The sequence below is a fragment of the Macadamia integrifolia genome, unplaced genomic scaffold (assembly GCF_013358625.1).
Source record: "Macadamia integrifolia cultivar HAES 741 unplaced genomic scaffold, SCU_Mint_v3 scaffold814, whole genome shotgun sequence".
Lineage (NCBI taxonomy): Eukaryota > Viridiplantae > Streptophyta > Magnoliopsida > Proteales > Proteaceae > Macadamia > Macadamia integrifolia.
In genome coordinates this window covers 64,304-118,891 of record NW_024870546.1, presented here as the reverse complement: position 1 = coordinate 118,891, position 54,588 = coordinate 64,304, and the positions used below count along the sequence as shown (strand labels likewise).

At 37.8% G+C, this 54,588-nt stretch overlaps 2 protein-coding genes across 4 annotated transcripts; both read left to right on the top strand.

The window, feature by feature from the left end:
• Positions 1-9,519: 9,519 nt before the first annotated feature.
• Positions 9,520-29,315, top strand: LOC122070062 (WD repeat-containing protein 25). Of its 3 annotated transcripts, none has more exons than XM_042634159.1 (6): positions 9,533-9,671; positions 13,666-13,739; positions 13,871-13,920; positions 19,788-19,952; positions 25,841-26,325; positions 28,718-29,315. In XM_042634159.1, coding segments are annotated over exons 2-6 (1,074 nt in total). In that variant the 5' UTR covers positions 9,533-9,671; positions 13,666-13,737; the 3' UTR covers positions 29,090-29,315. The 3 variants fall into 3 exon arrangements, with proteins under 3 accessions (XP_042490091.1, XP_042490093.1, XP_042490092.1); XM_042634158.1 differs by having other exon boundaries at positions 13,871-14,242; XM_042634157.1 differs by lacking the exon at positions 13,666-13,739 and having other exon boundaries at positions 9,520-9,671; positions 13,871-14,242.
• Positions 29,316-41,835: 12,520 nt separating this feature from the next.
• LOC122070057 (indole-3-acetic acid-amido synthetase GH3.6-like) lies at positions 41,836-44,269 on the top strand. Its single transcript, XM_042634152.1, has 3 exons — positions 41,836-42,298; positions 42,406-43,337; positions 43,430-44,269. Exons 1-3 carry the CDS (start codon positions 41,970-41,972, stop codon positions 44,014-44,016), a joined length of 1,848 nt encoding a protein of 615 aa, XP_042490086.1. The 5' UTR covers positions 41,836-41,969; the 3' UTR covers positions 44,017-44,269.
• The last annotated feature ends 10,319 nt before the right edge of the window (positions 44,270-54,588 follow it).

Genomic DNA, 54,588 nt, shown 5'->3' with positions numbered 1-54,588 from the left:
CCTTAGCACTTTTGGTCTCAAAAGATCTCACAATCAATTGTGGGTTTCTCTCTTTTAGGAAAGAGAAAATTGTTACCCTACCTCCCCATTCCCTATAAATACAACTCATGTAAGAGGAGGGGAGACAATTCATTCTTCTTCTAGTTTTTTTTTAGTTGCTCTCTCTCTCCCTCTCTCACTCTTTGGTTTTAGTTCTTCTCTATTTTTGCTTTAATCACTTTTGTAATAGTTTTTTTTTATGTCAATTAATGCAATCACTCTTTTATTCTTATTCAGCCTTTTATGTATATGATTTATGCAATTGAGTTGTAATTTTTAAAGTTATAGTTCTAGGATTAGATCTAGGTGACAAGATCACGAGCCGTGGAGCAATTTTTTTTCAAGTTCAAGCATTGATTCAAGTAAGTAGGCTCTTTCAGTAGTCTTCTCTCCCCCCTCTCATTCCATCTTCTGACTACCCTTTCTTTCTTAATTTAGGATTTTTATTTTCAGTCGTTACATTATTGCTATTCCTTTCCCCCAAGGTTCATGGCTAGTGTATGTGTTGGCTTTGCCCCTCCTAGCCATAGAACCATCAATTTATTGCTTTTATTTTAATTGTTTCCCTTTCCCTATAGCCAAGTAGAAAAACCCTTGTAAGAGTGACTCTCTGGTCAAGTAGGGAAGCTCATATTATGATGCATCCCTCGGGCTAAGTAGAGAAACCTACTTGTGAGTCTGAGCTTCCCTCGGGCTAAGTAGAGAAACCTACTTGTGAGTCTCTCTCTAGCTTTATCCCCTTTCTTTTACTTTATTTTTATTTCAGCATTTTTTCCTTTATTTATTTACTATTATTATTTTTTTTTAATTGCGTGGGTTGTTTATTTTTAGTTATTTATTTATTTAATTTTAATTGCGTGGCTTGCGTCTTTAAATTCTTAGATGACGAATGGTTAGGACGTTATTTTAGATACATATGTCTAGGACAGTATTTAGAATTAGATCACAATCATTAATCGGTTCACTTTCACATTATTAAAAGAAATAAAAAAATAAAGTGGTTGCTCTCCCTGTGTTCGACCCGTAGCTACACTGGCCCGTACGCTTGCGGTTACATTTTAAATCTCAAACAAGTTTTTTTTACCTTCAATGAAAAAAATAAAAAAGTTATCATAAAAAAAAAATTATAACATTTTCATCAAATTTGATTACAACAAGATTTTTCCAATACTAAATTCAAAAAGAAGATGAGAGGAGCGGAGGAATATAATTTATATGTGGCACTTACTCCCTGCATGACTGTACTTAAGCAAGTTTTATCATCATTTTAAGAAAGGACCAGATCAGCCATTGAAACCAAGTTTAGCTAAGAACCAGATCCTCTTGCAATCCCAGTTTTTGGTTAAATTCCAAGTGTAAGTTAAGGTCAGATTAAAAAAATATAAAAAAAAAAGTTTAAATAAAAGGGAAAAATATTCCATTATGCTTGTATTAAGAACCCTTTCCTCGGACATATCATATTTCAGCCAAATTAACTGATGATTTGATAGACTGGTCGTCGAATGGATCTCTGACCTTAGTAAGTCATCTGTAAAATTTGACAGGCCATATTGAACTCATGACCTAGACCTTTTAAACTTGTTACAAGTATGTTGGAATCCAAAGTGATCAAGCCCCAGAAGGTCATAATCATAACTCCTTTTCAATTTCTGGTCCAGTTTTAAAAAATGAGTCTTTCCTTTACCACCAACAAAAGATGTGAGCTATGTGCAGTGCACCCCCATTCCTCTCTCTCTCTCTCTCTCAAGAATTTTATTGTTAATTTTCCTTTAAAAAAAAAGGTGATTTTCAAGTGAAGAAGGTTGGAAGAGTAAGTAATAACCTGCCCTATATGTATAATTGAAACAAGCTTCTCAACTACTAAAAGGAAATAATGGAAACAAAAGGATATAGGTTTTGAAGGAAAAGGAAAGACAAATCACCTTATCTTTTTGTCCTTGTGAGCTAATGAGTATGGGTTATGGGAAACATTACTATAATAAACTGTTGTCACAAACTCACAATACAATATTGCCATGATTAGAAAGATAACCCAAGTGCTTATCCTTTTGGTTTTCTGTGTTGGTCAACCCTACTCACCTCCAAGAATAATATTCCAAACAAAACCCTGCAGAGAAGGTATAGTTTTAACTGCTCTCCTGTTTCTCCTGATTCCAATCCAAGAGTCTGGAATCTCCCCCCCCCCCCCCAAATCAATCAAATATATTCTTCACAAAAAGAATAAAAATAATCAAAATCAAAATAGATCATTTAGCTCTACAACCAGGATCATATATAAAAATTTTCAAACGGATGAACTTTGTGTAATACTGTACCATTTCTTGACAGAAAGTCAATTCTTTAAAGGGCATCCCTAGTGCATGAGGATTCCACCACTGAGGGGTTTGGAGAGGGTCGTAATGGCCGCAACCTTACCCTTGTTTTAGAGAGGACTCAAACCCTCGACCACTGGGTAGCAATGGAGCAACCCTACCATTTTTCCGAGGTCCGCCCTTTACATAAAGTCTTCTATTTTATCAAATCCCCAAGGTAAAAACAATGCTAACCCTTATTAATTCCATTCAGAAAAAAATAAAATAAAATAAAATAAAAAATACTGGTTCATGTTCAGGGTTGAAGCATTGACCTCCACAAGATTCGGTTCTTTATCATGAACCGGGCCCATTCTGCCATTTCTCATTCTTGGGTCCCTTTCTGGTTTGAAATAAGCATTTGGTAGAGGTTGAATTGCCATTGACGTGTATAGTTAGGTTTTCTCCAGATTTTGTTGATTTAAGTGTGATAATTCTGGTGAAGTAAGAATAATTGGGGCACCTAATCTTGTAATTACTCCACATCTCTAGTGAATTAATAAAGATAAACCTGACTCAGTTCATGAACATATTAGAATCTCTAAACTTCATTTATAGCTTCCAATGCGGCGAAGATTGTGTAAGAAAATCATCACTAAATGTTTGACTAATATACCTCTATGAGGATGCTTTCTAGAGACTGAAGAAAGAACACAAAGGGTGCTTCCTAAGAGTTGATATGGGTCTCCTTCTACCAGAATTTTTCAAGTCAGATTCAATGGTAGTCATCAATGAGTACAAAGTTTGGCAGCTACAAAATTTTGACCACCTATGTGTGTATTGAGGAGACTATATAATCAACACTTAAAGGCTAACTAGTCTCTGCTAATACCATTTTAAAGATTCAAGATGAGAATGAAAGGGCAAAAAAATCTGATTAGTTTTTGGTGGAAATCATGTATCAAGAATTCCAAAACTTAAAAAGGGGACTCTTGTTTATATTATAACTCTGAAAGCTTATATCTTAGTGTACTCTAAAAACTAATCTTCATAGGCATAGCATGAAGCTAGTAGAGTATGGAACCTCAAGTTGGTCCCTGGAAAGACAGGCACACTACAGGGCACCACCTTATAGGGGTGTCAAAAAAGCCCCGTCAACCGAACCAGCCCTAGCCCGTCCTGAGTCTGAACAAGGCTTGGGCTGAGATTTCAGCCCATAAAGTGGGTTAAGGTTGAGATTTCTCATTAAGTTAAAACAAAGGTTTGTATATAATCATATAAATATGCTAATAATTATTAATAGGTACTTGTAAAAAAAAGGTCTTTCATTTTCCACAATCTACACATGTATGAAAACTTTGTTCTTTGGCCTCTGCACTGCATCAAGATCAAGCAACCAGGTAACCGATAGTGTTGAGTTGAACTGAATTGGATTAAACTCAGCCCAATCAGAGTCCATCAGGGCTGGGTTGGGCCTGGGCTAGGCTGGCCTTGAGTTCAATTAAGAGACCTTAGGGTTGGGTTTTCTAGCCCAGGCCCTGGGTTCAATTAAGAGACCTTAGGGTTGGGTTTTCGGCCTGGGCTCAATTAAGAGCCCTGGGTTTATATTATTACTCTGAAAGCTTATATCTTAGTGTACTCTAAAAACTAATCTTCATAGGCATAGCATGAAGCTAGTAGACTATGGAACCTCAAGTTGGTCCCTGGAAACTGGACAGGCACACTACAGGGCACCACCTTATAGGGGTGTCAAAAAAGCCCCGTCAACCGAACCAGCCCTAGCCCGTCCTGAGTCTGAACAAGGCTTGGGCTGAGATTTCAGCCCATAAAGTGGGTTAAGGTTGAGATTTTCAGGCCCGAGACAAGGTTTGGTTGGGCATGGGTTGAAGTCTCAACCCAACCCAACCCAACTCAACCCAATCCAATCCAATCCAAGGCAACCATATGTATTAAGTATATAATCATATAAATATGCTAATAATTATTAATAGGTACTTGTAAAAAAAAGGTCTTTCATTTTCCACAATCTACACATGTATGAAAACTTTGTTCTTTGGCCTCTGCACTGCATCAAGATCAAGCAACCAGGTAACCGATAGTGTTGAGTTGAACTGAATTGGATTAAACTCAGCCCAATCAGAGTCCATCAGGGCTGGGTTGGGCCTGGGCTAGGCTGGCCTTGAGTTCAATTAAGAGACCTTAGGGTTGGGTTTTCTAGCCCAGGCCCTGGGTTCAATTAAGAGACCTTAGGGTTGGGTTTTCGGCCTGGGCTCAATTAAGAGACCTTAGGGTTGGGTTTTCTTCATTGACACCCCTACCACCTAAGATTAAGCAAAGGGTGAAGGTTTTACACTCAGTCGTGCATTTCAACCATTGGGTGGAGGTCGAGGTCAGGGTGGGGGTGGAGAAGCGTAATAACACATCCCCATCTCTCCCTCATCCAATGGTTGAAGGCATGGCCTTGTATATATATGGTCCTGCATAAAATCTTTTGCCTTGAGGAAATTTTGATTATAAGGTGTGGGATATGCTTGATCATACTCTCCAATAACTAATACATTTCAAGGGATACAACTTCAGTTTAAATTTCATTCACTTGTATTCTTTCCCAAGGCTTTTAGCTTCTTGATTTCTTCAATGTGGAGGCAAGTAAGTTTCAAAAACATTCCTAATTGCATGAGTGTCACTTTTTGGAGCCCTTGACTTGTAATTTAATATAATTTTTTTCGGAAAAAATAAATTTATGGGAGAGTGTACCAGCTGCACCCAGACACTTTATGGGGGCGAAGATTGCCCCATCCTCATGAATTGTGAGTGTAACACCCTTGTTGATGCTTCAACGTACTTTCCCATTAGCCCCGTGCATGCTCTCCTGCAAGGAACATTTTCCCATTTTTCAAACGTTTTGAGTTCATGCCTTCGTGAATTTGGAGGTTTGCTAAGTGTAATTGATGTACAACTTTGGCAAGAAAAGAAAATGGGCCTTTTGTTACGGGTTTGGTTTAGATTTTTAGGGCCCAAGTGAATCTATGGTTCATGATTGGTTTAACTTAAGATAATTTGAAGTATTTATTACGTCTCACCTATCCATGGAGAAGGAATCTCACCAAGGTTCCCTTATTGCATCCCACAAGAAAGCAATTTTGAATCCCATAAAACCATCCTCTTTGTCTCTCACAAAATTCATAAGTTCAAGGCTAAATTGTTTCTTAAATCATTAAGTATGATCCCCTATCCTTTTATTTATCACTTCAACAAAATAAGAAAATAGGAAAATCCCACATATGTGGATGGATGAATCCCTTACAACCTAATATATGACTCAAATTCATCAGCTCATAAAAAATAACCCTCTATAATAATAAACTGATACTAAGCCTATGACCCATATAATCCATTGAACAGTCAAATTAAACTTATTGATCCATTCTTGGTGCAGTCCAATGGCCTGGTTTTTTGCTGACTTTGTTGTTCTTTTGGACTGCACCAACACTCTCCGTCTTGAAAAAAATTCATTCACTAGTTTTGTAGTGAATTAGATTTGTACAATTATCTTTCAATCAAAGGTAGAAGAATTCAGCAATCTTCAATATTGTCCCATCAACGTAGTAGCTCTGTTCTCCATTCATAGCTCTAAAACAGAATAATGAAGTGCTAATCTTAAACGAATTAAGTCCAATGAGAGATCAACTTGCTATAGGCTGGCATATATAGGGACAACTCAAATATGCATGAAATTTGGTTGAATTGTCAAGGAGAACAAGTTTGTGAAATCCTTATGCTGATGTAATGGTCAGATTTGAAGATATGAGATAATATTGAAAATAGCAAATAACCAAAATAGAACTCAAATTTAAAAAACAATGGAAAGAAACATCTAGAAACTAGAATTTAGAAAGTCAGTATTAAAAATATCAAGGAGTTACAAACTGCGCATATGAAATAGAAAGTTCATATTTAGGCTCTCTGTCTAGATTTCGAATTGGGATTGGTTTTTAAAATAAGTTAATGAATAGGTTTTTGATATCCATTTTGGGTGCTGGAATGAGATGGGCAACAAAAGGAGGTGGGACGACTCATAGACGATTGGTTTGGGGGGAGGACTAGTGAAAAGTTGGTTACACGGGGAGCAAGGGTGGGGATAGGGTGTTGCGAATGGGGGGGGGGGGTGGGGTAGTGGGTTTACAAGGAGCAAGGGTAGGGGTGGGGGGCGAGGGCGAGGGCGAGGGCGAGGGCGAGGGCAAGACAAGGAGGGGATTGTGAGTAGGAGTGGGTTAGGGTCTGCAAGGAGCAATGTAGGGTAGGGGAGAGAGGGTTGCACAAGGAAGGGGGTGGTGTGGGGTTGAGAGACAGTGTTAGAGAAGAATTGAAATCTAAATCGAAATAGCTCTTCAGATATTTCGAAACTTTTGCTTCTACTAATATCTTTTTCGTAAAAATAGAATGCAAAAAGCATACCAACACTTTTAGGTTGTGTTTGGTTGTATAATTCGTTGGAGAGTTTTTCTAGTGAAACACAGTTCTCTGTTTTTTAAACCATTTGGTTGTTTTAGAAGGTGTTTTTACTTAAACATACTAATTCCTTTGAAACACTTATCTAAAGCTAAATGTTGTTCATATAAGAATTAGGGTAAATAGTAAAACTCATTTTGACACACATATTTCTAGCACTCATATAAATAGTTGTTGAGTAGTCATTCAGGAGAATGACCTTTATCGGGACAGTTGTTCTTCCTCTCATCGACGATGAAGATCGCCATGGCTAGACCTCAACATCGACCATGACCAGACCTCCTTCCTCTCTCCTTGGCTTCTCTATTCTTTGGATTTGGAGCTTCAGTTTCGGCTTTCTGAGTATTGGATTCCAGCTGAAATTTGCCAAACCTGTATTGTAGTTTTTGTGGATTTCCTCATCTTCTCAATCTCACCCGCGCAGGTTTTCTAATCAATAATTTTATTCCACCATTACTTGGGCAATATCAAGTTCCAGGTATGATTCTCTTCTCTTGTGTTCTTTATTTCTGCCCTAATTTCTTCTTTTTTTTTATCAGATGAATCTTGAAATTTAGGGTTTTAACTATAAATTTTGTTTTTTAGGGTTTCTGCGTTTGGAACAATTCTTGAGATTTGAACGTGTTCTTTATTGTAACTCTATTGATTTCCTTTTGGGGTGGGGGAGATATCTTCATCGAAGGTGAACAAGCCTACTGTTGACCTGTGATTTCAAAACCTCTAAATCTAAATGTTGTTTGATTATCTGAAATTGTTGTGGTTTGATTCAAGGCAGTAGACCATGCGATTCTAATTCTAGAATTTGGGGCTGTTGGAGTATGATTTCATGGGCCATATGAAGAAATACCATCAACCAAGAAAATTTCAATATAGATGACTTGTCCATATATTAATCTTCTCCCTATTTTTTTTAAGGGAGCTTCATTGTTTTCTTTGTAAAGGGCTCTACGTGATGGGGTGATATCATGTAATATTAGTTTTGGGCAGTTTTTTCCTTTGTTATATAATATATTTTCCCCTCCTACAAGTGTATACTATCCACCAAGTTCTGCTCTGCAATGTTGCCTCACTAATTGCTTGTCACTTCAATGAAACTATTAATTTTCTGAAATTTGCATAGGATTTTCTATCCCAAAGAAGATGTTTCAATGGACATTATCAAGTCATATTGGTTTTCCAAGTACAAAATGTCATTTTAATTTTGTATGAAATGAAACCATTTTTCTTGGTCTTCAGTGGTGGAATGGAACTGAATCTAGTCTCACTGAAGAAAATAGGCAATACCATTTCATTAAAGAGAAATGGACCATTGGACAAAATAGAAATACACATCTGGAATATAAACAACTTTTTCGCCCCTCTTGCGGCCTTTCCCATTCAGGGACTGGATGAGGTCATTGAAGAGTATAAGATATAAATTTAAAAATTTTAAATGAATCACGAATACAGGAACAAGAAAAACCTTGAGGTGGGAACTCAGGTTTAAACATGGGTTTTCTAGTATCACAGTCCTCCACAACTCCTATAAATTAAATACAGCCTTATCACTACCGTGGTTTTCAAGGATCTGCACAACATGGACCGACAATCGTTACCCCAACGATGATTGTTATGGGTGAATGTGCCATAGGCTTGGCAAGCCTTCAATTACATTGTACCATTCAAGTGGGGATGTTATTACACCTTGAGATACTTTAACCCAACAACAAAAATGCACCATTTTCTCTATTGAAAACATGGTTTAAAAACCTAGGTGTATAGGGTAGAAAGAGGAGAGATAAATCTCTAGGTAATTTTTTTTTTTAATAGTTTATTTTTAAATACTATCAATTGATGGAGTTAGAATAACCAAACAGTTTTTTTAGATTGAATCCAAAGAATCAAACTGACAAATTAAGGGCCAGTTTGATAACGTTTTAAGAAACGGTGCAAAAAGCGTTTGATAAAACTATTTCGTTTCACTTGTTTTTAGAAATAGAAATAGAAATTTTTACTTATTTATGGTTCAAGAAACAACCCAGGTGAAACAAGTTCAACTTGTGAACTTGTTTCGCTGTTTCTGGAAATGACTTGTGGCAATTTTTTCACTGGTTACCATCGACTTCTTAAAACATGACTTATCAAACACCTTCAATTCCGTTTCTGTTTCTAGAAACGGAAATTTATGTTTCTGCTGTTTCTTGAAACAGAAACGACAGAAACGTTATCAAACGGGCCCTAAGTAACCAAACAGTTTTTAATGACTAATTCTACAAAATCATTTTTACAGATTTAGGTCAACCAAACAATTTTCAGGAAGAAATACATAACAAAATTATGGGCAACCAAACAGTTTTCCAGAATGACTAAAAAATAAATAACATTCATCAAAACCACTCTCTACTGAATCTATGCCAAATCAGAAAAATAACTTCAATGAATTATACAATCAAACACAACATTAAAAGTCGAAATCCAACCAAAGAAAGCCTAATAACTCATAGAAATAGCAATTAGAACCCTAGATGGAAAAATATAATTAATTTAGGGCGCTTTTGATGATTGTTCTTTTAGAATAATTCTATTAATCTTTTATTTGTTTTTCTTTTTAAACCTTTTAACAGTGAAATTGCATATGAAAATTCCAGATTAATAAGGAATAACTTTTTTTTCTATTCTTGAGAATCACTAACTTAACTCGCGCCCAAGCCCAAGCCCAAGCCCAAGCCCGATATTTCTCTCTCTCTCTCTCGAGTTCTTCGTTCTCCCGCTCGTCTTCCCTGAGTTCTGAAACGCAGAACCGCTCTCTCGTGAGCTCCCGTTCCTGCTTGAAATCTGAAGAAGGGACAGGTACGCATTTCCTCATCTATCTCTCTCTATATATCTCTTCCCCTCTCAGTCTTTGCCTTCGAACCTGCGAATACGTAAGCTTTTCGGACTCAATTTCATCTAGGGCACAATTGATTGTTCTCTGTGATTTTAGTTTTACACATCTTCTCTTGCGAGAGAAATTTTGGTTGCTGCAAATTACCGTGTGTTGAGTAAATTGTCAAGGCGCTGCCCAGGCTTCTCGTCCACCGCCTTGGTCGCCTAGGCGGGCACCTTGCGTCTAGGGCCCTCCACCGCCTTGGGTCGCCTAGACGTCTTGAAAATTATGTTGATTTATTTGTCTTGGGCTATTTTTCTCTTCATGAGTAGCTTCCTGTGAACTTTGAGATCTTGTGGTCATCATATATGTTTCTCTATTAAAAATCATGTTTCCATCGATCCCATCTTTGCATTATTGCTCTAAAATTGTTTATGAAAAGCCGTATCACGATGGAATTGCTGGTTTGTATATCTGCAGAACTTTGCCTGAGAACAAATTTGATTTTTGGCTTTTTGTTAAAGTTTTGTTGATCTTATAGGATCAATGCATTACTTTCTTTTTTCCGTTGGGGAGGGGGTGGGGATATGCCTTTCTCTCTTGGTGAAATATGTAGAGCTAAAGGTTTGTCAAGCAGATCCATCATAAGGTCATTGAGCTTGCTAGGATGCTGCAGACAGTGGGTCTGTAGCATATAAATGATTATAGGGTTTTTTTGCTCTAGTTTTGGAAGAGAGCAAGTGCACCTTCACTGAGTTCATGAGTAATACAACTTTCCATGTTATGTTTGTACTTCGTTGGCATGCTGCATGGTTGATAGAGCACACTCTTTGGCTTGGTAGCTGACCCCATTTAGTTGAGATAAGGTTGAGTTGAGTGTGTTCGTACTCTATGGTTTGGTAGGGCAAATGATTGGTGTAACTTTTGGGCATTAGATGGAGGGCCAAGGTGACTCTATTTTCATTTTTCTGCTTTTTATTCTTTTATATCTCTTTTTGCCCCTGTTCTTTTGACCTACAGTTTTCCTCACTGAATTCCAAAGCTATATATATTTTGGATGGTCGATGTGCTGTGATCACAGTTGTTCTGGTAGCAGATTGTAGTTTTATGTTTTGTCGTAAACTGAGTAAGAGAGATTCTGTTGCATGGATGATCCCTGAGTTAGTAACAATGTCAAGCAATGGTCATGTGAAGGTGCTACTTTCAATTAGTTTGAGGAAGTCATTATGCTGTTAAAAGTTCTTGTCTTTCTCTCTGAAAACTCATCCATAGAGAGCAGATTGTCCAAGTTTGTTGAAGATCACACAGAAAATTGAGTCGGCAAATGGTTGAAATGATCATTTTCAAACTCAGGGCTCTGGCCATAGGACATTATAGTAAAAACAATAAATAGAAGAGCCCAACCAGTGGCATGATGGGATGATGTATAACTGAACCAATTAAAGGATAGATATGGAAACCACAAAAGCTGTCAGACTTCATGTCCATGGCATGGAACTCTAGAGATATTGATGAGTATAGCTCATTGTGGGATGATTTATAACTGAATTTGAGCAGTAGGGATAAGACTATGGTTCCGGCAGCATTTTTCTCCATGATGTCATGACATGTTCTTAATTGTGAATGCTTGTTAGTACGACTCAAAGTTTGTTAAAAACCATGCACCTCCTGATATAGATTCATCACCGAAATGGGCTTGTCTTATAACTTCCTTTCCTGCCACTGAAAGAACCTGTGCCTTTGCCGCTGGTGCTATTTCAATGGATTATGGCTAACTGTTGTTCACTATTGTCTCTCAAATAGGAAGGGATTCTAGGATTATGAAGTTCTAACTGGATGTGCCTTTGCTTGTGTCTCCACTCGTGCCTATGCCTATGCACTATGGCTTTCAAAATGATGGCTCTACTGCGTGGGGATCAGTATCAGGTCGGGATGCCGCTGTTAGTGTGGTACCTCTAGGGTTGGCTGCTCTTGACCCCAGTGAACGAATGCTCTTAGAATTGGTAATAAGTCTTGGGTTAGGTTATATATGTGTTGGGCCTTTGATTCAATGGGTTTTCACTGTAATGGGCTACTTTAATAGACCGATAATAGGGGTATAGGCTAGGCATACTGGATTAGTTAAGTTTGTGTCTTTATTTTTTTGTTATTTTAGTTTCCTAGTCAGTTTAAGTTACCATATTAGTTATGGATTGAGTTAGACCTTTTCTTTTTAGTGTAGAGAGTCTATTTTTTCGTCTTCTAGATAAGTTTGTAAGAGGGTCTGGCATTGTACGTGAAAATTGATTAATGAAAAACTTTTACTTCTCTTCTTTTCCATTTGAGATTTCTTGTGTTTGATCAAGAAACCCCTTGTGTGTGATCAAGGAAACGGATTGGTGAGAAGCCTAGGTGGATTGTTCTTATGTTCATGTTCTTTTGCTGCCATTGTTCAACTAGATTTTATTTTTCTTCTTCTCTATTCCCTGCCATTGACAAGTAAGTTCCATTTCTGAGAATTTTCTCCAACTAGAACCTTTGCTTCTAGAAGATCATACCCTACATGTTTTTTTTGTTTTTGTTTTTTTGAGATTAAGCAATCTAGCCATTAGATGCTCTCAAGATTTTGGCCATATATTCAGGAACCATAATGGTGACCTTGATTTGAATTTGACCTGATTCTGACCATATGATCTTGAGGTATTTATGTTTTTCCCTTTCTACCCTACCCACCATTATAGCTATTGTTTTAACATATCTTCTTAAATTGATTATGAAATTTAAGGTATTGCTTATGTCATATGCCGTTGAATCGATTAACCACTACAAACTCTAATTTCTGAATTCTGTTTGGCCTTGGGAATTATTGTTATACCCCTACTTTGGTTACTGTTTGTTTCCTCATTGATACACTGATTTTCAAGTCTGTTTTAAACTTTTAATCACTAGTTCAGAACAGACTCCAGTGTGAATCGATTACCCTGTGTTCTGTTCTTGTTTACTGATATATTACCTAAATAACCTTCTCCTAGTTCTGCTAGGATTGTCCATATAACCTGAATTATTCTTTGATTTAAGGCTGCTGTTTTGAGTCTTTCAAATACAGTACAGCATTACCTCCGTGCATGCAATCCTTGTTTTGCTTTTTAGCTGTTGTTACCTTCTGGGTACAACATAGCCTCATCCCAACTAAATGGGGTTGGTCAGATGGATCCTTGCTCTCCAGTTAGCTCTATTCAAGGTCATACATGATACAAGGCCTAAGCTAAGCATGTCTTTCCTCACCAATTTTCCTATGGTTATCTTATGCTTGCCCTTGGTTCAACAACAACTCAACAAAATCCCATCCGAGATTGCTGCAAACCCCAAGTACTTCTCATATTTCAAGGTAATATTGAATGATTTTGGCTGTGAACATCTTCTTTTGGTAGAAATATTGTTACACTTAGTTTAACTCCAATATGATACTTGTACCTATTGGGATTGTGTTGGTGCCTTTGACAACATACTTCAGTGGTCTACAACAAGACATGGATTAATGAAAATGATGATTGCATAGTTTTTTATTCTGCTGAGGTGGAGGGTGGTGGTCCATCTGCGGTAATAGCCTCTTATCACTAGTCAACATGATCGAGTAAGTGAGGTGATCAAGTTGCTAGATATCATGGGTTGGATGAAATTTGATGGGTAATACACTTGTATTTTGATAATTGTAGATGCAACTCATTTGCACATTTGGTACTTCTTATATTTTTTCCATATTGGACTAAATGCACTACTGTTACCTTCTTGCAAATTAGTTGACACATAGCCAGTATTGTTGGTGCAATAGTACTTTAATAAAGCAATGCACAATGTACCCTACAATATTGAAATTTGGTTGTTATAGAAATGCAGGAAATGTCTATGGAAAGGTGCCTTCTAGACATGATTGTATTTATTTTCTGGTTAGAATCACTTTTTACGTCTACTTTACTAAACACATTTCGATTCCAACAGATTCACTATCCCAGAAAAGGATGTACCTAGTGCACGAGGCTCCCACCACTGTGGGGTCTGGGGAGGGTTATAATGTACACGCCCTTACCCCCACTTCTTCTGAACTGCATCAATATTATAATACGTGTGGCATTGGTTTTGTATGTCATATATTTTTTTATTCTCCAATTTGATTTGGATTGATTTCTTTTCTCTTATGTTCTAGGAGAAGCACATGCACATTGCTAATTTTTGGTACCGAAGGCAAGCCACCAGGTGAGAATACCGCGTTAAAATACAGCTATTTCAGAAGTCTTATGATTCACGGCCATGGATGTTCTTCGCAATACCTATTCAACTGCTTCGGATGATGAAAATGATGATGAGAAAGTTGTATTGCCTCCATCTAAGCGCTCCAAACCTGAAAATGCAACTGTACGGATCCATTTGTCACCTGAATTCCATCCAAATTGTCCTTCGAAACTTCCAAAAGCAGCTTCGGTTCCTGGGAGATACGTTTCAAAGAGAGAACGAGAATTGTCTGCAGTTTCTAGGGTTTCTGATCCAAACCCATCCTCCATGGTCGTCACATCGCCTGGTTTTTGTTTCTCTTTCATATCCTTCTTCTTATACTTATGATTCCTGCTATTTTCTCATGTTGTCCTTTAAATCCTTAAATTTCTAATGGGGCTATTCTGTGGTGTCTATATTCATTTCTAATGTGGAAGTATGAGATAAAATTAATGATTTTGCCGAGAATGAAAGAGCTTTTGTTATAATGTGTTTTCTTTAGCACTTTTTTGAACCTTCTCTGGTGTCAATTTTATCTAATGGTTTGGGGTGAGAAATTATAAAGGAGTATGAGAAAAGAAGACCAGCAAAGTAGAGAAGAGCTGATAAAGCCCAGTTAAGCTTAAAGTACAAGCAAGGTTGCCATTAATGTTTGTGGTTGTTTCCTGAAATTGGAAATACTCTTTTAACTTAGCACATTCATTATATTCATGATGCACTTGCATGGTTTTTGTTCTCTCAATTGTTGCATTTGAGATAGCCAATGGCTAGCATTATGTATTTACACCTTACAACTGAAGAAATAAGAAGCCCTTCCTGACATCCTTCCTTCAAGAGAATATTTTTTTAATTTTCTAATCTTTCAACAGGTTGGCTTAATCAAATTATTTTTTACCATTGATGAGATCTTGGGAGCAATTTGTTCCCCCCCGCGGTGAATAAGGAGTGGATTTTAGTTGCTGTTTTCCCAGTTAGTTTAGGAGTTCAAATGTGTGCTCTTTTCAGTCTCTTATTGGTCAATAAGTAGTGTTTAAATCATATTAGGATTAGGCAAGTTGTAACAATAATAGGAGTTAGATTTAAGAGTTCTATATATACTTGTGTACCCTGCTCTGCTTGGGCATAGGATTTTCAGTTGTTTCAGCAATAATGCTTTTGTTTTTCCTTAGCGGGTGGATTCTTGGTGCACTTGGATGGATTTCCAGCATAACCAAGTGGATTGCTTAGTGGAAGAGAGGATTCTATTCACAAGTTAAATGGACTACGCATTGTAATTATTCTTTCTCTTTTTCTTCTCAGTTCTTTCTTCAAATTCCAGCAAACATTTCTGTGATTTCAAGTGCATTTTCTTCTTTTACAGCAGCATACAACAGTTCAGATATGGATTTTAATTATTAAAGTTTGATTTTATCTCTCCAACTTCTATAGTTCCAGTCTGATCTGTTGTTTCCTTTCAAGCTTATCTGATTTTTTTTTCCAATCTGAAACTTCGTAGCTCTTTGTTTTTTCAGTTTGAATCTGCTATTTTCAATTTAGATCTTTATTTTCAATCTGCTGTTATCTGTTATTCTAACCTGGTTTTTCTGGACAGATTGGTAAAAGGATACTTCTATATACTTCTATCGGATCTATCTAATTTGCCTAGGATCCGCATCTGAATCCTATTTGTATTAGGATTTCACAATCCCAGTAGGACAAGGATTCCTTACATCCAATACTACTTGGATGAGATCTTGTTTAACAATGATCTGTATTTAACTTAGCATTCTTCCAAGAGACTCCTTCTGTGAATGGTAGTCCAATTCTAGTGCAAAATTCTAGTGCAACTTGGATTCTTTCTCACATTCACTATCATTTCATGTAGTGATGATTTAAGTTTTTACAGGACCTCTTCATGTCAAACAATGGTTGTTTGCCTAATATGTTAACCAATTGGGACATTCTTGGTGGTTATGTATCTTTTGGACTTGGCCTAATGGATCCATTGTCTGGCTCAGGCTGGAATTTGGTTGAGCTGGACTTGTTTTTCTGGCCAGAATTCCAGGCTGAGTTTTACCTCCTTGCTTTAATATATTTCTTTCCTTAGGATAGATCTCTACTTACTAATTAGGACAGACTTCTTATTTGATATGGTACACTTAGTTTCCTGATTTGATTGTGTACTACTTTGGGTGTCAACAAATATTGGCAAGAGGGGGTACTGCAAGTGTATCGACTCTCCTCTCTCAAGTTACTGGTTACAAATCTTGGGTTTGGAACATGGTATTAGACTTAACCAGTACCTGATTCTCTCCTTGTTTGCCGTTTTGAGAGTCGATATTTTAGTTTGAAGAAGGAAACCCTAGTTCATATAAGAAGAAGAACTAGGGTTTCATATGGGTTTCGTATACTGAGAAGATTGATGTATGATCGTTGATGAATCATGGCTCAGGTTTTCTACTACTGCTATCAATATGCTATTGCTGCTGATTGCTGTTGCTGAAACCTCTAATCATTGAGGTCTATTGACTGTTGATGAATCATTAGATTGGAATTTCTTGCTACTTCTGAATCCAAGGGCCAAATGCTGAATCGATTGGATTTTTTTTTTTAATTGACTGTTTGGTTTGCTGATCTTGAATCGTATGAAAACCCTAACTGGGTCTCCCACATTTGCTGCTTTCTTTTTTCCTCTTGTTTCTCGGTTGCTGGTTTTTTTTGTCAGTTGAGAAGAAGACAAATGGGAAGTCATAATAGAGCTGGAGGAAGATGCATCTCCCCCTAACCATGTTTCCATGCGTGAGTTACCATTGCTGTTGGTGTCATTCTGCCATGCCGGAATACTTATTATTCAAATTCTGTCTGCCCTGGTTATCGTCCCCCATTCCTCTTGGTTCTCAAAGTGGGGCTTGGTTCAACAACAACAACAACATCCAAAACCTTATCCCAACTTAATGGGGTCGGTTACATGGGGATTCCAAGCAAGGACGAGCGCAAGTATTCACGCAAAAAGATTGACAGGTTATGGCTAATTATAATAAGTGCCGGCTGTCAACCTGACGCACCACTACGAATATGCGACAGACTTATAATGACATACTAAAATAAGGTACTGACTGTCTACCTGACGTACCATATAGATCGGTCAAGCCAAAACGTCCTACATGCATTACGTCCACCACCAAGATAATGAATGTTAGAACTTGAGGTGCACTTGAGACACACCCAAAGATAAAGTCATGATTATCCAGCTGCACTTGAGATATACTAAATAAGGTACTGGCTGTCTACTTGACGTACCGTATAGATTGGTCAAGCCAAAACGTCCTATATACACTACGTCCACCACCAAGATGATGAATGTTAGAACTTGAGGTGCACTTGAGACACGCCCAAAGATAAAGTCATGATTATCCAGCTGCACTTGAGGTGGCTTCTTGATGTAGATCGAAGCATGAAGAAGAGAAGTGAGGCTTGGTTAATTTTTTTTAATTATTAATTTGTTATTATTGACTCTTCAATATTCCCTCCTGTGACGAGAAGTCTTGTTCCAAGTTGGGTTTTCTCTTTTGCCCCTTGCTACTTCCTTATCCACCCTTGTCCTTATTTCCTGTACTATTCCCAATTTACCCTTTGGCCTTGGATTGTATTTCACATGGGATTTCAATTAAATTATGGCTATGCGATCCCCTTCTCATCCTTAAGATATTTTACAATCCTACTATTCCTTCCTTTTATTTACCAACAACCCTTTTAAAATTTTGGTTAATTATGATCCTGCCATTAACCCTTGCTATTGCCTATTGTGTACTTGGGTGGGTCCATACCAAACCCAGTTCGGTATTTTGACCCGAGTACTTCATCAATTGGGGATTACATGAGGTGATTACAGAATTGCCTATATATATATTATATTATTACTTTGGTGTGTCTCAGATCACATCAATTTGGAATTTGCAATTTTTCGGAACATTGGTACTTGCATGACATTGTGGTTGAAGGGATTTGCTACCATATTTTTATTGTGAAGCTCTTGATTATGGGATTATTTGTGTTGCTCATCCTTTGAGATGCTAGTTATTGGAAATTATGTGTCCACGTGTAATGCTACACGTGAGGTGGAGATTGAAGTTATTACCTTGCTCAATTGGAGTTATTTATCTACTCGATTGGAGTTCCTATATGTTCAAAATTATTATTATTTATCTTCTTTATTTGCTTGTCTCCTCAACAACAGTTTTATCTTTTGAAGATGGCAAGCAATAGTGTAGTTTACTTGGTCCCCAGCAACCTGATGCTGTTACTTGATCCCTAGCAACCTGATGCTGCTACTTGGTCCCCAGCAACCTGATGCTGCTACTTGGTTCCCAACAACTCTCCAGCAACTGGATGCTACTGCTTGGTTTTGCAGTAACCTGCTTCCCTACTACTTGCCTTACCTATTATCTGCATTCCTTTGGGAAGACCCTTTGATGTTGCTTTGCTACTATGATATTTTGGATTGTTGTTGGTGTTATCAATTGCCTATGTTGCTAGTTGTTGATGGTTAGACATTGGTGTTATCAATTGCCTAGTTTGCTCGTTGTTGATGGTTAGACATGACATTTTTTTTTATCTGTTAATGCTACTGATGTTGGTGTACTTGAGCTGGTATTGCTGCTGGTTTTATGATGGTTGATTGAACTTCTCTTTGTGCTCATTGGAGTCTACAACTGCTATTCAAGACTGGTGTTGCGGGAGTGTCCCTCTCATGGCAGAGTTTTACCTCCTTGCTTTAGTATATTTCTTTCCCTAGTTTGGATAGATCTTTATTTACTAATCAGGAAGACTTTTTACTTTATCTTTCATGTGGCACAAGGACTTAGTTTCCTATTTGATTGTAATACTTTGGGTGTTAATCAATATTGGCGGGGGGGGGGGGGGGGGGACTACAAGTGTATCGAGCCTGCTACACTCTTGGCAGTTTCTCAATCTCTTTCTCTCTTCTCCTCTCTCAAGTTAATTGCTTACACACCCGGATCAACATTCTTGGAAAACAATTGAATCGAGGCCATTTAGGACTTGGCCATCTAATCTTGTGAACTAATCGAGACCGAAATTGGAGAACAAGATACAAACGGAGAGGAATAACCAATTGATGAAGGAACATGAAACTATTCTGTTTCAATAGAGATACGGGAAACGGCTGTTATAGATCTTGGGTTTGTAACACCTATGATTGTAGATCTTAGTTGAATCTCAGGCCGGAAACTTCAATTTTGTTAGCAAGGTTCAAGAAGTTGATTTTGACTACGGTCGAGACGAATTAATTCAGGAGTCAGCTGAGGTCAGCTGGTGGATTCGTTTGACCATTTTGGTGGTCAAACAACCTAGCAAAGACCCTAAATTGACATCCCTAAACACACTTGAACCTTTAGATTGTTGAAAGCACAATCAAATTGGTACTTTGGTTTCGTACGCTAGGTTGGGAGTGTACAACGTATCGTGCTGCAGATTTCTCAGAGATAGCACATTGATGTCTGCTGTGATACGATATTATAGTTGTCGGATTGAAGTATTGAACTGATTGTAACAACTCTTCAAAATTACGTTAGTTGTATTTAAGGGAATTTTTATTATAGACAATTAATTTTAAATCACTTGATAACATGTTTGTTCCCCAAAAAAAGAAAGCTGTTGCTTGCGGGGATCGAGTATGGAAACCTATTTCTCATCCTTTAACCCCTTTACTGGCTGGATTGTCTGCATTAAAATTTGTCTATTTGGCTTGATTAGTCTGGGTTATACTTTTATATCCTGATGATTGATTTCCATCCTTGATTGCTGCAAAACTTGCTACTTTGGCTGCTTGAGATTTGTCTTCTTGTTTTCAGCTGTGGGAAGTCTTTCCGAATCACATGTACCATGCGAAATTTTGTCTTTGTTGAGGTGTCATGCAAAGGGCCGCGCACAGCTTGGCCAGATCCCTCAAAGGCTGTCAAAAGTTCTACGCAACCATACTAATGCTGTCAATTCTATACAATGGTCTCCAACTCATTGTAAGTAGTCTCTTAGAAACTATACATGATTAACTGATTACTTGGATGATTTGCATGTTTCTGTTTGTTGATGTTAAGGCTACCATATTGTTACAGGTAGTAGTCATCATCTCCATGATTAGTGATACTTGTAATAAACCAAAAAGCAGAGGAAGAAAAGAGAAAAGAAGATTGCCAGTTTTTTTTTTTTTTTTTCTCCAAGACATTCTTAAACATTTGGTTGTGACTACATGATTGAACTGGATTTTTTCTCCTTGTGGAGGAAAATAAAATTTTTTTGAGTTGCTGCCCACGTGAAGCACTAGCATGTGTGAGGTGATTGTTGAATAACCGAGAGTACATGGACCTCAATGGGTAAACTACAATACCTAACTGAAGCTTTCATGAAACACAACAATACTGATGAAGGTTGAAGAGAAGGAAGAACCAGCAACTTCCAGTCCTGAACCCCCCCTCCCTGATGGAGAACCTTAGGGAAGAAAGGGGAAATCAGAGTAGAGAGGGGGAAGGAGGGGAATCACACACTCACTAGTACATGAACTCAACATCTTCATTCAATAATCAAGATCACTCTCATTTGTCCATCGGTTACAGTCAATATATAGGAAAGTAAAGACATAGAATTAGAATCTTAACTAAAATGGAAACTAGCCTAAACTAGGGAACAACCGATAAAATGGAAACCAAAGCAAAGGAAATAAATCCTACCCCTATGTTCAACTCTGGAAAGTAAAAAGCATGAAATAAAATACTAAGTAACTACTAATTTTATTTCCAACCCTTGTTGAACCAAAACCTTGGGCTAAACCGGTTCTTCTTGGCCCTTGGCTTCCACAGCCGGTCATGCTGTCTAACCAGGTAAGTGCAGTTGTATCTGCATCAACTCTCCCCTTTTGAAAAGAACGTCGAGTTGGGATGAGGTCCAAGAATGCCGTCAAAATCGATGCGCTTGATGAGGAAAGTACCAACTGTCTTCTTGAGCTTGAGAGGGGGAAGATCCTTTGCTGGAAGGAACTTCATCCCAAGGCCACCATGCTGAAAAGAGTATGTATTCTCATAACCACAGTGCTTGGCTTTTTTGTCGAACAACCATGGGTGCCCTAGAAGAATATGACAAACTTTCAGAGGGAGAACACACTGAACCTGATCAATTAGTCCACCAATGGAATACGTGAGCAAACACCTTTCATGAGTTTTAGATTATTGTTGTTCACCCACCCAACCTTGTAGGGGTTCGGATGAGGCTCAATTTTTAGATCCAACTTGCGAACATCTTCAGCAACAACATTGGTACAACTGCCGGGGTCAATCACCATATTACATAAATTGTCATTGCATCGCACCCTGGTCTGAAAGATAGCGTTACGACTCCAGTCGTCCTCCTCGGTAATCTTCTGTGTAGTCAAAAGAACCACATAAAATGGTTGAGGCTCACCATCACTATCACCATCATTGATCTTATTAGGCTCACGATCACATTCAACCTCCAGATGTACTGTACCTGTTTTCGGTTGCTCTTCTGGTGCATAGGGTATAAAATTGTCCTGTCAATGTATGTTAACAACCGGTTAGGACATTGATTAGCTCAATGCCGGTACCCCTTGCATTGGAAACATTGAATTTCCTCCTTTAGAAATACTGAGTTCCTATCATAATCACGCTGAGGTGAGGAGTATGGATGATTAAGCCGTGAAGATGACATGTCTGAATCGCGTCGAGGTGGAGAATATGGTCGGTTGGGTCGTGAAGATGCCATATATGACGCACTAGCCTGTGGTTTTCTGATTGACTTTTTTTGTGGGGATGACTGTGGCTGAATGGAATTAGAACCCCTAGAAAAAACATCTGTAAATGGCCTCTGTTTGTATGGGTGTTTCAGACTTTCTTTAACCTGATATGCTACTTGTACAACATCTTCCATTGTAGGCAGTCAGCTAAAGGCAAGGGCAACACTAAGTTGAGGGTGCAACCTATTGCGGAATTGTGCCAACAATACTTATTCATTCCACTCAAAATCAGAACGAGTGGTCAAATAATAAAATCTAGCAACATACTCTTCAACGGTCAAATTTTCCTGTTTCAACTGTGCAAACCTGAGATGCATGTGTTGCTTGTAATCAGAAGGCAAGAATCTCCCGTTCATGACTTCATGCATTTCAACCCAAGTAGTGACTAAACCAATACGTCGGGTTCGTTATGTTGTTGCTTGATCCACCAGACTCGGGCTGTGCCTTTCAGTTTGACCTTACAAATAGGATCTTTTGGGCCTCAGTCAACCCGTACCATCGGAATAATGTCTCTAAGTCGTGAATCCAGTTAAGGTACAATTCTGGATTGTTGTCTCCATAAAAATTGAGGACATCCAATCTTCTTTTTCTTTTTTCTCCATCATCATATCTACCAGTTCCATATGGTGGTGGCGTATGATGTGGTGGCGGTGGTGGTGGTGGTGGTAGTGGTAGTGACAGATCCTGTGGAGTGGTGTTGGAAGAATCCCAGATTGAATGACTCTTTCCTCTATCTAATGTTTCCAATCAATTAATGGAAGCTTGCATGGATTCTATCATTGTCTTAAGGGAGGGGACAATGGTAGTGAGCTTCAAATTTTGCATCAGTTTCTTCCTTATAGGAGTTCAGTTATTGAACAACTTCACTATTGGTTGCCATGGTGGAGTCCGTGGAGATAGGCAAGGTTGCACTCAAATGTGATGGCAAAATAGTAAATAAAAGAGGTTTAAAGAGCAATGGCAGAATGATAAATAATTCTCTTTCTTTCTTTCTTTCTTTTTAAGGGATGGCAGAATTGTAAATAGATGAACTTCAATGAGAAACAAAGTGTTAATCACTGATCATATAAGTGAAGGGCAAACTTGGAAATTAGAAATAAAATCAGAAATAGATTTAGGATAAAAAGAAAAAGAGAATAGTGGAAGGGCAGAATAGGAAAATAAAAAGAAAGACTCAAAAGAGGAATACCAACAAAAGGAGAAGAATAAGGGTATCGACAAAAGGAGAAGATACTTCCTTTTTTTTGGAGATGGGAACCAGCAACGATGGCTTATCAGCAGGTTCCCCAGCGATAGCAGATCGAGGAAAACAATGGCACTTTGGAGGAGCCGTGGACTGTGATGGAGTTCCAAGAAGGTAGACTTTGAGAGGAGATGCGATGGAAGGAGGCGCTGATGTGGAGGGTTAGCTGCAGCAAGAGCTTCAAACCAGGTATCAGTCTGGCCTCTCACTCTCTTTGACTTCTCTGCTTCTTCTTCTTTTCTTCTTTCTCCTCTTCTTCCGTCTTCTTTTTTAATTTTTGTCTTCTGTTCTCTTTTCTGTTGCTTCCTCTTTTCTTTTTTTTTTTACTGGCGGAACCCTAGAGAAGGGTTTCGATGGAACTCTCGGTAGAACCGAAACAGAGAATGGGGAAGGGAAGAAGAAGATGGAAGGAAGAAGGGGAATGGGGATCTTCGGCTCTAATACCAAATTGATGGAGAACCTTAGAGAAGAAATGGGAAATCAGAGTAGAGAGGGGGAAGGAGGGGAATCACACACACTAGTGTACAAACTCAACATCTTCATTCAATAATCAAAATCACTTTCCTTTTTCCGTCCGTTACAGTCAATATATAGGAAAGTAAAGACAAAATTAGAAGCTTAACTGAAATGGAAACTAACCTAAACTAGGGAACAACAAATAAAAAGGAAACAAAAGCAAAGGAAATAAATTCTATTCCTACGTTCAACTCTAGAAAGTAAAAAGCATGAAATAAAATACTAAGTAACTACTAATTTTATTTCCAACCCTTGTTGGACCAAAACCCTGGGTTGAAGACTGAACCGGTTCTTCTGAGCCCTTGGCTTCCACAGCCGGTCATGTTGGTCCAACCAGGTAAGTGCAGTTGTATCTGCATCACTCCCTCAGTCGAGCTGGCCCATCTTTGGGCTTCATATGGGCTAGCAATGGACTATCAAGCCTGCCTTGAAAGCCCCTTGTGGCTTTAAGTCTTACGCCCAACTAATGGGCGAGGTTTGGGCCCAATAAGAGTCCCCTTTAAGTGACTTGAATAGGAGTCTTTAATTAGTTTCTAATTTGGTTGGTAACTGCGAGACATATTTTCTTATTTAGCTACTTGATTTGTTTTTGAGTGGGATGGAGAGGTATTGGTGGCATAGTTTCACAATGGCTTGCACAATCAGATCAGTGATGCACCTGCATCCAATCGATTTCCCTACAATGGAGAACGCAATACAGGTGGTTCGTAGAAGAGAGTTTGAAGAGGCCTTACACTCGGAAGAATTTACAGGGGTGATAGCACAAACAAGCAATCTTCTAAACCGGAGAAGCTGTTCAGCGAGCCATAGGCTACTGGTTCCTCTATGACATCCTCATGGCCCTGGGTGGTGACTCCTCACGTGAAAATTCTGGTCCATCAAAGAACCTTTTAGTGAGACCTACCACTCCCACATGTTGTAGGGATTACTGCTGGCTGTTTGTGCAAGTGGTTGAAGACAGCCTCATTCGGGTTGTTTATTAAAAGGAGTTTAACTTTGGCATGTCATAAGTTCCCTTGCCCTTCATCCTTAATTCTGATCATGCCCTTTAATTGATTTCATTCCATGATTGCCTCTCTTGTTAATTGGTAATTACTCTAATTTCCTTTTTCATATTCATCTACCAACTTTCCCCTTTTTGATTCTGTTTAGTTATCAAATTGCCACCCTTCTTTGAAATATTCAGTTTATTTACAGAATTGCTGTCATTATTTAACACTTGACTATTATACACTTGGGTGCAACCCAGAGCAGCCCAAAATTGGGGTTTTCAAACCCATGGTTGCATCATCCCCTTCAGTTTGGGTTCTTAATTTCTGTTTTAGAATTCTGAATTCTTGTATACAACTGCAGAATTCTGGCATAAACTTGGATTCATTCTTTTATTTTCATCTCTACTTATATTCTGTGCAGCACCCATTATATCTCCGTTTTACACCTTCAGTCTTATTATATTTTCTGATTTTGGTTCTAGTTTCTGCATATCATTCACATCACTGCTAGCCTATCAATTCTCCAGTTTCAGCTTATGTTCTTTTATCAGAATCTCCTCTAGGACGTCTGTTTTTGTGTGGAACCATTAGTAATAACTTCACTGCCACATCATCAGAAGTCAGAGATAAATTGCAGAGAAATGCAATTTCTCTCAACTACACCTCTATACATCATCTGGCTGAAGTCTTACCGATTTCTAATTTCTATTTTTTTTTCCCTGCTTCCTTTTCCTTTGTGGATTGGAGTCATACTTCTCTTTCCTTGATTAGGATTATACTCTCCTTTATCTTGTGGTCCTCGCAGGATTAGGATTCTACTTTTCTGTTCCTATGTGCTTAGGGTTCCTTGATACCATTAGTATCCTGGGTGTTTTCCAAGGGCAATGACTGCTCAAGGAATAAGGTGGAACATCCAGGGCCTGTTGTTGATGGCTTCAGTGGCATTTAGGTTGCTGATCCGATAACTTATCAAAACACTGACATGGAGTGAAGTTTTAATATCATGCACATAAAAGGTCTTGATTACAGTGGTGTCTTCATACCAAAGTAAGGCCTATTTTTCCTGAAGATATAAATTAACTCTCCTATGTACATCTTGATATAGTTGCATGAGTTGTTTCATTTCTGTCAAAATCTCCAGTTAGATATGGAAAATACTGGACATACTGAAATATTTTTAATTTCATGCTCATAAAAGGTTGATAGGCCCATGGCTAGGTCGGCATATTGTTCTATTCTTTGATTTTGTTACCCTTTCAACCATTTGGGGAAACATTTTAGGACATGATTAGTTTTTCTTATTACTATTTTGTTCACCCATTTCCATCATTAATTTGGATTGTTCTGCAGCCCATCTTCTTGCTTCTGCTGGAATGGATCACTCTGTCTGTGTATGGAATGTGTGGAGCAGAAGTCAGCAAAAAACATGTGTTTTTAAATATCATAATGCTGCAGTCAAGGATGTGAGGTGGTCACAGCAAGGTTTGTCTTTGCTTTCTTCTGGATATGACTGCTCATCAAGGTTAGTTGATGTTGAGAAGGGGTTAGAAACTCAGATTTTCAAAGAGGATCAAATTGTGGGGGTCACAAAGTTCCATCCAGACAACAGCAGTCTCTTTCTTTCTGGAGGGTCAAAAGGCCTTATTAGACTTTGGGATATGCGAGTTGGCACGGTGGTCCAGGAATACATTCGAGGGCTGGGCCCAATCCTAGATCTAGAATTCAGTTTTGATGCCAAACATTTCATCTCTTCCAGTGATGTATCCAGAAGCAATGTCAGTGAAAATTCTATTATTGTTTGGAATGTCATGCGACAAGTACCTTTATCAAACCAGGTAGGAGCCCCTCAACCATAGATAAATTGTTGTTCAATTGCTTGCTGAAATAGTATAGAAGCACTTATCTTCCAGGTTGGTTCCTTTCTTCAATTAACTTGTACTGTTTTTAGCAATGGTACTTCACTTTTGCACTCTTCACAAATTATTTGATTCCTCATATAAGCCAAAGATTCTAAAAGAGGGACAAAGCTTTTGCTGATTGGATATTAAGTTTTAGACTGTGTGTATATAATATATAGGGAAAATGATCTCATGCTGCCAGTATTATGCGCCTTCTCACCCTCTCTGTCCTCGGCTTCTGTGGGTTCCCTTGTATATGTATTGTGCAGCGTCCCCTCCCTTGCTCCCATTGGCTTGGGATGGGAGACCATCCGATTTCCATGCTGCCAGTTTCATGCGCCCTCTCACCTTCTCTCCTCGGCTTCTGTGGGCTTCCTTGTATATGTATTGTGCAGCGTCCCCTCCCTTGCTCCTATTGGCTTGGAATGGGAGATTCCATCCCTCACCAGCAGTGTGTTGATCCCCTGCCCATATATATAGGGAAAATCTTCTTGTAACTGAAGTTGGTGAAAAAGTTGTGATCTTACTTTTTTGCCCTTCTAGTATGACACTTCTATTTTCAGTGAGGATAAATCCCATCATTTAAAGAGAATAGAGTCCCAAATATTTTAGAATAAGTCTACAACAAGGAGGCATGTTACCCTGTATTATTTTAATATTTAGCTCATAACTTTTACTCGCTAAAAGAATTAAATATTTTGAAATATGACTTTCATGACATAAATTGACTGTACGGACATGTCATATTTTCAGTAAATTAGGACACTCCAGTAAATCGAGTGCAGATGGAAGATCTAGAAGGGGCCAAAATTTGGTACAAGTCCGAGGGTCCCAGGAGGGGTTTGACTGATGTTGGTACTAACCTTTGGCATTGGTTTGCATGAAGTGGTTGCCTGCAGACTCAAACTAATGACTTCATGCTGAGTGCTCGAGGTTTTACCTCTGACATAAAAATTCAGCTTGGTTGGATGGATTACTTGACCTTTTTCCACCAATAAAACAAATCCTGTAAGATTTCACTCATTGATGCCATTTAAATCTCTTGTATGGCTTTCAGTTTACATTTCATGCATATATGGGCTCTGTCATGATCTGTGATAGAATGCCCAAAGGTCCATAGCCAAGCTATGGAACCCAACTAAAACCACTACCATGGAATCTTTGATACCTGGAGTTGATTAAATGGATTGATAGGATCACACATTCTATGTGATGGAGATATGATATTCTGATCTGTGGATATTTACATCGAGTCATATCATCCTTAGTGGAAAGCATGATACACCCTATTGCTTCCCTCCTGTAAAGATTTCGAATTAGTAGTTTTTAGTCGTGGTCATGGCCTTGGCTGTGGAACCTGGGTTGTGGGATCATGGCCCATTTGAGTTTAAGGTCATGTCATCACTCAAAAACTCATTATTTTCAGATGAAGTATATGTGAATGGGTTCAGGTCAAGTTAGCGGACATAAAAAAGGTCAGGCATTTACCCAGATGGGGATCAGCTAGAAATGACAGGTTAAAGCACCCGGCACAGACTGCTATGGTTGGCTGGTTCAATTGGATTACAGTTCTTCAGCATTTCCCTGTTAGACCCTTACATGTGTCTAAATATAGTACACTGGTTGGCTATGATTTTGTGATGACCTATTCGCATGGAGACCCTCTGTCGCCCTTGAAGAGTTGTGTGATCTAGCTCTCCAGAGATACATAATTTTTGTATCCAATGGAATATAGAATGAGGTTACAATCTGTTTGTTAGGAAATGAGAGCCTTTTTTTCCCCCATTTAACCTTAGTTTTGTATTCCTGGTTTATTTCTTACGGTTCTTTTCAATTACTTCTTATAATTGTTTGATGGTTGACATACACTGCAATACCATGTATGTTTTTATCATCTTGTTGTGTACTCTACTTTTTTAAAATTTGATTGTTACGTGTGCCCTCATTTCATGTACCACTGTTATAGGAAGCTTTGCCAACATAGGTGGTGTCTATGATTTCTTGGTTATTGCTTCTTAACTATGTAATTTCTTTGTTATTTGCCTCTTAAATTTGGGAGGATTAGATTGGATAAATGATTTTACGTTTTCCTGTACAATGAGATAACCACAGGGATAATGCTTTCCAGTTTGCAAAAATAGAATCTTAAGGTAGGTAGATATTTGTACTTTGTAGAGGACTTGTGGAGGTATTTTATATGCTAGTTTTTCCTGCATTAATAAACATGTGTGAACATTTTAAAGAATTGTATCCGTAATTTTCGCTCATTTTTGTCTTTCGTGGAAGCAGAATTACCAGAAAAGCTCATGTTTCTTGTGTTTGTATCCAGGTTTATGTGGAAGCCTTCACCTGTCCCTGTGTTAGGTATCATCCATTTGATCCATTTTTTGTTGCACAATCCAATGGTAACTACATAGCCATCTTCTCATCCAAACCCCCTTTCAAGCTGGACAAGTACAGGAGATATGAAAGTCATGGAGTTTCTGGGTTTCCCATTAAGTGCAATTTCTCCTTAGATGGTGAGAAGCTTGCATCAGGTTCCTCTGATGGATGCATATACTTCTATAACTATAGATCCTCCAGTCTCCTTTGTAAAATAAAGGCATATGATCAGGCATGTGTAGATGTTGCTTTTCACCCCATCATACCCAATGTCATTGCTTCTTGCTGTTGGAACGGAGACATTTCGGTGTTTGAGTAATATGCTGGCACATTTTTGGCAACTTGGTTCTCTCACTGGCCTTTCTTTTGTGGCTTAAGACATATATCTCAGGCAAGCTTTTCTGTCACAGCACCTTCCAAATGTGAGATAAAACACTGTAAACCTTTTTTATGGTCATTTTTTTCATTTTTAGAAGTGCAGCCTTTTGGTTATGTAAGGCACTGTTTAAAAACTGGGAAAATATACTAAGTTAGTGGTCAGCTCATCTGATCAAGTGGATTACTGATTTGATGCTAAAGTAAATATAATTGTAGAAAATAAAAAATATGGGTAAAAAGAGGAGAATCAGAGGGGTGGGAGGGGAAACCCAGAAGCATGCAGCAGAAAAAAAAGAAAAGGTAGAGGTATTTAGAGAAAAATTAGGGAGAGCATAGTGGAGAGTAGATGGGCAGAGACAATTGGAGAGGAAAAGGGAAGTTGCAAGAACCAAGACGGGGGTGATTCCAAAGGGTGAAAAAGGTAGACAGAGACGTGCAGAACGAAAATGTGGAGAGAGAATAGTGGAGGGTGTTTGCAGAGACATAATTGGGAAGGTAGAGGAAATTGCAAGACCAAGATAAGAGGAATTTGCAGATGAAAAAAGGGGAGGGGAGATGTATTCATGGTCTTAAAAATTGGATCAGAATTGGTGGAATCAGCCGATTTGACTCAAAATTGACTGATCTTGTTCTCGATTCTGAGTTTTAAAACCTTGGATATAGTTGTGAAAAAAAAAAAAAAAAAAAAAATGGAGAAGAAAAAGAAAATAAAAAGGTGGGGCGAGAGATTTGGGATAGGAATTTGCTGAAGATAAGTTGGGTCTGGAAAGAGATCCAATGATAAATCAGGGTGATGTGGGGGCACTCAATTTGGAGAACAAGAGGATGAAGAAGAGACTCTCACTTAAAGATTTTACTCATTTAATTGAGTGGAACTTGCAACCTTCCAAGTGGATTAGCTGATTTTTCTGATCAACAGGTCGATTGGCTGAGTTAGTGTCAAAAATCCAATCAAGATAGGTAGATTTAAAAGGGCAAAGGTAAACCAGTTGAGTTAACAATCCCGGGTGGATTGTGACTATTCCAATCCAAAAGATGTCAACAGCCATTGGCAGTCTCACTGGGAGCTCACCTCAAGGAACTGGGAACTCATTATTATTATCTTCTTAGTACTCTAGAAGACAGTTGATTTAATAAGCTAGTACCAGAGAACATTTGATTCTAAAATCCTGAAGTTCTCAAGTTCGCTTTCTATTACAAATTCAATTATTAGGTAGAAAATGTGCAATTTTGGAGTCGCTGTCTTGTGCACTGTTGATTGAAAAATTTAAATGAATTGAATCTGTTTCTCTGCAGGTCTTGCCAAGCAAATAGTATGGGGCTTCTCTATGGCATGTCCGGGGTGGCAACGGACATCTGATGGCCTGAAGCACCATAGGGAGTGTGCCATGTGTTGGGGTCTCTGCCGGGGTGCTTGCTCCCGGCTGTTGGATGTGCGCTGCCACCCCTGCCGCGCCGTAGTATGTGGATAGTCTATCTTTTTTTCTTTTTCTTTTTTTAAATGAAAAAAAAGACCAAAGATTATTAGATAGTAACTACAGAACAGGTACTCAGGGTCCCTGATCATGGTTTTTCTAAGCATAGCCTCAAGGGCTATATACTTCAAAATGAGGATGATTGCCCATCTTATTACTTAGTATGATGTTGGAGTCCTCCAAACCCATGAAATTGTTAACTTTCTGGGGCCAAAAGGAGGAGGCATTTTTCAGAAGTTCTCGAAAGAAAAATTTTGTTGCCTTCCAAACATAGCCTAGAAGTAGTTCTCCACGGTATTTCCTTCTTCACACCAATTTTTTTCCTCTGAACCATGTTACCTAGGTCTCCATCTCATCTCTATCTTAAACATAGAGCATAAAATATCCACAAATAAATATGTATACTTTGTTGAGGAAAAAATGTTCTATTTCCAACATGAGCAACACACAAAATCATGCCCAACACACAAAATTAAGTACATCTACAAAATTTTGTACGACATGCAAAAACGTATGTGCAGGAGCAATGAACATATGAAATATAACATGCACATATAAAAGATAAGAGATTTACATGGTTTGACAATACATTTTACATACACGAAATGATTTAATCTCCCACTAGGAACAAGGGAAGAGACAGTAAAATCCTTACACTGATCCCCAAACCCAAGTCTTCCTTTTACACCCTCTTTTTCTCTCACTTGGTCACTCACTTTCTCTCTACCTATGTGGCTCCAATTGTGGTTTTTTTTTGAGTCTTACTCCTTGGTAAATATATCTCTCCTTCTATAGATTCTCTCTATCACACTTTGTATAAGACTCTTTTGGAGACTCCACCTCCTTGGAATACTCCATTCTTTTGAAAGACTTCATCTTCTACTCCCTTGGAATTAAGTTTCTATTTTCTGGAAGACTGCACCATATGGAAGAATATACACTCATTCAATTTCTTGAAAGACTCAATTTCCTTGAAGACTTCATCACTTCTCCATTATAATCAAACATATCATTCGGTCTAGATGGAAAACACAAAACCCAACAAACTTGTGTAGTGATTGCAAGGCTTGTTGATTTTTCTTGTAATTAGAAGCCATTCCAAATTTTCAACCTAGTGACTGGAGTAGTTGGTCGGGGGCACACTGTGGCTGTATATGTACTTCCCTTTTATGAGATTTTAGGGCACAAAAGAGTACTATACAAAGGGGGAACGAAGGGAAGGGAGATTGGGTAGGTCACCTCACACGACAGTTCTCAACCTTTCAACCCCCCCTCATGATATTTTGACAAGAGGGGGGCAAAAGAATACTACACAGGGACGTAATCATGTCACCCTTGCCTTCCATTTCTTAAGGGAAGCCAATAGAAGAGAGAGACACAACCCACCACTCTTCTAGTCTTACCTTCTAGATAAATGTGAAGAGGGGACCCTTCCCTTCAAACCTTAGCTTTCAGCACCTCCTCAACAGTGACACAAACCCATATAGACACAAAGAACAAATTAATTTCTGCTAAAAGAGAGAAACACAGCCCTTCCTTACCACTATCTAGACAAGCCAGCGGTTCTTCGGTAGGTCCTTGGTCCACACCCCTCATCTTAACTGTTTATGTTGGAAGCTGCTGTCATCTTAACCCCATCTCTAAAGTCTATAAAGCTATAAGACACAGTTATGTGTATCTAAGCAATTTGCATATGTTTTTCTCAACTCCCGCATAAATGTGCTCCCCACCTTTGCTTGATCCTTTCCCTATCTCTCTATATATCTCTGTCTCTTTCTCTCTCACTATCTCTTCAAAAACAAATGAAAAGTTCAAAAGTAGAAGAAAAGAAAATCTCCTAGAAAGTAAACTCAAGAGTTGCCGGCTTCCTTCTCATCCTTTCCCCTTCGTCCATATGACTGCAATCAGCTTCCAAGAAAGAGTGATACACTTTGTGGGTACTTTGTGGTCAAGCTGGTGTTCCTGTTTGGGACCCACTTGTTAACCCAACCAGAGACACAAAACGATGGGCTAAAAGGTCTCCTTTCATAGTTCCACCCTTTTGGATTGGTTATGAACTCTAGTCTAAATTACTAGAGCCATTGTTAATTTGATTATGGAAAACCCAAAAACTCCCTTGTAAGAAGGAAATATTAGCTTATGCTTAGTGGTGGAAGATTGTGTAGTCAACATTTGATTAGTGTTATCCTCTCTCAGAGCATAATCAATGTCTTCTTCTCTACTACCCCTATCTAGCTATTATCACTACTTCCTACCATTGCCCACCTTGAGAAGTGAGCCGACAAACCCATCTTGCTGGATGCACATTACGCATTTTGACTGGTTCTTCTTCCTTCTTACCTCAAAGTCTCAAAAAATACATTTTTTAAATTTAAGCAAGCACTCATCTTGTTTCCAGTTATATGTTGTGTTTTATTTTCTTAATTAAGGATCTATTCCTTGAAAGGATTTCCAAGTAGGCCTTTCAGCCATTCTTCTAATATGGAAGTGCCCTAAACAGGACACACACAAACTAATGGAATCCAATGTACTAATGCGGCTACCTATTTCATTCTAATTTGTCTTTATGATGGTTGTTGACAGACAAACAAACAGGAGTGGGAATTCAAACTGACCTAATGAGAATTTGATGGAAATTATCTACCAAAAGGTCCATTGAAATGTTATGTGATTGATAGTTTGATTGACTAACCAGTCAACAAGAAAGTGTATGAGAATGACTAGATGAGTGAGGAGTGAGGCCAGCTTGAGCACAGTTGAATTAGACTTAATTAAAGCAAGTAATTAAGCACTATTTTTTTTCTTTCCACCCAAAACCCACCTCCCTTTCTGACCCTTTTATGTTTGATTGATCTCAACTTAAGAATTTACAACAATTCTTAATTCGTCAGATGGGCTCCCCAAAAATTAAAATAAATTAAAATTTGAAATCTTGATTATGTGATAACAGTGTTTTTGATATTGTCTACTAATAGTCTGAGATGTAAAGCCTACCTTCCTTATTAAAAGCAAGGAAGAAACAATAAGATATAAAGGGATATAATCTTCCCTAGGTGAACTTTATTGGACCTTTCCTTTTTAGTTGCAATACTTGAACCATGGAGAGAGCACCATAATCCCTATAAAGCTAGCTAGCTTTTAATGATACTACTTAAACGCAGACCATGGAAAAGATACACCTCAATTTTGAAACCCAATAAAGCTTTCTTGATTAGACCCTAAAAGCCAATGAAATCAAACCATAGGAGTGGTTAACCCAAAAACCACAAGAGTGGAAAATAACCACCTTTGTTTAACCTTATTATTATTTGTTAATATTATTTTGAAAATTTTCATATTCGCTATATAGAAACTGAAACCTATTAACAATTCAGAAAATGGAATAAAGATAAAGAAAGAAACATTCACACAAAACCGCAACATAAGGGTTTTTATGTTGTTCGCCGAGGTTCCTACACCACAGATCAATTTTCATTAACAATGAGAAAAGGGTTACAAACTCTCTTCTTCATGCCTCTCAGTGTTTACAAAAAAATTCCGATAAACCTAATAACCCCTCAGTACAACTATTTATAGGAATCAAATAGATAAATTTCCCCAATTACCCCCATGCCGTTCAACTTTTAACAACCTTTCGAAAGCAACCCACAAACCCAATCTATAGAATTGCAACCCCCAACAGGCTACAACCCCCCCCCTCCTCCCTCCCCCCTCCCACCTCCCACCTCCCAAGAGGAGGATGGATGTATGTATGATATTTTCCACTTAGGTGAATAGAATGTGTGCAGATAAATAATCTTCGATTCTTCCACAAGACATTGTAGATTTTGTAAGCAGTGGTCCAAAGGTAAGGGACACTTTACCGACATGAGTGAAGTGACAGTAAGTGGATAAAGACACTGTGCCAACACATATAATCACAACCAAGTAGAAAGAAGTACCAGAACCCAGGAAAGTTAGTCCCCTATCCCTTAAATGGGCTAAAATCATTATCCATGACAAGGATGGCAGGAAAAAAAAAAAAAAAAAAAAAACAGCTGAAGGATAACAAAGAGCATGTTCAAAGGCCAAAAGGTAATTGGCTAGATCTTATTCTGATAAGAAGGGGGTTAGAAAGACTTCTCTCCACAAAGGGATCACCTAGGATCTTTGGTACAAAAGAAACTCAGCCAATTTAGATACATCACATCTATAAAGCATAAACCAAGGAGAAGTCAATTGTGTACAAGATTCATGTTAGTGGGGTTTGATGATTTTGTTGCAGAGCTTAAACTGATAATGATTCCACTTTACAGTCTTGGGTTACTGTGATCTCTCTTTAGTGCATGAAGTGGAGGACATGTTATGACAGCATCCACATCTCTAAAGATACATTCACAGACTTGACTGTAGATTGATAATAACCCCAAAAAATCCATGCATGGCCATGTTTGGTTCACCAAAACACACCCGTAATACACTAGTAGGCTGCTTATATGGTTGTTGTATCTATTCGGGGTATGATGTCTTATATTCCGTTGCTTGCATCGGTGGATTGATTTTGAAGGGCTGTTGAGTGGTTGTGGGCCTAGGCCTCAAAGGCCCGGAAGAGTCAGCCCAACTTACATGTTATCTTCTTCACTGGGGCGTCGGTGAGGTTGCGGGTCCATGGCAGGGGTTTGGAGGCACATGTCCTGAGAATATTTTGTGGGGCTATATGGGTAGTTCAGTAAATATCTATATAGGGTTTCGCTCTTTATTGTAGCAAGAGTTTTTTCTCTGTGATCAATATGGGAGATTGTAACTCTATTCTCCATTGATAGTGAAATAAATTTTAACCATTGTTGTTACAATCTTGCCAACTACATAAATCTTTATGTTTAAATTGTGTGATTATTTATTTGCGATTCCATTCTTTTATGCATCGTTTTAGATTCTCGTTTTTGTACAGTAGGGACATGCTTATGTCTGTGTTACAACATCTGATCATGTCTTTTTGAAAGTGATTTTAAAGGGTTGATGCCCTTGACATTCAAATAAAAAAACCCTAATGTTGTTAATTTGTCAGTTTTTGTCACACACAGGAAAGAATGAGAAATATTCCTGCCATGATAGAGGAACGTAGAGTTTGTAATGAAATAATAATAATAGTGGAAGCTAGACTGTCCTGAATCCATGCATGATTGCATGGAATGGAAGCTTTGAAGGGGTTTCTCTTGCTTTGATGATCTTATGGTTATTTAAAACAATTAAACATTCTTTCTGTGGGCAATGGAGTAAACAAAAAAACAGCATCTAAAGAAAACCATGATTCCTTCTAATTGAAAAGATGAGCAAACTGAACACGAGCTCCAACCTCCAAAGCCTTTTCAAGCGTCAAAAAGGAAAAGTCCTTCCTAGTTCTTGGATGACTAAACCAGGTCATGAAATTTAATTCTTTTTTAAACAAGTCTGCATGTGAAGGAATGAATAATTTACTGTTTTAGCAATTAATTTAAGGATTAAATAGCCAATTAAATGAAAGGTTTTGTAAAAAAATATGATCTGATTGTGTTGTACTTTGAATCTTTACTACTTAGATTATTAATTCATGGGTGTATATTAGACTGTGCCATCTATCTGTTGCTTTAAGAATGGAATTAATTCGTTTAATTGTTAATATCTATGTTATGGCTACAGGGACAGGAACTGATGAGGGAGTAGCAGTAGTATTACATTGCTGTGGGACAGAGCAATGAGGGTAGTAGCTGGGTAGGGAACATGGGATCCAAAGTACCTTGGATTAAAAATATTAATGATCTCCTGTTCTGTTATAAAGGATGTTCTATTTTTCAGTATTTAATCACTCCAGACTTCAGAGATGGGGGAATCAGAATCCCATTTGATTAATCCTGTAAAGTGTGCAAGGTGTCATTTAAGATTATTAATGTCATGAATTCCAATGTGTGAGATTATATTGAGAATGGAAGAAAAATGAAGATTATATTCTTCTTCTTCTCATTTTTGGTTCTTGGACAATTGCATGAATTTTTTTATTTTTTATTTTAGTAAATAAAGTTAGGGAAAAGAACTGCCCCGGCTCTAGCGTGAGGACCAATAAGGGGGAGCACATGCAGGGCATCGATAGGGTTGGGGGCATTAATTCACCGCACTCAGGAAGTATTCATTTCACCAACAAAGTGTTACTGATAAAAATGTGTAGTATAAATGAATTCCGAATTACAAGCAGCATAGACAGAATGTGTTACAACAAATACTAACAAATACGAAGGAAAAACACAAACACAGTTCTCACAACACAGAGATTAAATGAGGTTTATACATGATATGTTACGTCCTCGGGCGAATGTTACAACAAATACTAACAAATACGAAGGAAAAACACAAACACAGTTCTCACAACACAGAGATTAAATGAGGTTCATACATGATATGTTACGTCATCGGGTGAAGAAGAAGATGATTCACTGTATAGAAAAGGAGGTTACAATGGAGATTGCTCATGAGAGCACCCAAATCGTTGCAAGAAACCTTGCCTTGAAACCCTAATACGAAAAACCCAAATTTCCATTATTTGCTCAACAAGGCGAGTACATTATATACTCTTCCAAATCGTGGGTGGATCCATTGGGCCGCAGTTGATTGGATTGAACCCCACACCCACATCGTTTGCTATCGTCACAGATCTCATGAAAAAAAAATTCAATCGAATTACTACTAAATATGTCGAAGCGGATCATTTTTCAAAACGAATCAAACATAACAGATTATGTGAGAAAAGGCAATTCATGACAAGTGTGTTGTTTTATGTGCGTGCATAGAGGAAGTTAGGATCCAAATTTGACCTGCCTGGTTAGCAAATGCTAATGGGTAAGTGGTAATTGAGTCATTAATGTATAGTATAAGCCCCGTTAATTAATTGGTGGGGCCGTCCTTCACCCTCTCCACTGGCCTAACAAAAGACATGCATGGAATTAATACAACTTAAGAAGCATTATGGCAGTTTTTTAGTTTATAAAGCTTGTAAAAGAGAAAGGGGAAAGTTAATCCAAAGAGGAAATGTCTTAGTTTCCTTTCCTTGAATCAGATAAAGACAACCCACTAACCCACAGAGAGAGAGAGAGAGAGAGAGAGAGAGAGAGAGAGAGAGAGAGATTGATGGTCAAAGGGTGATTTTATAAAGAGACAAGATGGAGAGAAGTGGAAGAGAAGAAATCAGTTTTTATTTGTTTTGGGGGGAGGGATGGTTATCAGGAAATGGATGAGCCTCGAGCGGAGAGAGACGACCTTTATCTATGGCCATCTGCTGAGAGAAGTCTTCCATGTGGAGAGTGGAGTGGTGGGGGATAAAGAGACGAGAGAATAGTGGAAGGAAACGGAAAATGTTCATCTTAGTTTCCTCACATCAGATAAAGACAACCCATAGGGAGAGAGATATTTCATCATTTTCATGGAGATCTTTAGTTATAGGTAGCTCTAATGGAGAGAGAGACAAAATAGAAGTGGGAAGAGAAGAAAATAAGTAATGTTGCGTCATGTCATGTGTTTGAGAGAGGGATCAGGGAGATTCGATGGGATATGAAAGAAATAGGAGAGAGTGGAAGAAGAATGTGGAGTAGTGACTACTCATTACCATTATTTGTGAGAAAGACCTTCAAATTATCTGTTGGGAGGGTTTGATCATGTATTGCAGTCATTAGATGTTCAATGTATTTTATCGCCTCATTGTAGACGATTTTGATGTCCTTAACATTATATTTTTATTAAATAAGAAGGAAAAAAAAATGGGTTTTCCCTTTTGTTTCACCAAGCACAATGCAAGGACTACAAAAACATCACATTTCGAGGTTGAGGTGGAGGTCAAGGTTAATGTCGAGGCTAGGGGGGTGGGGTTGGTCTCCTTAATTAATCCTTGTTAGTATTCCTAAGTTCCTTACCATTCTCTCCTCCTCAATATTTTATCCATTGTTGTCTTTTCTACCATACCATTCTCTCTCTCTCTCTCTCTCTCTAGGGGGTGGGGTTGGTCTCCTTACTTAATCCTTGTTAATATTCCTAAGCTCCTTACCACTCTCTCCTCCTCAATATTTTATCCATTGTTGTCTTTTCTACCATACCTCTCTCTCTCTCTCTCTCTCTCTCTCTATATATATATATATATATGACTTATTACGCAGGGAAGAGAATGTTAATGTTAATATCTCTATCAATTTTTCATCATATCTATCCGTTCTTCATGGGGTGTCGTCGTCTTGGCTGTTTTTGCCTCTTCCATCATCTTCTGGTCAACTCCCACCTTGCTCTCTTTCCTTTTTTCCCTTTTTTTTTAAAGAAAATATATGGGAAACAGATGTCACGAATGAATGGTCGACACATGGATAGCCTTTAGTGAAAGTCTGTACATGGGAGCTAGCAATTAGCAAAGCAAGAGGGAAAGGGGAAGACAAACGGCGACAGTGGCGGACTGGGAGCACGTGTCAACACCCCCCTACACCCTAACACACAACCCCACCCCAAACTAAGGAAGACGAGGGGTCTTTGGTGACGTGGGACTTTGCATCATTTCTTGACGTGGCTATCCATTCTTATGGTTATTTTGTTTCTAACTCATAACTCAGTCATATATCAATTTATACCCTTGTTTTTCACTTTAATTACCTTCTCCAACCATTTCCTCCTCTGTTTTTTGGCTCTATAAAAGTATAAACTATATGTTCCTGCCAAAGATACGTGAAAACGGAATTAAACATTGGAAAACAGTTTCTCATTTTTGTTTGGTATGCATTCTAAAAAATTATATTAAGCACAATCTTAAATCTTTTATTCCTGATTTTAAACATTTAGATCCACTAACTATTTAACATATATAGTCTAAGGCTATTAGCTTTACACATGCTTATCATCATTATATTTTCTTCATCCCAAAATAAACAAATAAATAACATATATTACGCATCTCATTTTTCAGCCTCAATATTGTGTGGATTTCGAATAACCACTACTTGAAGATCTATCTCTAAATCATGGTTAAAGAGAAATTAAGTTATACTGCAGCCATCGTATAAGATTTCCCCCGTATTACCTTCGCTCTAAGGAATGGAAAACTTAATTTGTGATGTGATATGTTGGTTCATGTATTTTATTTCCTTTGCCTCTATTTGAGGATGTGTGGTGCCTTTAATTTTTTGCTAATTTGGCTTGTATACTGTCTTTTGGTTGTCTTCCTGCTCATTTTTTTTAATATATTTTATTCATCTAAAAAAAAAAAGTTATACTGATATAGTTTGAAACCATATGGTGGACTTTATGAAATAAAGGCTACGTTTGGTATGAAATTTTGGATGAATGAATCCAAAAACAGCCCAAGTATCTCAGAAAAACACACAAACACTAGAATTCAAGAAGGGTTCAATTTGTAAAGGCACACAGTTTGTATGAGGAGAGATTGTGTTAGTGTGAACCCCATAACTCGTTATGTGAGAAAGTGTGGAAATTAATCCCCCCACTCTAGCATTTTACAATATTGTTCCTTTATCGTTCGCTTGAGTTCACTTGGTTGAAGGAGGAATCCCCTCACAACTACCATCAATCCTGTTAAATTGGACAAGGGAAGGGTGTTTTCGATCTTGTACTATAAGCGGTGGGAGTTTATGATAAACACACATGAATTCTATTACAAGTTAAATTAATGTATCAATTTGGAATTGAAATGAGAATCATCCTACAAAGACCAACAACCCTCATCTGGTTATTCAATAGGATTATTTCCAGAGTTTGGGGATTAATTATTAAATAGAACAAGACAATTCTAAGCTAGGTTTTCCAATTAATTTGGAATAAACCTTTTTTTGGGGAACTGATATAGACCTGACTCCCTTAGGTTAAGTCATCATATTGAGAATATGTTATGATCCCATTTCAGTCATATAAGAATTGATCATACAACAAATAAAAAAAATAAATAAAAAGTTCATATAAATGAATTTATGAGATTGAGTTCTTTCCACTTCCGTATGAAATTCTTCCTCCTCCAATTTGAGGAAGAGGTGCCAAGAAACTCCATCCTTTGAACGAACAAAATCTCTCCTTTGACATCATAGACTTCCCATTAATACACGCATACACCAAACCAAAGTTAGGTAGCTGGGTAGCTCTGGCCGGTTTGAAAATAGAAACACAATGCCTATCGCCCACAAGCAACCACCCCCTCACCCGCCCTGAACCGGCCACCAGGGTATCTACTCTCCCTTATATATTCCCTCTTCCATATTCTGATTCCTCTCTCTTCTATTCATTTTCAATATAATTTTGTCATATAAAAACACACACGCATCCGCACCGCACGCACGTTGTCTTCTACAAAATTAACGCATGGAAGCTCAACCTCAACTTCATGAAGCTGCTCAATGCTTATTTAAACTAACACGACATGTGTAGATATTTAATAAATCACCAAGAAAATTTTATATAAAATAAAATTAAAAAAAGGGATCGGGAGAGATTCTGTACGTTTCTTAGAATCTTATTGATGATTCGAAGAAGAATTACGAAGTAATAGGGTAGTTATTGTGTATATTCCTTACTAATTATAAGTTTGGTAATAGGATTAGCTAGTTTAATCTAAATTAAAATTAGATTAGAGGAAAGGAAGGGGCCGTGTGGGGTGGTGTGGTTGCGGGGTGGTGAGGCTTACTGGGAACCTAAGGTATATCCCTTAGCTGCCGCTTCTTTGAGAAACACCCGTAGTACAAGCACCCATGTACCCTCCCGGCCTCCTCCCCCTCCTCCTTTACCGCTGCTTGCCCTTCCAATCACCTTCCTTCCTATGCCGCCTGCACCTCTCTCTCCTTCCCTTTTCTCCAGACACTAGATTCTAGACTCTAGAGAGAGGAGGTTCTCGTTTCTTCCAAATGGTTCCCGGATCATCCTTGTACGGCAAATCCCCACAAACCCTCTCCTCATTCCCCAAGCAAGTCAACAATCTTATTTGATTATTTATTTTATAAAATTGGTTAGTTAATAGTTAGTATAAAAATTAAAATAAAATAAAAGAAAATAGGACAAAATATTTACGATAATATCCTCCTCGTTTACTACAGTTTCCATTCCATTCCTTATATTTGAGCTTTGGCTTTTTGTGGGGCCCTTAGATGGGACTGTGAGCCACAGTCATCTTCTCTTTTTCTACCCTATATATATGCCCCCCTCCTCCTTCTTCCCCCCAACCCACAACACCACCATTACTTATTCCTCTCCCCTGTTTCTCTCTCTGCTTCCTCTCTCAACTGATCTGTTTTATCTCCAATCTTAACAAATTAGTTTTTCTGTTTATCCTTGTGGAGGTGTCCCTGCTCTACCATTGGAACCATGCCAGAAGCCCCTCAAAACATATCCTCGGCTGTTGTTGTTGGTAGTAGTCTTGCAGAAAAGAACAAGAAGGCACTTCAGTTCATAGAAGATGTCACCACTAACGCCGACCAAGTTCAGCGCCGGGTGCTCGCTGAAATCCTCTCTCGTAGCTCCCATGTCGAGTACTTACAGCGTCACGGCCTTAATGGACGTACTGACTCTGAAACCTTCAAGAAGCTCTTGCCCGTCGTTACTTATGAAGATCTCCAGCCCGACATCAACCGTATCGCTAATGGTGATACTTCCCCGATTTTCTGCGTTCAACCCATTTCTGAGTTCTTGACTAGGTGAGTGACTCATTCACTCTGCTTTGCTCTGTTCTCTCTCTCTCTCTCTCTCTCTCTCTCTCTCTCTGAAGTGTTGTTGACCCAGATTTTTTTTTTCTTTTATGTAGCTCTGGAACATCAGGAGGGGAGAGGAAACTGATGCCCACAATTGACGAGGAGCTGGAGAGGAGATCCTTGCTGTACAGCCTTCTGATGCCGGTGATGGACCAGTTCGTTCCTGGGTTAGAACATGGGAAAGGAATGTACTTCTTGTTCATCAAATCGGAGGCCAAGACACCCTGTGGGCTTGTGGCTCGTCCCGTCCTCACCAGTTACTACAAGAGCTCACATTTCAAAGATAGGAGACCCTACGATCCTTACACCAACTACACCAGCCCCAATGAGACCATCCTCTGTCCTGATTCTTACCAGAGCATGTACTCCCAGCTACTCTGCGGCCTCTGTCAACACAAGGAAGTTCTTCGAGTGGGAGCTGTCTTCGCTTCAGGCTTCATTCGAGCCATCCGGTTCTTGGAGAAGCACTGGACCCTTCTCTGCAACGACATCCGAACTGGGACCTTGAACCCCCAAATCACTGACCCATCTGTAAGAAACGCCGTCTCCAAGATTCTCAAACCCGACCCCAAGCTGGCCGATTTCATCGAGGCCGAATGTAGCAGGGGGACATGGCAGGGGATCATCACAAGGCTATGGCCCAACACCAAGTACATCGATGTAATCGTTACTGGGACCATGTCTCAGTATATCCCCACCCTCGATTACTACAGCAATGACCTCCCTCTCGTGTGTACCATGTACGCGTCTTCCGAGTGTTACTTCGGCCTCAACCTTAGGCCTCTCTGCAAGCCCAGTGAAGTCTCTTACACTCTCATTCCCACCATGGCCTACTTCGAGTTCCTACCCGTCCACAAGAACAATGGGGTCTCCAATTCCATTTCCCTACCCACATCCCTCAACGACAAGGAGCAGCAGGAGTTGGTGGATCTCGTTGATGTCAAGCTCGGCCAAGAATACGAGCTCATTGTCACCACTTACGCCGGTAATTAATTTAAGAAATTCCACAATCCTTTCTTCTTTTTCTGTTTTCTGTTACATCCAATGCTTAATTTTAATTGTGGGTTTTGAAACCAGGGTTGTACCGTTATAGAGTCGGGGATGTGCTTCGAGTGGCTGGATTCAAGAACCAGGCACCCCAATTCACCTTCGTGTGCCGGAAGAACGTCGTTCTGAGCATTGATTCCGACAAGACCGACGAGGTGGAGTTGCAGAATGCGACCAAAAATGCTGTGAACCATCTGGTTCCCTTCGATGCATCTCTGGCTGAATACACAAGTTATGCCGACACAACCACCATCCCAGGACATTACATCCTCTACTGGGAGCTTCGGCTTGGTGGGTCGACTCCAGTTCCGCCTTCTGTGTTCGAAGATTGCTGCCTCACGGTGGAAGAGTCGCTCAACAGCGTATACCGCCAGGGCCGAGTATCGGACAAGTCAATTGGGCCCCTCGAGATAAAGATAGTAGAAGCAGGGACCTTCGACAAGCTTATGGACTATGCTCTCAGCATGGGTGCTTCCATTAACCAGTACAAGACACCTAGATGTGTGAAATTTGTGCCCATTGTTGAGCTCCTCAACTCCAGAGTTCTCTCTACCTACGTCAGTCCCAAATGTCCTAAATGGGTTCCAGGCCACAAGCAATGGTCCACGCAAAACTGAAATGGGTTAATTTCCACCATGGAATTGGTAGTTGAACAGAGAAAGAACAGAGCAGTCTCTGTAATCATCTTGTAGGCTTAGAACCAAGGAATATCCCCCTTTTGATCAATCCCCTTTCTTCTCCTTGTTTTTTTTCTTAACAGTTTTTTATCAATCCCCTAGTTTATTATATGCATAGAACTCGAATTAGCACTGTACAAAAGCAATTACTGTCTGAAGCAGATATATATTAATTTATTTTTCTCCTAGTTAATTTCAGGTTAAATTTTTTTTTTTTTTTTCTCAACTCTATTTCACCTTCCCTTTTTGCCTTTTTCTAAATTCTAATAGCAGTTTTTTCTTCTTTCCAGCCAGGACTCAGGAGTCATGTTTCCTTCCATAAACATTCCTTTTTCTTTACATTTTTCGTTGGAAACGCCAAGAGCCCTTTTTTCTCTTTTTTCTCAGGAAAAGCAAATCAACTTTTTCGCAATTATTAAGCAAACAGGACCCTTCATGAGTCGTCAACTTAGAATTGCTGCTACCCATTCTCTTAGCCAAGCTACGGCAGTTCCCGGACAAAATAAAAACTCACCGGAAACTAGAAATTACTCCATTAATCCCGATAACCCGACAAGACCTGCAAATGGGGCAGAAAATTCCATGACTAGACAGAAGGCATAGTTGGATCAGGTACTGTTCCCATTTTGTTCTTTGTGAGGACCACATTGATGGTCGCATCACAGGAAAACAGAAAGAACAGAAAGAACAGAAGAGAGAGAGAGAGAGAGAGAGAGAGAGAGAGAGAGAGAGAGAGAGAGAGAGAGAGAGAGAGAGAATATTGATAATGTACCCCTTACTTGTTTCTAGAATTCTTGAAGCAAGAAACTCGTGAGGCTGTGAAGCATACCAATCAATTCCAGAACTAATGGGGCAATATATACAAGGAAGAAAAGGATGGGAGCTGTCTCTCTTACCCTTTTAATATGGCTTTAGACAGAATCCCCTGGAAAGCTGTGATTTTGCATATAAAGTTAAAACCATAGAGATCAACAAGTTGACCAGTGATGGTGAGGGCCATGAGGCAACTCAGCTGGGATTTTCTCAGCTCCAACCAATGTTATTTGACAAGCTTATCAAGCCTTCAACAAATTCATTTCTTCTCTCTCTCTCTCTCTCTCTCTCATCCCAGTCACACCCCATACATCAAGCTCCTCTGCAACAGTGGGTTAATACTTAATACTCATTTGTGAACTCCATCAGTCAGCACTCTGAAACTTAATTGTGAAAACGTTTATTCAGACTATGTTTGGTAGCCAAGAGAAGAAAATTAAAGAAAACGTTTATTCAGACTATGTTTGGTAGCCGAGAAAAGAAAAGAAAAGAAAAAAGAATTTAGAAAAGAAAAGAAAAGAAAAGAGAAGAAATGGTGAGAAAATAAAAAGAATATGTATGTTTGGTTACCAAGAGAAAAAAATAAAATAAAATACAAAATATTTTGAATTTTAGGAAAGAGATAGACACATAGGAAATCATTGTGTAATCATTCATTTTTGTCTTATTATGTTTTCATATTTTCTCATGTTTTCTTGTGTTTTTGGTAAGAAAATTTTTGGAGAAACAAAAGAAAATTTCACAATTCTCAAAAAGAATTTTGAATTAAAAAAAAAAAAGAATCTTCTCTTAGATGAAGACATATCAAGTGCCAAGAAAAATTCTTCATCCAAGGAAAAAAGTACAAAACTGTATTTTTTTTCTTTTATTTTATTTTCTTCTCTTGGCTACCAAATACTGATTCGATTTTGATTTATTCATATTTGATCACTCTTTTGTCTTCTTATTTGTTGTGATGCGTCTTTCTTTTTATCCAAAAGAAAAAAAAAATTGTTTAAGTGATTCCCTTGCTAAGAGAAGCTTGTCCTTATCGTGTAGGAATGATTGGTCGGTGTCCACTTCATGAATTCTTGATGCTTGTAATTTGAAAATCATGTGTGCTACACGTTCTCATGAATAAAGCTCTTTTTACCCAAAAGAATTAAAAAAAAAAAACTTAGTTAGGTTGAGATTGAGCACTTAGCCGGCATGGGATTTCAGCAATTCCACTCCTTTAGATTTAGAACTTTAAAACAGAGTTTAGATTGCACAAGCCATTGACTACCACTTAGTCCTAAAGTCCCTACTCTCTCTCTCTCTCTCTCTCTCTCTCTCTCTCTCAAGAGCATTGGAGGTTTAAGTTAATGATTGCTAATGAACATTACGGTTGCAATTATTCTTAATTAGTGATATAAAGGTTAACAAAGGTGATTAATTACACATTAGGGCCGCCATTATCATCATCATTTCTATCTCCTGCCGGGGAAAAGGAAACCAATCCCTAAAGAGATGGTAAGCCTAACACCTAATCCCACCAAATAATACACAATGGATGTATCAGTTGTCCCTGTTTAAGCAACATGTCAATTGTATAGCCATCATCTTAAGGAAATTTCTTTCTTTATTTTTATTAAAAACACAAGTTGTTGTCGCGAAAGTGGTGAACTAAGAAGTTGTAGTCTTCTTTTTTAACAGTCCATTGTCTTATTGAAAATCAAGATAGGTTAATTTTATAGCAAGGACTCCATGTTCATAAAGTTTGAACAGATGACAATAGCTCAATTGGTGGTGGTGGATAAGCTAAGGAATATTGAAATCTGCTCCTACCAAAACTACATTCTTCTATTTGGCATGATAGGAAATAATGCGCATGTAATGAAACATTATATCTCCTATATATTCAACCAGACCTGAAATCATATTATATTTGAGGTGGGTTTTAGACACCAAATTATAATAACATGTCATTTTCATCAGCCACGTGACAATTTGGTTAGCACTCAAGCCAAATAGACATATAATTCAAGACAAAGTTTTCTTGGACCAGACGGTGAGGTTTGCCGCATGTTCCTAGGTTCGACAAATCCCATAGGGGGTTATGAACCTCTTGAAAGTATCCCCAAATACTGCTCCCACTTCTGACCCCCCCTGGGCGGGAGCGGTGAATGGATACTCATCACTGTGGGTATAGAGTAACTCGATCCTAAGTTCACATTATTATGTAGCAAAAGTTTTCCTTTTTTTTTTCTTCTTTAATTTTTTTTGAGAAAGAGTTTTCCTTCACAGGTAGAGTGGGAAGATGTCCCACCAGAGTAGTTGAATCTATTATTTTCTTGAAAACTTGACTCCAACATTTGATGTTCTTAATCGACTTTATGAGTTTCTAATCATATTTATTGATTTTTAGAGTATGAAGAAGTATTTTGGTAGCAAAAATATCATGTTTCGTTTTTAAATGAGGAAAGATAAAAACGCTAATTTTTTTCCATGCAATGACTACTAATAGTGTAAGGAAACATAATAAAAAGTTTTTTTTTTTTGTTAACCTAGGTGTTTGGACCAGCTTACACGCACCTCAACTAATCCTCAGGGAGACTAGCACAGCAACCCACCGCCATAATCTCCACCTAAATCACAAATGCACAGAAGGGGAATCAAACCTGAGACCGTGCGGATACTAAGTATGTTTATTAAATGATGATTGTGAGAAGATATATGATTTACCCTCTATTGCTAATATATATATATATATATATATTTATTTATCGTGGTGATATTCTCACCACTTTTAATCCTTTAAATCCAGACTTTATAGAGTCTATTTTACCCTATTATTTCAGAAGTTTATAATGAGAAACTTATTGCTCTCCTAATATTACACACGTTGTGTTTAGCGTTAGAGCTCTTTATAAAGCTCCGGGGCATGATGGGATTTCAATCATAATCTTCCCGAAATGTTAAGATAACGTTGAAAATGATGTGGTCAATTTTGTTCATAATTTCTTCCTTAATGTTCATCACTCCTTTGGTCCAAATCATGCCCTCCTCTTGCTAATCCCTAAAATAGAGAATACTTAGCTAGTGATGATTTTAGTAGGCCTATTAGCTCGTGTACTTCACCTATGAGATTATCACTAATATATTAGACAGTAAGGTTAAGTAGGTTATTGACAAAATCATGTCTCCTTTTCAACCTGTCATTGTGAAAGGACGATGGATCTTTGACAATATTATTGTAATTAACGAAATTTTGACTTTGGGCAGCACAGGGGTAAAGAAGGTTGGACGACCCTTAAGTTATCTAAAGCTAAGCTTTAATGGAGTTTTCTTAGGGTCATTTTTGGGTTTTAGAGTTCAATAATTTTTGGGGTGGTGTGATAGTTATCTTATTCTATTAAATTATAGGATGATAATTTCAGTTTTTTCAAACCCTATAGGGATATTTGTCAAGGATGTCTTTTAGGCTTTACTTTTATTTATTCTTACTATGAAAGAGTTATCTAGGCTTCTTGAGATCTGCAACAACTAAACGCTTTAAAGATATTAAGGTTGGTAGAGAGGTTACTAGAATTTCTCATCTTCTATTTATTGATGATACTTAATTTTTTTCTGAAATTTTAAAAATAATGCTCATACTACTCAAGTCATATTGAATCTTAGGAAAATTACATGATTACCCACTTTTGAATTTTCCTTTACAAAATTACTCACAAAAAGCTTTGGTCAACAAAAATACCCAAAATTAGGTTTGAATTTATAAAACTACCCACCCAAAGTTTCAGTTAACAAAAATACCAAAAATCAAGTTTGGGTTTACAAAACTACCCAAAATAGTGATTCTTCATCTTTCACATATAATCATGTACTTTTTTATTACTAAAACTTTGAGTGGGTAGTTTTGTAAATCCAAACTCAATTTTGGGTATTTTTGTTAACTTAAACTTAAAATGGGTAATTTTGGATATTTTTGTTTAGTGAAACTTTTGATGGATAATTTTATAAAGAGAAACTCAAAAGTAGGTAATCATGTAATTTTTCTTTAAATCTTTTTCAAGACTATTATATTTCTTTAGGATGTGTTTTATGTGTTGATAGCCAATAGAGTAGCCCATAAAACTAAGATATCTAAATTAATTGTTACTATAGAGGATGTTGTATCTAGCTTCATAATATATTAAATTTTCTTCTATTTCTCATAAAAAAAAAAAAAATTGGGAAGCAAAATGATTTGACAAACCAAATAAGATGGGGTCACATGGTGGATTGATCATACATGTGGCAAACCTAAGGGGCATCATATAAAATTCCATATATTAAATAAATAAAAAAATACGAAAATTTTGTAGGGAAGCAGAGTCAAAGTCAAATGAAGGACCTAGATCAATGGCCCCCAATATATAATAAAATAAAACTGTCAAATTTACAGCAAGAATCCTAGTCTAAGAACTAGCTGATTTAGCATAATACATCGGAAAGCCCAAGCCCATAGCAAACATCCACGTGAAATGATAACTCAGGAGAAGGTGATGGCATCAGTTGGGTAGTTGGGAAACACACATCGGATGTCACCTCACATGTGGGCCCCACCTTGGGCTTATAACTGGGCTCCAAAACCCAGGAAGTGGACACATAAAATAGAGTGTCAAACAGTGTGGGACTTTGACGGTTTGACCTTTCTAAGCTTCTAGCCACATCCACACGTGGGGAATTAAGTGCAGTGTTTCCTACGCCCGCACCTCGCACGAGGGAATTGACCCAACTGATACACTTCCCTGTCATCAACATTGGAACCGATAATAACCCACTTCGGCTACCTCATATATCCTTTGCATTGGGCCCACATAAATACATAAATATATTGCATTGATGTGAACGGTGGCTGATGTAACTCTACTGTGACTTGGTCCCACGGTTACCAACTTACAATTGAATAATATGCAATGATGTACATGGCTCATTAGTGATCAGGTTCAGGATTTAAGATGGAGTTTATTGGGATTAAAATGTTAGTAGATTATTAAAACTTAAAATCAATATGATTGGATCTGAAAATTTTACATATTGTTCATGTATGTTACCACCTATATTAATGTGTTAAGTTTCAACTCAATCATTTTGCTTAAAAAAATAAAAGTTTCAACTTGTGGGTCCTAAATCGATTCTTTCGTGGGTCGCCTACTTAGGTAATCAGAGATTCATCAGAATTTGAAATCTTAACTGGTCAATTCTCTATAAATAAGAGGGTTTTTACGACATAGCAGATGGAGGCTTCTGACATAATCTTAAAAGTTATCTCGCTCCCTATTCTCATCTGTCTCTCCCAATCGAGAGTATGTGTCTTCAAGGATCTACATTGTAATCTTTAGATTTGGAAGATGAAACATTCCCTAGTGAGATCGCCGCAATCCTTTGTTCGTCTCTATTCATGCGAATCGACGCGTAGCGCAATCAGATCCATTCCGCTGCGTGGAAAGCTACATTGAGGTAATCCTCGTTCCTTTCTTTACTTTTCTAATTTACACAACTCAAATCACATATTATGTTATGGAGAAAGTTGTTCACGCGACAAGTGTGGGGAGAATTTCACACTCCACACCAAAGACAATGTAGAGAAATGTATCATTCACATGAGACCCACATGGATCACAATGGGAAAGAGCAAATAAAAAAAAAATGGGCAAAAAAGAGTTGTTTCTCTGTGATCCCTACACCAAACATAGGGGCATGCAAATTATGGCCCCAACCCCTTTGAAAGAAAAAGTCAAATTCATATTGGTGCCCTAGAAATGACTTTCGCAAGCCTTCCACTAGCTTATCGAAAGTTGGCAGCATGCCAAATCCTCTCCATACAAATAAATATTGAAAACCCATTTTTACCTCTAACTTTAAGAATTTTGGGAAATAAGACAAAAGGAAAGTAAAATGTGTCTAAGTTTTAAATTCACCAATAGAAGTTTCATTTAAATAGCCTCAATGATAAGTGGAGAAACTCTTAAGTGTATAAGAGGCATTGAAGGCTAATTAGTATCCCGTGTGGTAATAAACTCTCAATTTTCTCCCTGCATGTGTGGAAGTTGTGTGGAAGTTCGTATTGCGGAGACAGGGATATGGTGAAAACCCAATCTAAAGTTTCCATGCTGAAAATTCAAACTGATATTTAGGACTCCTAGGTGTATAGGGGTCTATAGACTAATTAGTATCATGATCTTAATATTTTTCACAGCTAATCTTGCTATAACAGAGACGGCTTCACAAGCACAGATCCTTGCATGCTCATTAAAAGTGACTCACACTTGAAATCCAATCAATCTCTCAGTCTATTGTAAAAAAAGAGATTAAATGAATTCTAAACGTGGATCAACCATCAAATGAGAATGATTCTTATACAAAAGCCTAATCTAAACTCTATTTACTTTGAAGTCTTTCATGACAGTGATGACAGCCACTTTAAATTCTTCTTTTTCTTCTCCATCCTTATTATTTTCCTTTTATGGATGAAGCCATCTTTCCATTTCTTTCTTCTAAGTACCCAAGGATTATAGAATAAAAAACAATAACGAATAAGACATTGGAAGAAAAATCCAAACTCCTTGTGAGAGGTGACCATCTACCATGCTTTGCAAGTCATACTAGCTTCTATTATTTATTTAATGAAAGGGATTAGATAAGTGGGTGCATGGAAAAACATGGTCAACAATGCCTAAATTGTTGGATCCATTCAATTTATATTTCTCTATTTCTTATCTGGACATGGATCCAGATGCTTCTGTCCTCCTAACATCTAGCATTTTGTTGCCTTGACCAAGACAATTCTTGGCAGGTCGAGTCACTGAAAAATAAAACTTATTTTTTGTCTTCAAACTTCAAACTTCAACTAAAGCTCAATCACAGTCTTAATAAACTAATGAGCTCAACTGCTCCATATTGCCCTCCTTGAGCCCCTAATACCTCACTTGATCACCATTTTAATTACTATATATTGTGTTTGTTGGGTGGTTCTTATCGCAACTTGCATTACTATTCACTAGTTCTTATCTAAAACATTTTTTAATTAATTAATCTCACACATATGAGCATTGTTTTCCCAAGAATTAATAGTTTGGGATCATGACTTTTTTGAACTGGACAACTTTACTAAAACTTTTGCCTTAACCCTTAAATTTGAAGTTTAAGATTAATTCATCATCCTACTTAAGCCCATTGTGATTCTGTGAATGGGGAGAATATCCGAAATGAGTGCACTTTGTTAATTGTCACAAGGTAATGAAATGAGAAATTATAATCTTCATTTTATTGCTCTTTATCTTATTCCAAAAAAAGTTATTAAATTTAGAGGAAAAAAAGAGTGTTATTTTCAAGAACTGTCGTTATCCATGTTAAATGATGGAATTTATCCTCCTCGAAAAAAAAGCAACAAGAGATATACTGAAAGGGCAAAACTATGAAGTTATAATATCTTTTTTCACCAAACTTGATTACAACAACATTTTCCTTTTGTGAACTTTTGAATTGTGTTCTAATAAAATAATTTTTACCATTTTTAATTAATAGAAATTTCTTTTACTCTTTGACAAATACTGTAAAATGATTTCCATTGATCAAGTTTGAACTTGATGAATGAATCATCAAAGTTGGCTATAAAAAAAATGTGATACTTTCAACATAAAATTGGAGAGAGAGAACATAAAATGTCAAACAAATTGATATAATTAACCAGCATAAATTAAAATTGGTTGGTATGAGTTGACTGGACTGATCTATTCATCAAGGGAAATGATTAGAAAGAGAAATGAATTCTTCTACCCAATTTGGTAAAACCTGCTTTTTCAAGTTTTTTCTTGGAGTGGGCTTGGTAATCCTGATGCCACTTGTCCATGAAAGTAGGATCATGCATTCAATATCCCAATGTTCCTCTCAAGTTTAGGTATATTATAATCTCTAAATTAGAGTATCCCAATTAGATTTTACTGTTTGAAGTGAAAGGATCCTTGTGTGAGTGTGTGTTTGTGTGGAAAATCTTCCCTCAATTTAGGATATAAAGAAGACATGAAAGTAGGCCAATATCAAAGCATGCTGTCAATGAAGACACATAATTATGTCAAATAGATTATAGAAATCAATAGCAAAAATCTCTTTTAACTAAAAGTTGAAGTTCTACTATTTCCAAGAGATGATAAATAAAACCATCCTTGGATGGTTTCTACTGAAATAGGAGCAAGAACAGTTTGATCCCAATGTATTACCATAACACATTGGGGGAGATTATCTACACACAGCCAGCATTGGGAACACTAGAGGGGTTGTCTCACGGTCCGCATGTAAGGATGTCAATCAGTCGATTTTGGTCAGGTACTAGGCTCAGCTGAAACCGAACCGGTAAAGTAGACTTTGGTTTCAGTTAATTCGATCCGGTTTGGTTCTTCTCAACAAATTTATTTTGGTCCAATATCATAATAGGTAGATTGTCTTTTTATTTTTCCATAGGATTCATATGGGCTGGGCCGGTATGGGCTTTATTAAAATTTGAATGGAAGACCGGCCGATGAACATCCTCAACTTATCAATCGGAAGGGAAAATACACTGGGTTGTAAAGAACTGTTCAGTTTCAGGACTGTGGACCGGCCCACTACTCAAGTAGCCGTCTAGACCGGGATCTTGATTTAATAAAGGGTAGTTATTGGTGTCACAAAGTGTTTGTGTAGTTTTCAGAAGTTACAAGATAGACCATTTTGACTCAACCCATCGAGGGCCCATAAGCCACTTGATTAAGGTCCAATATGTTCAACTTTTTATCACATTTTGAAACATGGGCCCTGCTTTGACGTGTTTGGCCCAACTGAAAGCCTTTTTGGAAAAGATTTGGGCCTTATATGAGGCCCAAATCTACTATTTTGGACCTTATTAAATTCAAATTCAACAAAATTAGTGTGCAGAGTTTGTTTGACTTTCAAAACTCAAGAGCCTAGGCTGTGTTTGATAACGTTTTTGTTTCAGAAAAGACATTTTGTGTTAAGAATGGAAATTTCAGTTTCTGTGTCAAAATACCTTTTTTTTTTTTCTTTTTGGGAATGACGGAACTACCTATTGTCATTTCGTCAATTCTCGTTTTTTTCCACTTTTTGTTCAAAAAAAAAAAAAAATAAAAATGAAACATGCCATAAATGCACCAAACGCTTTATTCCGTTTTTTTGTTCCCATAGAACGAAAAACTCCAGAGACATTTTTTTAGAACGTTACCAAACGCAACCTTAGTATCATTCTTATCAAAAAGAAAATAAAATAAAAAAAGCTTTAGTCTTGTTTGATTGCAACGGAAATACATATTTCCTTGGGAAATGAAATATATTTTATAAAAAAAAGTCATTTTTAGAATTTGATTGCAAAGAAAATAGAGAATGTAAATATTTCCGTTCACTTCCCTTTCTCCATATCACCTGCAACCAAATAGAGCCAAGAACGAGTAAAATACTAAAAGTTTGAAATGCTCACACCATATTAATAAAGTAAGGAAAAATGGGGTATAGCTTACCTTACTCAACCCATACCTCCCCCCCCCCCCCCATGTTGTCCGCATTATCCTCTACTCATTTGGTTGCCCAAACGAAGATCAGCATATGGAATTATTACAAAATTTAGCTATGCAAAATGATTGAGAAATTAATATTTTTAGCGCAGATGTTTCCTACATAGCCCATAATAAAGCCTTTTTTTTTTTATTC

Bases quoted from the DNA above. Each gene is read 5' to 3' on its own strand.
- LOC122070057 (XM_042634152.1), top strand. From the start codon at position 41,970: ATGCCAGAAGCCCCTCAAAACATATCCTCGGCTGTTGTTGTTGGTAGT. The intron at 42,299-42,405 runs GTGAGTGACTCA...TCTTTTATGTAG, and splicing joins ATTTCTGAGTTCTTGACTAG to CTCTGGAACATCAGGAGGGG. The intron at 43,338-43,429 runs GTAATTAATTTA...TTTTGAAACCAG, and splicing joins CATTGTCACCACTTACGCCG to GGTTGTACCGTTATAGAGTC.
- LOC122070062 (XM_042634157.1), top strand. From the start codon at position 13,975: ATGGATGTTCTTCGCAATACCTATTCAACTGCTTCGGATGATGAAAAT. The intron at 19,953-25,840 runs GTAAGTAGTCTC...ATTGTTCTGCAG, and splicing joins ACAATGGTCTCCAACTCATT to CCCATCTTCTTGCTTCTGCT. The intron at 26,326-28,717 runs GTAGGAGCCCCT...GTTTGTATCCAG, and splicing joins AAGTACCTTTATCAAACCAG to GTTTATGTGGAAGCCTTCAC.